The following is a 60,948-nucleotide window of genomic DNA, read 5'->3' as shown; positions in this document are numbered from 1 at the left end:
GTTCTATCAGAACCAGCATTAACTTCTTGAGCAATTTGAGCTTCGGTATAGCTCGTTTGTTGGATCGGACCACATGGGCCAGCCTTTGCTCCCCACGTGCATCAATGAGCCTTGGCCGCCCATTACCCTGTCGCCAGTTCACACTGTTCTAACACATTAACTTTGAGGACAAAATGTGCACTTGCTGCCTAATATATCCCACCCACTAACAGGTGCCGTGATGAAGAGATAATCAGTGTTTTTCACTTCAACTGTCAGTGGTGATAATGTTATGCCTGATCGGTGTATGATTGGTGTATGCTTGATCATTGGTTGATCTAATGCTTTATTAGTCAAATTCAAGATTCACCTGTGCAATTCATGATAAATTATGACAGCTAGTTCAACCATTTTGCATCTAATGTCTAATATGCAATGAACTAATGCAATAATGTTTTGGGGGTAAGACTATTCAGAGAACCAGTATAATATAATTTATATCAACATGACAAACAATTGATAATGTAGGAAACAGCAGACAGTTGAACAATCTATTGATTTTTGTTTGTTTATTATTTCCAAGAATTTCATAATTTTAATTCAGGTTTTCTTTATGATCTATGATCAGGTTTTCTAGATGACTGCACTAGCTAGATTTTTTTTGTACTTTATAGGCTAGTCCAACTAAAATAAAATTAAAAATAATAAAAACGTCACATCTCCTATATCTCCTCTAAATCTCTAAAATAAGGACACACGTTGAGCCTAAACCGATCACATACACCTTCTAGTGTTTTCTTCTGTTGACAACATATCTGCTCTGATCCTCACCATCAATCTAACCTGAATTCACTTTAATGGTTGATTACAAAAGGACCTTTGCTCTCAGAGTCATTGTGCACTCGTGGAGGGTCAGAGGTGTCTTTAACTCGGATTGTGTTTTATAATTTTTAACTTGCGGTTTATAATGTGCCCAAGTTAATTGCCAGGCTCTACCATGTTAAAGAAAAACAAAGCAGGAAACTAGGACAGTTTGCTTGAACAAAAACATACACGCACACACCCACACAATGTTAGTTTAAAAAAACAGCTTTATTAATACCTCTCGTTCAAAGAAATATAAAAGACTGAGAGTTACTTCTATATTTACAGAGCATAGTTTTTGCTTCAAACAAACAGAAACAAATCCTACTTGTACAAATTGAAAAAATATCACCTGCTGTGACTGTTCGATATTGTGTCAGCAGTAAAGAAAATAGTCCTTTTCATCGCTCAATAATAGTCTGTGCAAAGAAAGAATGCATATCAAACACACCGTGTTGCTGCTACATTAAGGCAAACCCCTAGGAACAATACACTTAGGAAACTCCTTGGTAAAGTGACAGTGTCAATTAGATAATTTCTCGTTTTTTTCTCTCCAAAAAACCTTTCCTATAGATAACTTTCCCACATCTTCCATAAAAGCAAAGCATAAACAGGTCAAAATCTCTTAAAATGGTTAGCAGATCATTCAGTACCCTTTAAATTCAAAGCTAATCACTGGTTGACCATAACTGAAATAAAAGCTTTAGACAGCATACACCTCTGAGGAGCTTTTACAGACCAGGTTTGGAGCGTTGGTTATGGAAGCTGTTAATCTACATATGAATGGAGGATCAGTAGTTTGACAACTTCCTCTCTACTCAAAGTGCTGCGAGGGTTTGTGCCCCTCGCCATAAATACCTCTTCATTGGCATGGAAACTATGAAGACAAACCTAAAACAAACTCAAATCCACTGCAAAAAAAAAACGTGCTTAAAGTGGACATTGCATGTTAAAAGCATAACAACATAAAATTTCATTAAATTAGGAAAACAAAAGCTACTCCCTAAACAATACAATTCCTCATGGCATACAGATTTGTGCAGGTTAGGAGGCAAAAATATCAGCTTGAACGTTCTGCATGCTGTTGCGTATGGAAAAGAAACAAAAAAAAAAAAAAACACTTTCAAAGTACATTTATCAGATCAACTGATACAATTAATTTAAGAGACAAACATTCACAAACATCAAAAGATCACAGTCTCCTCAATGGTTTCAAAAACAACATTTCTATGAGGAGCAACGCAACCGCCGCGGCGCTCGGACTCTTAGTCGGCCACCGCGTCAACTGAAATAAAAGTCCTGTAGGCAAGCTTAGTTTTGGTAGATCTTCTCACTGGTGGAGTAGTCATTGGTAGTGCAGGTGTGGGCGGCCACCCCTCGGTGGATGGGTTCGGGGCTGTTGCCGGCGCTGCCGATGGTCAGGTTGAGCAGACTGGTGCACGTGGGCAAGTAGACGTGCTGGACATGTTCCACCTCTGACCGACACACAGGGCATGACTGTAAAGATAAAACAACAGACTTCAGTCAGCATTTACCACAATAACATTCAAGGAATATTGTTATAGTACAGTGGTTCCCAAAGTCGGGGTCGCGAGACAGTGAGGAAGGGGTCGCGAGATGATTTCCTGAAATCAAAAAAAATAAAAATAATAATAATAATAATAATAAAATAAAAAATAATTAAACGATTAGAAATAGTATATTCTATCAATAATTGTCACAAAATACTAAAAATAGTAGTTAAATTAAAAACAAAAACCATGCAAATAAAAAAAAGCCATCAACTTTTCGATTTTCCTTTCGCTTGGCCGTGACTCCTGAGGTGATTACGACAGATTAATGACATAGTAGCAACAGCATCAGCTGCAGCAGGTCAGTTTACTGCAACATGCTAAACATTAAGACATGTGCACGTAATTCTTTAGGCTTTAAGCTTTGGATATTATTTTGTCAAAATGAAACGTTGGTTAATATCGATCAAAAAAGAAAACGCAGGGAGGCAGCGGAGGAGAGCGGAGAAGCACGCGCTTCACATGCCGCGTTTGCAGTGCGCAACTGATCCATGGCTGTGTATCACAAACACAACATTTACTTATTTCATAGATGTCACGTTTAAACGCACTATATTTAAACGTTTTATTCATTTCATTACTTTATATTTATCTGAAGTAATACTTTAGATTTATATATTGCTCACGCAAGTGGCAAAACATTTAAACGTAAGCTTTATGTTAAAAATCAAAAACGTTTTTTTAAAAAAAAAACAAAAAACAAAACTTAAAATAGACAAAAACAGGCGACTCTCGTCTTTTCTTTCCTTTTAAATCTTTTTACAATAAATCCCTCAGGTCATAAAGAACTGTTTTTCCACCTTCAGAGGCGAGTGCTATTGTTTATGTCTCCTTGTTCACCTAAATGCCTGGTAAGGTGTTATTTTCCTTGCTTTACCCGAGGCAGCCGTGTTTAAACTGTGTAACAGAGACTTTGAACTATATGAATCTATGATGAAATTACTAGTTTTTTCGCGTCAGTGCGCTGTCGTTTTAATTCAGCGCTGTGCAGCACAGCAAAAATAGACTCGGCGCGTAAATGATCGCTGCACTGCTGCAGACGCACCGCTCCTGGAACGCACTGCCGGACCGCATCCGCGTGCAGTGTGAAATCCGTTAATATGGGCACAGAAAAAAATGTGTGAAACATGCGTTAGTGCGTGTTCGCCTTTGTGCACAACTCGTTAACCACCTCCGAGGATAGTGGGGGTCGCGAGTCACTGGCATCGTTATTTTGGGGGTCGTGGGCTGAAAAGTTTGGGAACCCCTGTTATAGTATATCTTAAAATAAAAAAAGGTATACAAGTCATGTGGTAGATAGTCATAATTAAGGCTGGGCAGCATATGCCATGCTACAGAAGTAGTGTCAACAGTAGAGATTTTTCTTACCCCTAATATCACGTTAGATGTATTTGCACAGCAACTAAGTAACTTTACTTTGTTTAAATGTGATAAAGAAGAGGGCAAGTCTATAAGGTCTATAACACGAAGCAGAGTTTACTAGTTTTTTTTGCAGTGACCTTTATCCGTTTATAATTTTGCTGCTTTTTTATAAGGTTGCTCTGAATCTTTGGTTACGTAATGTGAAGTCATTTTGTACTGATGTCATTTATTATGAATAAACCTTTTGTTCTATGACCATGTCCAATTGAAAATAACTAAATGACATGCTTCGCAACTGAAAAATGTACTATTTAATTCACTGTATTAAAAAAAATTAGGTATCACCACATTGTTATTATATCTAGAGTATATGTTTAATTACATTTCCAGCAAAACAAATATACCACTATATATATATATATATATATATATATATATATATATATATATATATATATATATATATATATATATATATATATATATATATATATATATATATATATATATATTATATGGGTGTGAAAAAAAAGAAAAGAATGATGCCTTGACAACTATGTTGAAGTATACAATTACTAAAATTAGTTAAAAAGAAATTAAAGCTAAATAGAAATATTGAAAGAAAACTAATAACACTAAAATATAAAAATAAAAGCTAATTCAAAATATTAATAAATACTATAATAGTATATAAATAACACTAAAATAACACTGCATGTGACATTTTAATCGTTTATTATTAACTAAATGAATGTGGGTAAATTACATAAATTAAATTTAGGTAATACATATTTTTTTATTAAAATATCATTAATACATATCATTAAGTATTTGACCACATGACATTTAACAACCTGAACTAGCCTTGCCTTGTCATCTGAACTATCTTATATTTAGTTTTGATTGCATCACATGATTTTGATTTGATAAAAGTTTTCCAAATGTTAAGCTGTTTTGTTATATATTTTATATAAAAAAAAAAAAAAAAAAAAAAAAAAAAAAAAAAAAAAAAAAAACACACACACACACACACACATTATTTTAAGATATATTTAGGAAATAATACTAAAAGATTATGCCAAGCTACTTTTTTCTTCATTGTGATATCAAGTTATATTATTAAAATTTTTAAGGCAATGTTGGATAAAATGTAACCAAATGCAAATGTTGTCTGACCTGCAGCTGTGCAGCACAGTTCTGGCAGCACACCATGTGACCACAGGGGCAGAATGCAGCGTCGATCTCTTCTTCACAGCACAGCATGCATAACAGCGCCTCCCGCAATTTCTGCAGCTTCTCTTGTAGTAAGCGGCTCTGCTGGCAGCCCCCGCAGTCCAGCGCCCCCTCCTGGTCACGGGACGGCGAGCGGGACGACGGAGTTCGCTCCCCCGGCCTCGACATCATGTCCACGATACCGGCGTTGTACAGTGCACGTCTGGCATAGTCGTACACTTCCTTGGAGGTTCGACGGATGTCGAATACATACTTCTTGCCCAGGTTGATGTTCTCATTGAGGAAAAGTGAAGCCAGGTGACCCTTGAAATCCCGGCTGTACTGCATCATGACAGCATTTGTCACGGTGTCACACCTGCAGACAAAACCAAGAGTGATTGGTTAGCAAGATGGCGTATTACACATTAGCACATTATCTGCTCAGCGTCTGCCACACAGCAGCTCAAATGAGCCATTATCCATCAGAAATAATGGGCTTTTGAAAAGCTGCTGTAGTTGTGAAAATGAAGGATGGTGCTGCTTATTAGAGTTCAAGAGCAGAGAGCAGTGGCTTTTCTTGGTTCTCCAATGTCTTGGCAATAAAAGCTCTTATCGAGGGCTGAAGAAACGGTACCTCACACACTAACACACATTTAAACAGGTGAAAGCCGTTTTATTGCCAGACGTATACAATACTGTCTAGGTTAGATAATGGGAATGCATGTTGCTGCAGAGCAACGTCTTAATCTCAGTTTTTTTATTTTGTGCTGCTCCTATAAGATTGAACTAAACTCAAAATCAACAAAATAAAGTCAGTTTATCAGCAAGATCTGTGTCAGTGTTGGGAAAGTTACTTTAAAAAATAATGCATTACAATATTGCATTAAAAAAAGTAACTAATTGTGAAAAGTAATGCGTTACACTTTTTCTCACCATGGCTGGGCTTGCTTGTTTGTTTTTCAATAACAACAACAAAAAGTTCTATTTTTGGCAAATGTTAAGACCCTTTCGCACCAAAAGTGAAATGAATACGCCTCAGGCTGAAGGAAATGCATATTTACATCTGTACAGTAGAGGGCGCAGCTCAAACAAACCTTTCGGCTGTGCTGTCATTCTGGATTAAAGAAGAATAGGATACAGGAGAAGAATTTCTAAATCTAATCTAAAGTAATTTTTGCTTATTAGTATGGTTGAATTAGATCATTGAAGGTCAGCAGCAAGACACTAGTTAATAAAGTGAGATTAAATCCATTAAGTATATTTGTGTAATTTAATATAGTTAATCATTACAGGTTTGCGTAAAATTCTGAGATTGCATTTCACTGTTTTTATTCATTTTGAGGAATACTGAATGTTTTCATGCAAGCGAGATGAGTAAATGTATGCTCACATTTACTCTAGAACTACAAGCCTCTCACAACATGGGGACAGGAGAGCTATCAGTCAATAAATGTGAAAAAGTAACTTGGATATTTTGTTGTAAATTGAAAAAGTAATGCGTTACTTTACTAGTTACTTGAAAAAGTAATCTGACTACGTAACTCAAGTTACTTGTAATCCATTACCCCCAACACTGGTCTGGGTCATACATTTCACCCCAAAATAAGACCCCCCAAAAAAATTATTTTGCATAAAAGAGAAGCCTTTTATGATGTTCTTTTGCATTGTGAAATTATAACAACTAAGCATCCCCCTCAATTAAACATTACTGTATTATAATGTTTTCGTAAGGCTGACCCACTTGTACTGCTATATTATGTTTACTTTGTAACATGTTTGACAATGCAAGACGTTCTCACAGCTAGCCGTTTAAAAAGAAAGGCCGAAGTTCAAAAGTCCAAAACAAAAGCAGCCAATCCTGTAAAGCACAAAACGCCTCAAACAGAGCAAACTGCTGACACAGAGGCTTTCTACGAAGGAAATTCTATAGAACTTTAACAATAACCAGGCCAAAGAGAGATTATTACCTCTCTATGATAACAATGCCTAAAAAACAACATATTTTAAGTGGTCCAGACAGGTAAGCTAAAGCATGCAAGACACACAGGGCCAGGAAGCACAGATGGGAGTGGAAAGTTCTACACTTGATTTACTGACAACACACAAATTAAAGAACACAGACGGAGTCCACAACGCAAACGCAATCTACCAAGAGCAATGTACACTGGCATCTGGTTTAAGACATGCTTTTTTGGAGGTAAATAATGGTGCAAATTCAAGTAAATTGACTAGCCCAAACCTTAGTAAATCACCTTGCATGATTCATTTAAATACTCTCCTCTCATAAATTGTGTGTAAATGAGGGAAACTCCTACAAATGCATATCTGTCCACGCCTTTTCAGCGCTAATTTTTTCATTTTGTGTCTTTAGTAAATCCTAAGAGTAGTTTTTTTTTTTTTAAATGCCAAAAGAGGTTTGCGCTGGCGCAAACTGTTAGTAAATCTGGCCCTAAATGTCTTAGGAAAAGTCATGTGCACAAGGTGTATAGTGTCAAGACCAACAAAGCTGCCTTACTGCACATTAACATGAAAAAAGAATTAACGTTTAAGAATGTAATGAAGCATCGTGCTCACTGAAGGATTATATGGTGCTTTTACCTCTAAATGTGCCTGTATAAACGAGTCTCACCTGTAAAAGGCATGCGTCTCTGTGATCGCCCGGTACAGCCCACTAGCTGCTCGATTACTGATTAACTTGAACAGCAGGACCACACTGTCACTGGTTTCCTTGGTGACAGTCAAGTACACACTCTTCCCTGATTGCGTGGCAATTTGTATTATGGGATAGGATATCCTGCATTGAAGGGAAAATATGACACATTGCATTCAAAGGCACTAATAGCACTAATATCGACTTAATGTTACATGACTGATCCAGAGATGTGCTCTGGGCGTCATTTTATGAAAAATTAGGCCATCAGGAGCACTATAGGCTTTGTCGCCACATCACATTCTTACCTGTTAACCAGGGTGAAGTCCTCTCGGCAGATAGCTATGCCCTCTGGTCCTACTCCGATAGCCAACCTCTGTCCTTCAGCGTCCCGCACCCAGTGCCACTCCACCCCATAATGCTCCAGCAACGACACCAGCTGCAGGGCTTGGTACTCCACAGAGGCCTGGCTCATACCCTCCAGAGCCTTGTGCTTGGCTATGATACTGCCAAAAATCAAAAGGGACAATGAGTCCTGAGTCCGAGAGGAAAATGACAACATCTGATCACATGAAAAGTGGGAGAAAAGTAAAAATCTTTGGGAATATTTGTTTCGAATTTCAGGTTTTGCTATTGCTATATAGTAATACAACATACACACACAAATATATATATATATATATATATATATATATATATATATATATATATATATATATATATATATATATATATATATATATATATATATATATATATATATATATATATATATATATATATATATATATATATATATATACACACACATACATACACACACATACACACACACACATACACACACACACATACACACACACACTATAATATAATATACTGTAATATAATATTATATAATATAATATAGCTGACAATTACTTTTATTATGGCCAATAACTGACATTTAATGTTTAAACTGGAAACAATACTTATGACCTGATTTTGACTTCTTCCACTATCAGCCAAAAACAAACAGACTTGTACAGACAATTTTAAAAGAAAATATTTCTCTAAAAGATACCAATAAAGTCAACAATATTTTGTGCATGTTTAGCAAAAACAAGTAATCTAACATCATATCAATCACTGACCAAGTCCATGGCTTTGTGTTAGTCTGTATGAAGCTCTTTGATTTTCCTCTTGTAAGCATTAGTCTTAATTTGATTTGATGACAATGATGATTAATCACTAGAGACAGATTTCATTAATCCACTTTGATTGTATTTGATTAGGTTGTCTGTTATCCAAGCAAAACAAGTTAAAGAGTCTGAACAGAACTCTACAAAAGGAACACTGTAATTAGTCAAACACCATTAGAAGAGCTTTGTTTACATCCACACAGCCCTGGATCAGATGTAAACATGAGCGCACAGATTAGAGCTCAGCTCCGTTGGCTTGTAAGTAACCACCTCAACGCCTAACAACCAGTATAATATAATAACGTACGTGTGTGTGTGTGTGTGTAAAATTATTCAGATATTTTGGCCTGACCATGTTGTTTTGCTTAAGTGTTATCTGACATAATTAAGATTTTTTTTTCTGACACAGTTTAACTCGATCTTGTCATAATTGTATTACCATTTTTTTTTTAAACCATAGTGAATACAGTGAAAACTGTAATAATGAAAGAAATGTTCAAGGTGTCTGAATAAATTTTGCTTTGACTATATTATATTATATATATATAAAAAAATTGATATACCGTATATAGTAATATTTTGAGAAAGTACATTATCAGCTTCGCCTTGATGGTGGATTATGGGATCTGCAATTCTATTTTAACAAGCTGTGGGTTTCAGTATCATTTTTATTTTTTTAATGTATTAAAACATGTTTGTATTTTTGTTCATAACAGATGTTTACATCTGTTATGAATGGTTTTCATATTAAAATGCCAGGCTAAATACATTTCAATTCGTACTTTATATTTTGTTTGATAAAATACACTACCGTTCAGAAGTTTGGGGTCAGTACGATTGTATTCATTTACTTATTTTTAAAGAAATTAACACTTAATGAAACAAAATGATACAAAATTATACAAACTGACAAATCTTTTGTAACTTTACCATTTTAAATAAACGCTGTTCTTTTAAACATTTTACTCAATGAATCCTAAAAATAATTTTTTTTGTAGGATTCAAATAAATAAATACATTTTTATTATTTTTATAAATATCCTTGAATATTTTTTTATTTTTATTTAAAGTATTACAGCATCCACAAAAATATTTAGCAATATTTTGCTAACACAAAGAGTGTTTGTTTTTAATTATTATTTATTTATTTAATTATATCAATACAGCTTAACTTCTATTGAACCCATAACAAAAACAATAAATTTAACATCATCATAAAAGCACGATAAAATGCAATGGAAGTTGAAGGTTGTAAGGATAATCGTAATTGGCAGGTTGGTTTACCTGTTGATGGTGGCTTGGCTGGGTTCTGTGGCACAGAGTTCAGTGTACCAGTACTTGGCTGTGTTCTGGTTATAGTCACCGAACTCGGCCTGGGCTAGGAGGGCGCTGAGCTCTTCGGCCTGTTCAGAACACATCCGCAGATGTCCGCGGTGCAGATCCTCTTTCACATGCATAAAAAACAGGTGCCTGTAGGGCAGAAGAGACAAACAAAGAAAGTGAGATGGGAAAGTGAGATTTGTTATGGATGGAAGCAGGTGTTACGGTGAAGAGTGAGGGAACCATATATGGATGTCGACAGGTGGTACAACAGGAAAGCGAGAGCGATATACAGAGTCTGAAGCAGGTGATGGGGAACTTGAATTACAAAAACACATCTTGCACACGCTCTCACATGCTGCTTAATAAGATCCATGAATAGATATCATTTAGGTGAATGGTCTCTTTAAAAGGGAACAGTGAAAACCAGAAGTGACCAAAAATCAATTGAAAATAGCAAAAGGTCAAAGAAAAAGCAGAAATGATGGTTTCCATTCCAAATGATGGACACTTTCACTTTGAAAACAAAACAGGAGAACTTTGCATTTGTGTGTGAAGTGGTTTGACTTTTGCTCCCGTCTCGTTCTTATCTCTCTTATCTGAAGCAAAACAACTCCTGAGGTTACATGGCCCGTAATGCACAACCCCGTCGGCATGTTACAAAACGATAATGCCGTCTCATACAGTGCATGAAAAGCACACTCATTACTCACTGCTGACATAAATCCCTTCAGGAGTACTAATCGTGTGTTTTACTGAGGATGGATCTCCTTTCAGCTGTCTGTGGGACTGTCAGTATTTGTTCTCTGATCGATCAATAGCAGAAGTCTCAAGGATAAAACTTGACATTAAAGTCATAAACCAGACTTGCAGTCATGAGAACACTGGCTTGTTATTGACTTATCTTTTTATTGATCGACTCACTCTGAGGGAATGTTTTTCACCTTGACTAAGCATTAGACTGCTTCCTGCTCAGCTGTCAAAAGTACAGATTAACCACATTAACTTAACCACATTGTAATAGTGAAAAATAAGATATTTGCATAGTTATTTCCGGGATCAAAAGTCACTAAATGATGATTAGATGAGCAGTACGTGAAAATTAAGAGAGAACATTACTAGGAATCAAAAAAGTAAAAATAAAAAACAAAAACACAAACGTTTGTCATTGTGTATGATTTAAAATATAAAGAAAAAAGTAAAAAATAAAATAAAATAAAATTTAAAAATTTAAACTATGAAACAAATGTTTGGTTGCTTTTCTGCATCATACTAGAGTTAAAAAAAAAAAAAAAAAAAAGATGATGATGATGATGATGATGATGATGATGATGATGATGATGATGATAATAATAATAATGATGATAATAATAATAATAATAATAATAATAATAATAATAAATAATAATTTAATTAAAATTATTAGTAATTAATATTACCTGTAAGTGTTAGTGGTGTTTATTATTGTTATTTTTTTATTTAGATTATTAGTCTAAAAATAATGTTATTATTGTTAATAATGTTATTATTATTTGATGTCATTAATAAAATGTACATTAAATAATATTAAGAATTTGTAAATGAATTATTAAAATTCTAAAGTTGTTTCCATTTATTAATAAATCATGTTATTAACGATATAATACAATTTATCATTATTGTTATTAATAAATGTCCTTATTATTTGATGTTATTAATAAAAATAATTTCTCATTAAAGTCCCTGTAAAGTCAATTCTGAGAATTCTTTCTAAACACTTTATAAATGTTACAAATGTATTGCTGAAACATTACAAAGTCTGTGAATTGTGTAATGCTTAATTGTGAAGTTAGAGCGTTAAACAGTTTTTCACCAAGTCTCTGCTCAGGATTTTTTGGGCGGAGCTAAAACGGGGGTCTGATGACGCACTTGGACCCCCGATCATAGCCCCGCCCCTAACACTATATAACTGTCGATGACGCACCGAGCGTGGCGCCGCCTCTAACTCTACAGCGGTTCACTCGCTCAATCTCGAGCCCTTTGTACATTTAGCTAGTAAGGCCTTCGTCACGCAAATGCATATTACATGATTGTTATAATATACAATATGCTCGGTCTCCTTATTTAAATTGTCTAAAACGATGATATGAAGGATTCTAAAGTGATCGTTCTACACCGGATCATTTTACAAACTTTCATCAGACAGCTGGGATTCACAGATAATCCGCTGTTTTTGGTGAATGTGACTAACAGACCTCGGCCCCCCTCCCGCCTCGGCCTTCCTACCGTCCCACCGATCACCGATGATATATGGGGCCGGACAGAGTCTCTCCCGTCCCGGCCTTCATCCTCCCATCTTGCGGCACCGTCATTTGTCGACTCGATAACAGTCCGGCAGTACGTGCCCAATGAGTGTAAGTTGCCGAGTTTGCTTATGTTATAATTAGTAGGCAGTCCACAGTAACTACTAAAATGTGCATCCCTCTAACGTGATTCTTTTGTTTATATGCATCGCATCAGTATGTTTGACTCATTAGACAAGTAAGTTGAGACGGCAGCTCTCGCGAGTGGGCGTGGTTTCAGCGCTGACAGCGGACACGCCTCCAGCGTTTGAGAGCAGAGCGCGCTGCCTATTTTTTCGAGATTTTGATAACTTATTTCATTTACTTGCAGATTTTTTTAATCATTCAAATTTGGCTGGGTGGTTAATAACAGATTTTTCTGTGGTGTGACAAACTCAGAACACATACTTTAAAATGACTTTACAGGGACTTTAATATTAATAATAAAATCATTAAATTTTAAATTAGTTGTTTCCATTTATTAAATAATTATTATATTACTGTTAACATCATAATACATTTTATTATTAATTAATTATTATTATTATAATTATTATAATTTTTTTATTTTTTTTTTATTTATTTATTTTTTTTTACTACTGCATTAATACCATTACAAACATGTTTGCGCATGGTTGTATGTCTTCATCATACGTATGTCCAGGGCAAAACAAGTTGAAGTTGCCTGTGCTGTATCAGCCGTTCATCAGCTCCTGTGGTTCTTCACAAACCTGTTTAACAGCATCATGGGTAACTACTCCCCAAACCTCCATTCTTCCTGTACTAACCAGCTCTGGCTCCTTTAGGTTTATGTATATCTGACCCAAAGTCCTATGTCCCCATAACCTTATGTCCACTACAATTTTGCAAGTCCCCTGAGATGAGGTTTGAAGACCAAACAGGACTGATGTTTACCCCAGCATGCCTCTGTTCCCCCAGCCAACAGAAGAGCTTGGGAACACCAAAACAGGCTGAGAGACATTCCTGCTCTGCTCACACAGGCGATGGTTCTTTAGGAAAACAAACAACGGCATATCAGTTTGCGCAGTGCTGCCGACAAAAGCCCTGGACTGATAAACATTGACTTTGGATGAAAAAAGGACAATATAAGAAAAGGCGGAGAATGAAAGATTTGAGGTGAATTCATAGGCCAGACAAATAAACAAGACCTGCAGTTTGACAAAGGGAGTCTCGCCCGGCCTGACGAGGCACTTCCCTGTGGTGACATCAGACTCATGTGATGAATTACCTGGCAGGCAAAACAAAGGCGGCTGATGGGGGCAGGGAGGGAGGCAGGGAGAGGTTATTAGCGGTCAAACTCCAGCTACTCCAGCATGGAACGTGCGGTGCCAGTTCAGTCAGGCTCGTTACGCGACTAATCTTAGAAACGCGCAGCTGTGCTGATGCAGCCACTCGTCATCAACAAACACTGTCACACAATATGCTCCTTCACTGTATATGGGTCTAAAGGGTTGGTATGAACATAGAAACTGAAAAGATGCACAATGTTTAGTAAAGTATTAAAGCAATATGCCACTATAGATCACGTTACAGTGATTTTACCAAGGGGCATGATTCCCAAAAACTAAATGACCAGTGGAAATATCAAATGAATTCACAGAAATGTCCCATTTCGGCCGTGCTTGTGAAAAAGAAGTGCTTAATTGACATGAACGATGTACACTTGTAGTGTACTTCAAATCTTAAAAGTATTTTAAAAAGTTATTTCAAATGATATACAGGTGCTGGTCATATAATTAGAATATCATCAAAAAGTTGATTTCACTAATTCCATTCAGAAAGTGAAACTTGTATATTATATTAATTCATTACACACAGACTGATACATTTCAAATGTTTATTTCTTTTAATTTTGATGATTTTAACAACAACAACTAAGGAAAATCCCAAATTCAGTATCTCAGAAAATTTGAATATTGTGAAAAGGTTCAATATTGAAGATACTTGGTGCCACACTCTAATCAGCTAATTAACTCAAAACACCTGCAAAGGCCTTTAAATGGTCTCTCAGTCTAGTTCTGTAGGCTACACAATCATGGGGAAGACTGCTGACTTGACAGTTGTCCAAAAGACGACCATTGACACCTTGCACAAGGAGGGCAAGACACAAAAGGTCATTGCAAAAGAGGCTGGCTGTTCACAGAGCTCTGTGTCCAAGCACATTAATAGAGCGGCGAAGGGAAGGAAAAGATGTGGTAGAAAAAAAAAAGAAGGAAAAAAAAAAAAAAGTGTACAAGCAATAGGGATAACCGCACCCTGGAGAGGATTGTGAAACAAAACCCATTCAAAAATGTGGGGGAGATTCACAAAGAGTGGACTGCAGCTGGAGTCAGTGCTTCAAGAACCACTACGCACAGACGTATGCAAGACATGGGTTTCAGCTGTCGCATTCCTTGTGTCAAGCCACTCTTGAACAACAGACAGCGTCAGAAGCGTCTAAAGACAAAAAGGACTGGACTGCTGCTGAGTGGTCCAAAGTAATGTTCTCTGATTAAAGTAAATTTTGCATTTCCTTTGGAAATCAGGGTCCCAGAGTCTGGAGGAAGAGAGGAGAGGCACACAATCCACATCCTTTAATGTACATTTTAAAGTACATTTTGTAAGCCAACACTTCTTTTATTGTTCTGCTGACTAACATGCTGATGCACAATTTAAAGCACTTGATTATAATTTTAACTATAGGGTGTTATTCAATATCACATTTAAAGTTAATATATTGTGCTAAATTGCAACTTCAACATTACAAATGTGTAATAATAAATATTTAAATACATGAAAAGCTTCAATAGAAATAACATTAAAGTATGTTTTAGTTTACCATAAATGCTTGTCAGTACATTTGGCAGTACAATTTAATCAATGAAGTTACATAGAAATATATACTTAATGATAATAATTTCAGCTTATTGCATGTAATATAAATTTAAACTATAATATAAGTGTCCAAAAACATTACATTCAGTTTGCACAAATATATTATTTCAAATGTATATGATTCCCATAACAAGTCCCATAAAAGTATGCCGAAGTGTACTTTTTCAAAAGGGAAAGAGTATTGTAAGCCACGAGCAGCTGAGAGCAGCAGGTTGTGCTGGAGTCTAGTGTCTTAATTCTATCAGATTAGTGGGGTTTGAGGGGGGGTCTGGGTGCCACAGGTGTGATCCGCTCTCTCTCACCAACTGATTGAGTCACTTCATGGCCCTTTCAAGTGACTGTGAATACTGAGTGTACGTGTGCACAAGGTCCAGCATTCATGTTATAAAGATACGATTCTGTGTGTTGGTACGTAAACTGGTACGTAAAACTTAAAGTATCCACACCCCAATTATATTGCGTTTACTGCATGAAATCATGATGTCCTAAACCTAGTATTACCAAACCTCAACAACAAAAGTGAAACTTCCCCCATGATATTACCAAACTAAAAAAAATAAAATCTAACATGAACTCCTTTGAGGTTCCTAAATCAACTGAGGAGTATGCTACTTTTAAACTACAGAGCTCCTCACACAAAAACATAGAAATAATCACTTTGTAGCAGGAGCACTTGATCGTGTAGCTGGAAGAATTGAATTAAAAATGTCTGTACCCTTCTGCTGACAGGAAATGGGTCATAGCATGATATCTGAGAGAGCTTGAGCTTTGCGAAGGAGGGCTTTTGTGGGTTTGAGGTTTTGGCTTCAAAAACAGTGCACTTTTAACAGAATTTCCTCAGATGTTTGGCTGGAAAGTGAATCTCATGACAGGCAGAAGAAAATAATCAGAACTATTTAGAGTTCATAAAGTTTATGGCACTTTCAAATTAGCTGATAGTTGGTTTGTGAGACATTACAGGGTTTAAATAGATAGGCTGAAGGTTGGAAAGATTGTAAATATGTTTTATTTGAACTTGCTTGAAAATGTGAAATATATATTTTTAAACAATTTCAGAGACAAACCTACGGAGCCCCTAAAGGGACATGATGGTGAAAAAAAAAAAAAAAAAAGGGAAGAGAAAAAAAAAAAAAAAAAAATGCCATGCTTTTGCTTTCCCTCGCAAAAATGTTGCGTTCCCTGGAGAAACTTTGTGTTCACTCGCAAATAACTCAAAAGTTTTGCGAGAAAACGCAAAGTTTCTTGGTGGAAACGCAAAACATTTGCGAGAGAATGCAAAAGCATTGACTTATTATTTTTCCTCCCATCTCATATTTTTTCCATCACCATGTCCCTTCAGAGGCTCCATACAAACCTGTTTAAAGCTAAAAGATACACTATAATATATAGGATTCTGGTCACTATTTTTTGCTCAATTCTTTCCTTACCAATTGTTTTATCTTCTCGGGTTCAGGCAAAGTCGTTGTGGGGGGCCAGATGTTTGGGGGTCTGACGCAAAGAACAAAACATTCCTCTGAAATGAAACCAGAAGCTTCTGCCCGGAGACAGCAACAAAGAGGGCAATCCGCACAGGAGTTTCATTCTTTTCAGGCGCCCTTTGAAACAATGTGGTTTTAGAGTTAGTCAAATAACATTGCTCTGAGCCGTGTGGCGGGGGTTACTCGCAGTCAACGAACTCTAGTAAACCCTGCCATGCATCACAGGTAAACACCTCCTCGCTAACCCACAAAGTGTTAATCATCATTCGCTCAAACACGCAAGAAAATTCAGATGAAAACTGAATCTACAACGGGTATTCAAACAAAGGGAAGCTTTGTGCTCAAACGCCTCTGGTAAGTGATGTGTTCTGTACTGGTTTGGCAAACGGAAATAATGCTGTGGGCAAAAAAAAAAAAAAAAAAAAAAAAAACCAACAAAATTAAATTGGTGGTGGAGAAAACCTTAACATCATTCCTAAGTAATACACACTCAGCTCAAAGAGGTGTAGGTTACTACAGTTCATCCACAAATGTGGTTAAACCTGTTCTGCTGTCAGAGTAAACACAGCAAGACAACAGAGCTCTAGTGTTTTAATTCACGGAATTATCTTTAAAACAAAGAGGAAGAGTGCAAGATGCAAGCTTTAAAATTAAAATCTTTGTGTATTTCCAGAAATAAGTTTGCTTTTAAATTTCTATCCAGTTAAATAGTACACAAATGATTGTGATATTAAATTTAACAAAACCTCACTGCCTCAGAAAATGCTCCATTTACTAATTTAGCTTTGAATCAGAAATATGACTTTACTGGGGAATGAGGCACAGTCACCTCTGCAGGGTGTAGTGTGAAGACAAGAATTAATGCTCGTTTGTTTAGAATTTAGTGACATGCAACTACCATAGCTGTATTGATGGAGAGAAAGAAGTGGGGAAAAAAGTAATTTACTAAACTAATATATATAAAAAAAAACAACAAATAAAAAAAAAAAACTAACTGGCATCACTTCATTCTTTTCATAAGAATCCTAGAGAAGTTATCACAGTTCATCAAAAGATATTGGACTCTGGCATAAGGGGCATGAAGGAGGTTCTTCAACTATTAACAAAAGCTTGTGAGATACTCTGGAGTGTGGGTGTAGATAATATGGTCCAAGGGATGTTTTGTACCACAAGATTGATTTAGCGTGCCATTTTTTGAGGATATAAGCATTTATAATGGGTTTGAGGCCTGAAGGTGGAATAGGGCAGGAATTAATGTCAACAAAAACGAAAAAAGGCAAAAAAAAAAAAAAAAAAAAAATGGTTGCAAGCCAGATTTGAACTCATATTTCTCATGTTAGCACCACAGCTCAACATTTCAATATATGACTCTGACAGAAACGGCTGATCCATATACAAAGCTTCGGGAGGATCTTGCACGTCACAGTCTTTCTGCGGTAAGGAGGTAATCGGGAGCTTACTGGGATTGCTGGTGACCTTGTTGTCAGGATTGGATGTGGGGTGAGAGGTTCGTCTCAACAGTTGTCTTTTTGAGATCATGTTGACCCTGAATAGCACCCGCACTCCAGTTCCTGATGACAACACCCAGGGCCCTGACTGTGAAGATAACAAGACCTGAGATCACAGCGGCATGTTTTGCATATTTGCAGGCGTAAAGACAACCAGTGGTGTTGCAAGTAAGAGAGCTCAGTGGATGTTTTCGTGTTTCTGAACAAGAACCAAATAGCCAGAGTTAGAGAATGTGAATGGCTTAATCTTTTAAACATTATTTGCTGCTCTTCCCAAGGGCTGAAGCTAAACCAGTGCACCGATTAATATTTAAAAGAGCCCTTCTCTTATTTAAAGTATGCTGTGCCTCTGCTAATGGTGCTGGCCTCTGTGGATCAACAGGATCATTCAGTCCTGATGAGAATGCTAAACACTCAAGCCCTCTAAAACAATACAGGCATCTTTAAACAAGCCTGGCACGCATAGCATGCCATAAAGACTAGCTAGAGCATAATCATATGCATGCAACCGCTGTTGAGTGCTGACTACTCAACATTAATCTTATTTCTCCACCATTACACCACAAATGTTAGCTGTGCATAGTCAAACCAATCATTTTTCAGCCAAAAGTTGCCTCGAGGATGGGTTAATGAGGTTTAGCAAGCGCCTACACGCTACATGCTTGCGCCATGTCAGTGAACGTTGAAAAATCCATTGTTTTTAATGGTGTGTTGCAGGGATACAGATGAAAAATGCAAGGTTTTTCGTGACAGCGGTGCTCATGACACATCAATACAATTTTTTGAAATAAATACCATTTTCAAAAATACAATAAGTTGTAAATAAAACAAAGATTACAGGAGGAGAAAACACCATGTTATTTGTACTTCAAAATTTCACTTTTAATTGAAATTTACTAGCAGTTTGTTTCTAAATAAAAAAATTTCAGTGTACTGCGTCAGAGCTTTTGCTAGTGTGTGTGGGCTGGGTTACTCCGTCACATGAAGCTACATTTGTTTCTGAATCGGAGATAGCATGTAGTATTGCCAGGAAGAGTCTTAAAAAGATGTCGACTAACACTTGGCTTGACAGGAGTGTGAACATGTCTGATTACGCATACTGAAAATAGAGCAGGACAGATTAAGAGATGCCGTTTTTTGGGGGGTGGGGATTTCTTTAACACGTGGGAGTAATTGTGGTCGGCTCTGATACTCAAAGGATCCAGTAATGATGTAAGCAGGATTAGACCCTCAAGGCTGGTGGTTATCTTTAAACTGTGCCTCATTTGAGGATTTTACCTAGCAAAAAAAAAAAAAAAAAAAAAAAGATGTCCAAGCACTGGAAACACTGTAATTTGTGCTGAATCCTTTTGCCGTACTAGTAAACATTTCTTCTATCTGGCAATCATCCATTACAACTCTCTAAAGAGGAAGTATAAAGATCTATTTTTGGAAGATGCACTTATTCTAATGAACATGAGGAACTGTCATAATAATGGACTAGAGAAGCTAGCCTTTCCATTCGGCCCGCTCTGGGTCTTACGTAAGCGGCTCTTCTGCATTCAGAGGCCTGTGCACTGTTTAGTGCATCTTACATAACAGAACCAACAGAGATAGAAAGGAAGTAGAGAAAGTGTGAAAGTCTAAGCAGATTTCCAGTCCTGGACAGGAGCTGAGGTGCAGAAGGGGTCGGTGCATGACCCTTTCTCATTTTGACATTTTCAACTCGGGATTCTCAAGGCACACTGAATTTCTTTCGCTTTTTTATGGGCTCATATTCATGAAAGATGTTCAAATCCATGGCACATGAAAACGGTAATCAAATAGTGGGTATTACCATTTTGGTAATAGTCGCTGAATCATGGTACTGTCCTAGTACTTTTTTGTAACTTCCAGCACAGGTCGAACCAGTCCCTCTCATGCTGGTTTCTAATGTATTTCTATCTTTTAGTCATAAATCATCACTAGGTCGCTCTGGAGTGGATTTACAGGGAAGAGAGAATGACAGATTTCATGCGCATGCACGATTTCACTTAAGAATTCTCTGTCTGTGGTAAATACATGCCACAGCTCACTGCCGGTCGATGCGATGGGCAGTGGAACGCAGTGTCGAAGTAGGGCAGAGGTCACTGCACAAACAAGGTTAGAGAACATGACCCTTGTAGCCGGAGGCAGGGCCACATCATGCATGCATATGCGCTCACACACACAAATCTACAACAGTGCCAAAGAGAATACAAAGGACTGTTTTCATGTGACCGCAGCCTGCGTTACACTCAGAAATGCCAGGCAGTCATCCATATTCTGCTATGGGCGTCACTTTCTCCATTTAGTCCAATACAGTTTACTCTGACATAAAGAGAAAGAGACTATATGAATGGGTTTTATATTACAGTGTTATTTAGAGGAATGCACAAATATTACAATTCTGTCCGATGCGTTAAGCTGATAATTATTTTCAAATGGAAGATATTACAATTCTATACTATTTTGACTAAATATATTTAAAATAAAACACTAAAAACAAAAAAAAAAAATGGATATCCTTTTTGAAATTTGCTAAAGACTACATTGAACAGTGTTATTAAATTATCAGCGTTTTAATTTGCCTTTGATTCACTTTACCTTGGCTTTCACTAACGGTTCACTATCAACTGTTAATAACCGTAAAAATAGGGGAAATGAATGTGCACAATTAAATATACACAGATATCTATCCATCCATCCATCTATGACAATAACAAATGTCTATAAATAAATGCTGTTCATTTTTAACTTTCTATTCATCAAAAATCCTACACAAAAACATTAAACACCACAACAATTTTCAACATAATAATATTATATAAATGATAAGGAGAAGAAATGTTTCTGAGGCAGCAAATCAGCATATTAGAATAGTTTCTGTGATACTTATGCTGAAAATTCAGCTTAGCTTTCATTGGAATAAATTACATTTTAAAATAATTTTAATAAATTAATATTTCACAATATTTCAGATAATACTGCAGCCTCAGTGAGTAAAAACTATTTCAGAAATGATAACTATACTTGCGGAGAAAAATAGTGCACATGATGTCTTGTGACAACATAGCACACCACAGTTTGAAATGTTTCTGGTTGTATAACTAAATCTTATACAAGTAGGCAGTATTCAGTGTACACTGTGCAGTAAGCAATATGTTAATATTCCATTCTGAACACTTCCAGCTCCTTCCACATAAGGGCACAATGCCTGTGTTCATTGTTATTCAATGCGCTTCAAATTCCTCTACCAAATATTCAATCTCAGCCTGATCAAAGCTTTGCTCTCGTCCTCGTTGTCAACCGAGAAACAAAGTCTCAACCCCCGCCATCTCAAATTTTCCTAACACGTCAGCCTTCACACTTTCACACACTGTAAGCTGTTTTCATGCCCATTTGGAAGGCCGTCCAGGGTGCCTTAACAGCTTGAACGATATTACATGTGGAAGCTCTAGGGGTGTGACGTCCCCCCCACCTCGCATCAAGAAGTCTTGCGGAAAGAAGCACAACACGTGCAACTTTTAATTAACAGTTAATTAACATTAAAAGTTTCTCCTTCACTCCGAAATCCTTCAATCCTCCCATCCGCCATCTGTCAGTGACCCCCGCTAATCTCCCTCAGGTCACCAGAAGGCCATCTAAACCAAAAAAAAAAAAAGTGGCTTTTAAATCACAAAGCCTTAGAAAAGGACACTGTCCAGTCACCAGGAAACGGAAGCAAGTGCACATGCACACACTGCCCTGCCAGAGATGTTCTGCCCAGAGAGCGCATGGCTGTGGGAATGACTGCGGGAACTGGCACGCAAGTCCACTTCATTTTATTGAAAAAGACCCAGCAGTGCTTGGAGCGCACAAAACGCAGGGCTCCAAAACGGGGCAGCTATTAAATAACAGCACACAGCAGATACCGGAGAGGGTTCACTGTGGGGTTGAAAGTAGTACGCTGCAGGTACATTCTCACTGCAAAGACACGCACAACCTGAAGCTAATGCAGTACGAGTGAGCAGGTCACAGGAGACCCTATTTATAACATCAAACAAGAAGAGAGAGTGGAAAAACACAAGTCAGAGGGAAAAAAAAGTGTTAACACCTGTCTGTGCCGCTCTTTGTCAGAGACAAACATTTGTGGGACCAGCGTCCTGACAAAGAGTTCATTTACATGACAAGCATTGTAACTACCCAGTCAAATTATCCTCATACTCTCTGAGGAGGAAGTTGACTGCTAGAGTGCTTAAAAACTGACAGCTTCATTTCATTGTTGAAGAAATTAAAGCTTTGGATAGGGGCTCTGAACTAACAATTAAAAAAAAAAAAAAAAAAAAAAGTTCAGAAAATAAAGGGAAAAAACAGGCCATTTTATTTATTTTCAGGGAAATACAGGAATGGTAATTTGTACAAATTTATGGCATAATGTCCCTGACCACAGAAAATAATTAACTCTGTTACAGTAAACATAGTGGTCACAGTCTGGCACTTATAATGGAGTACACAGGCCAACACAATAAACATTAGAATACACTTTATTTCCAAAGACACATTACATGTTAAAACAGGACTAGTCTGACCTTGTTAGTAGGGAAAGTTAAAAGCATTTGTATGAATTCTTACCAGTGTTATTTTATTATTATTATTATTATTATTTTGTAGTATTCATTAATATTTTAATTCTCTTAATTTTATATTATCAGTTTGTCATTTTAATTTTAGTTTAAAGCTGTTGTCCGTATCATTTTTTGGGTTACAAAATTATCCAAAATCAATTTGAGCATGTACATAACCAGCCAGTGTTCAAAACTATCTCCTTACCTTAGCCCGATTCACAACGGTAAGCTTGTAATATTGTTTTATAATTCGGGACAAATTCGAGCATGTCGCCTTTTGTCTTTGCATCATTACGTCACGTCTGTATACATAAAGAACGATTCTCAGCTAGTAGGCTATATCGCATGTAAGGCGGATCATTTATAGCCTTTTCTCACAGCAGCTGCAATAATTAAACTTATAATTTTGTTTCCGAAGTACAGCATCCACACCGATGTGGTGATTGACAGCAAACATTAGATTAATCCGTGCTGAGGAGCCGTGCCAAGGCACAATGCATGTAAAGATAATAATTCCGCAAATAACTGCAATTGCAGGTTTCAAACAGAGATGGCGACAAAGAGGCAAAATTACAGACTGCAGCTTTAAGTTTTGGTAATTTTGTTAAGTGCTTTTTTAGTTAGTTTTCTTTTTGGCTTTACTTCTTTTCAATTAGATCTTCAACTTAAACATAAATCACAATGTTGCCTTTGCAACTAACTGAAATACGTTTAAGTTTTTCCATCTATTTATTTATTTCAGGTTTAAATAAATTAACAAAAATGATTTTTAATAGTTTTAATTAATAACGACATTGATGATTTCTTTTAAAATAAGTTTTATTTGAGCTGTAAAAGTTGTCAATTTTTTTTTTTTTACAGATCACCCACATAATTCCTGTGGTTGAATACATCTCATTCTCAAAAGTACTGTATCTTTTATCCTAAGCTACAGAATTCACTGTCTTTACATGGTCATGGCAGGAGTAGAAAATATATATGGTATAATTAAATACACAAGGATATCACACTTGTCTCATCTTCACACATATAATGCTTAAAGGGTTAGTTCTCCCAAAAATAAAAATTCTGTCATCATTTACTCATCGTTCCAAAACTGTATGTCTAGACTACCTTCTGCCGAACACAAAATAAGATATTCATGGAAATGTCTCAGTGTTTTATTTTTGTCCATACAATGGAAGTCAATGATCACCAAAACTCTTTAGTTACAAGCATTCTTCAAAATATCTTAATTTGTGTTCCACAGAAGACAATCAGTCATACAGGCCTTGCAATATCATGAGGTTAAGTAAATAATTTTTCAGATTTTGCATGAACTATTTCTTCAAGTCTTGCATCTATACTTTCAAAACTGTGTGCATTTTATTGTGTTGCCCATGTACTTTTTTGAATAAAATTATTTGGTCAAGAATATTATGCCACAAATGTTGCCACTAGAGTTTAACTTGTATACTTGTATCCTTTAAGCTGTGCTCCACATTTGTCTCAGACAAAGAAAAGTAACAAAACGCTACATTCAGAGTGAATAAAAGAGCATGAGGTGGTGGTGACTCTGCCAGCTCAGTCTCTGTGGGTAGGAGTCTTTGAGCAGGGGATCACATTTCCTGCTGCCGCTCATAGTACAACGACCTACAGTAACCCACAGGGAGCAGGGTTACTACAGGGCAAACCACTGTACTGGGGGGGACTTTTACAGGCTACTGTACAAAGTATGCTTTCTCTTTCTCTACACAAGACACAAAACTACAGCTGATGTGAAGCTGAAAAAACACTCATTGTTATATGAATATTTAATTTGTAGCTTGCCCTAGATTTTTGCCGTTATATCTTAACACAGGCATGCTCCAAAAACAAGATATACTGTAGCTCAAAACGGGTATGGAATTCACATTAGACATAGTATGGAAGAAAAATGGCTTTTCTTCCAGTAATCTCACACAAAATATTCATACACCCACATCCTCGGTTGCCTTTCTTCCTGTCGTTTTTCTTACATCTTGCTCTGTATTGGAGCGGAAGTCTACAAACCGCTCTACTCACAGACGATGATGAAATGTTCTCAGTCACAGCTTCCTCAAACAATATCCATTTTGTTTTTTGTAATGCACATGTTGCTCGTACGTGCGTTTTTGTGTACATACCTTGTCTGCTCCTGCAGAATAAGGTGAGGCTCCACAAAGAACTTCACTCTGAGCCGTAGTCTGCAAGGCGTGAGATTGTCCATCTGCTGGGAGATTCTGTTCCTCAGGTTCAGCCACAGGTTTTCTCCCTTACTGCCAGAAAACTGCAGCCCAAAGTAATCCACCTCAATAATTCCCAACTTCCGACATACCTGTCACCAACAAGAAAAGAGACACATTTCATATTGTTAAACATCTTAATTTGTTTTCTTGTCCCCATCAACTTTCACTGCATGGAAAAGAGCAGCTTGGACATTCTTCCCAACATCTTGTGTGTGCATCCGAAGTGTTATTTTTCAATTTTGCAACATGAGAATTCGGTCATCATTACTACTCCATTTTTATGGGTGAATAATTGCTTTAAAGACTTCATGAAATAAAAGTTGCGATAGCCTGTTCTTCCATATTGTGATATATATCCGAGTAAAAAAAAAAAAACAAAAAAAAAAGAATTGTAAAATTTCAGTGTTAGGGGTAATGCATTACAAGTAACTTGAGTTATGTAATCAGATTACTTTGTCCAAGTAACTAGTAAAGTAACGCATTACTTTTTTAAAATTTACAACAAAATATCGGAGTTACTTTTTCAAATAAGTAACGCAAGTTACTTTGTTTCCCCATGTATTGACTGTCAGCTCTCCTGTCCCTGTGTTGAGAGAAATCAACAGTAAGTGCAGAGGCGTTGTGTGTAAACATGATGATTTTTGTAGTTCTAGACCAACTATAAGTCAGTATTCCTCAAAATGAATAAAAAAAAGTGCAATCTCAGAATATTGGAAAAACCTGCAATAATTAAATATATTAAATTAAACAAATATGCTTTATTTATTTAATCTCACTTTATTAACCAATATCTTTGCTGCGGACCTTTGATGAGCCAATTCATTCCATACTAATAAGCAAAAATGACTTTAGATAAACATTACATTTGTGATCAACCTGAAGCTTATTCATTTCTCTTTTGGTGGGCCTTTACATTTGCCAAAAATATAACTTTTGTTGGTATTAAAAACAAACAAACAAACAAACAAAGTAAGCCCTGCCCAGGTGAGAAAAAAAAAAGTAATGCAAAAGTAATCTAATACATTACTTCTCATAGAAAGTAACTAAGTATCGCATTTAGTTACTTTTTTAGGGAGTAATACAATATTGTAATGCATTACTTTTAAAAGTAACTTTCCCCAACACTAGTCAGTTTTGATTTTGTGGTCACTTTATATTAATAAATGTATCGATTTTACAATTTTAAGCATAATACTAAGATATATTTAAAAGAATATTTAAAAAATTGCAGTTTAATGTAACAAATCAAGATCCAAAACAATAACAACAAATGGTCAGTTTCTTATTCTCGAGTCTGAGGCGATTATTTCCCAACAGTCTCAGTTACTAATAATAGAGACAAGAAAAATCCCCTTTAAAGGGCAATTCTGAAGTGGCAAAATGACGCCTTTAACACACTATTCTATAGGCAGAAATAAACTTTATAAAGTTCATGAAAATATCTTGAGACGACATGCTGACAGAAGAGAAAGTCATTCATTAATCTGAGCATAGTTATGAAACCTCTTCAGCTAATTTGATTTCGTTGTTTTCTAAATTGCAGCAAGAATTAAAACGTTTGAGTTTAACTTCTGAGATGCCCCCAAAACATTTATATAAAGTATAACGTGTTGGAAAACCCTTCACTTTCTCATTTACGTTGGAGGAGGTGTAGCGCCTCCATGCACGAATCAAACATCTGCTGCTGCAGCGAATGAACTTTAGTAACCTCGAGCATGCCATCACACATGCACACAATTGTTTAGAGTACCCCAAACATCACTTTCTCGAAAAATAATAAGGTAAACGTTTCATCTACTACATACTGTGTCAGTTAATTATCATGCAAAATCATTGTGTTTGTTTAGAAACGATTAACATGATTATTTGCCTGAATCATTTACCGAGAGAAACTGAGTGTTGTGACTCAAACACTCACAAAAAAATTAAAGAACATTCTAAATATAATTTGTACATTAATAAACGCATGCAAGCAGATATATAACGTTAAATGGGTTGGTGTTGATATTAAGTTTCCGTGTGCCTCATACACTCATTCATTCCGCGCTCAGGCTACAACTTTTGATTTTCAACATTTGTTTTTATTTTCTATGGAGTAATGCACGAGCGCTTATCGGATAAAATGCACACTTCAGAAACGTTTAATGATAAACATCACATCTATTTCACATGCAGACTTTCATTCATGATGTTACCTTATTCAGACAGTCCTCTCCGTTCGCCTTCGCGTCCACTTCAATCTCCATCACCACCGCATCCGGTCGAGTTACATGGCAGAGCATTTTGGAGAGGTATTTTGTCTTTGGTCTACCCGTCCTGTATGAAAAACACTACAAACAGCTCTCACTGTTGTCCTCTCTAAGCACCCTACATCAGCCCTCGCTCACTTTCCTCAAGCCTTCTGTTTCTCTGTGTGGCCCAGCGCTTCCTGCTCTATATAAACGAAGCACTATTCAAGCCCCGCCCACTTCCCACCACAGCCAATCACATGAGTCGCATCAAAGCGTTTAGCGAACGCTCTGACAGCAACAGAAAGCCCTGCCATGGTCATTTAGTAGTGATTACTGTAGGCGCCACTAGCGCCCCCTACAGGTGCTATATATTTAGCATGAAGATGCTTATAAAAATAATAATAATAAAAGTAATGTATAACAAAAATAAAAGAATGTACATAACAAATATATAGGCTACTATTTACACATGAACAGTACGTACACTAAAGTAGGCTATAGGCTATATTATACAAATTGAGTAACATCACAGATCACGTAGCTAAGCTCCAAATTACCCAGGAATCCACGTAATATTCATCTGATTTATTGATTTATTTAAATCTTCCATCTGTTACCTATAAATGCAATTAAATATGAGATATGTCCATTGTCAGATCTATATTTAGTAAGAAAGTACATAACAAACCATCATTAATAGTTTTGAAAAAAAGTGATTTGTAGTAGTCTTTATTTTTTATAGTGACAAAGTTCAAATAAAGATTAAAATCATTAACATTTTTTTTTTTAATTCACAAAACATGTAGTTTTATATACATAATTGGGGCAATAAGTTGTGTACACGCAGGCTAAATAAATAATATTTTAATATTTTATGATATTTTAAATATAAATTATAACATAAAAAATAAATAATATTTTAAATACAAATTATAATATAAAAATAAATGTAAAATATTTTTTAAAAATACATAATATAAAATAAATATATATCACAATATGTTGTGAGACAAAATTAAGGGTTAGTTTACCAAAAAATTAAATTTCTGTCATTAATTACTCACCCTCATGTCGTTCCAAACCCGTAAGACCTTCATTCATCTTCAGAACACAATTAAGATATTTTTGATGAAATCCAAGATTTTTTTTTTTATATCTCCAATAGAAAGCAACAAAATTAGCACATTCAAGGTCCAGAGAAGTAGTAAAGACATCGTTAAAATAGTCAACGTGACTACAGTGGTTTAACCTTAATGTTATGAAGGGACAAGAATACTTTTTGTGCGCAAAAACAAAACAAAAATAACAGGCCAATACTGAGCTGGCATTCAGATGTAAACACGGAAGCACTTCACTGTGTTCAACTGCATAGGAGACTGACAGGGTAAAGAAGAAATTGTTGAATAAAGTCGTTATTTTTGTATTGTTTTTGCACACAAAAAGTATTCTCGTCGCTTTATAACATTAAGGAAGAACCACTGTAGTCACGTTGACTACTTTAACAATGTCTTTACAACTTCTCTGGATCTTGAATGTGGTAATTTCATTGCTTTCTATGGGAGATAAAAAACCTCTCAGATTTCATCAAAAATATCTTAATTTGTGTTCCTGAAGATGAACGAAGGTCTTACAGGTTTGGAACGACATGAGGGTGAGTAATTAATGACAGAAATTTCATTTTTGGGTGAACTAAACCTTTAAGCCTTGCAAAAACTTATTTGCTTGATGCTTGTCCCTCTGAGACACCATTTTATGATCACATTTACACTTGAGTGAGTCCTAGCAAATATCTCTTGAGTGAGAACACGGCCCTGTGCCAGAGCCTGCGGTCTTGTCCAGTGCCAGAGGACAGTTAGAGTGAGTGCCAGCGTGTTACTGACTGGAGATTTCACTTCACATGTATTATGCATGTTTGCCTACAACCCTCCCTTGAGGAGCACATTGACACTAAGTGAGACATCAGCCAAAAAGCTTTTGATAATGAATATTTAAGTTGCTGGAAAAAAATAGCTATTGAGAAAAATTACATCAATGCATCTTCTGGTCATGCCAGACCAGAAACGGTCCACAGGGATGTGACTAGATTTTGCAGTCGTCAGAATGACCTTGCAGTGGATTTGTGCGAGAACAGCCCCGGGACAGGCGCCCAGCGTTCCAACACCTGTCCTCAAACTCCACACAGTGTTCCCTGAATACATCACATCAAGAAAGCAGTGTGCTTGAGGCTGGTTGGAGAAAACAACAAGCCTGAAATGTCAAGACGGATCTTTTCTGCTCATTGTAGCCTACCCACACATTGCCAGTTCAAAACTCTTTCTCCCCAAGCATTCACAGCCAGACATGACAACAGTTTCACTAAAGTTAGCTGCACAGACAGCAGAGAGAGTCCATGTGCTTATATGGTTGTTAGTGCAAATTTTCCAAAATTGGAAAATGTGGCATTAAAGGGTTAGTTCACCCAAAAATGAAAATTATCCCATAATTTACTCACCCTCAAGCCATCCTGGTGTATATGACTTTCTTCTTTCAGCCAATCACAATCAGAGTTATATTAAAAAATATTCTGGCTCTTCAAAGTTTTATAATGGGAGCGAATGGTGCCCTAGATTTTGAAGCTCAAAAAGCACATCCATCCATCATAAAAGTATCCATATGGCTCCAGGGGGTTAATAAAGACCTTCTGAAGTGAAGTGATACATTTTTGTAAGAAAAATATCCATATTTAAAAAATATCCAGTGACCTCTGACCCAACGCATGATGTATTGATGAATGCAGAGGACAGAGTAAAATGAATTAGAAGTCTAAAATGAGAGTTTTTAAAGAGAAATGTTGGAGGACTTCGATATAAGAGAAGAGAAGCTCTATTTGTTTGAACCGCAAGAGGTGTCTACTCTCACCTTAGCTCAAGCTTCTTCACCAAAACTCGACTTGCATACGGCCATTACCGGAAGCCAGTTATTATAGTTTAGAAAGTTATAAATATGGATATTTTTCCTACAAAAACGCATCGCTTCAGAAGGTCTTTATTAACCCCCTGGAGCTGTCTGGAATTACTTTTATGATGGATGGATGTGCTTTTTTGGGCTTCAAAATCTAGGGCCACCATTTACTTCCATTATAAAGCTTGGAAGCTTATTTTTTAATATAACTCTGATTGTGTTTGGCTGAAAGAAGAAAGATGGCTTGAGGGTGAGGAAATTATAGGATAATTTTCATTTTTGGGTGAACAAACCCTTTAATGGTCCTGGCTCTTTATATAAACTTGATGACCAATTTAAATAAATTGTAGCCCTGTATAGGCCGACTTGACGTGGAAAAAAAACAGATATAGCCAGCCACAAATTTAGAATTTATTCCCATGATTTACTAATTTGTTCCATCGTTTTAAGTAAATTGTGGCCATGTACTAATTTTAAAAACGAATTACTAATTCATTCCCTCATTTAATTTCAGTGGCCATGTTTAATTCAATCCCATGTTTTAGTTAAACCGTGGCCATTTTTACTAATTCAAGCCTTGTTTTAGTCAAATCATGGCCACCTTTTACTAATTCATTCCCTCAGTTTAGTTCAATATTGGGCACTTTTTACTATTTAATTCCCTTGCTTTAGTTCAGTAATGCCTATGCAATCCCCTGTTACATTTCTGACACATGCTTTAAAGGTGATAGAGAGGATTTTTTCATCGACTGAGAATCCAAAGACTGTTACTGAGTTTTTGAAATGAGCGCATGCGTAAGAACAACCCCCTCCTTCACAGCTCATTTCAAGAGAACGCCTCCCAAAACTCGTGCACGAGTATTGTTTACCACCGGCATTCGCTGTGTTGTGTTAGTGGATTCATTATGTCGGACTCACCGCAGGTAACTCATAATCTGCAGTTGTTACTCCTGTCTCCGGACAAAAACATCGCATGCGGCGCCTGTGGAGTGTGGAAAGTTACTGGAGCGCGCAGCCGCGCTCGTCTCTCACAAGGAACGTCACAGGCAGTGATTGACAAGCCAGAGGGCCAATCCGCGCACATCTCTCACAAGGAACGTCACGGCAGTGATTGACAAGCCAGAGGGCCAATCGTTTACGCGATGATCGCGTAAACGATTGGCTGATGTTTTTAAGTCCCTACCTCGTGCACAGATGATGTATATTAATATTATTACTTTCAGTGCACCTAATAAATAGTCTTTTATCAGTTAGTGAAAGACAGTTTCAAGTAATATTGCAAAAATGTATAAAACAAAACATCCTCTTTAGCACCTTTAAGTGGTAGACCAATCACAACAGCCTGGGGCCAGCTGACCAATCAAAGCAGACTGAGCTTTTCAGGAGGCAGGTTTTACAGAGATCAAAACTAAAACAGAGGGTGAAAACAGGTGCTGTAACAATGTAAATTAAGAAGTTTAAACTGTAAGTTTTATTTCATCTGATCATTTAGAAAAGTAATAGCACACCTCTTCTCAGCTTGTCTTGGCAAGCATGAATAAACACATAAATAAGAGATTTTGATTTTGATTAGCTGTATAGATGCTAATATTCATTCATTCATCTGTGCCTTTCATAGATGCAGAGCTGAACTTCCATTAGCTCTCTCTTTGGGACTAAAAGTACACAAAGGGCATTTCAATGATCACATAGAGAGGCATGATAATTCTAGTCCAGAATCAAAACATGCACACAACAAAAAAGACAGTATTGAACAGAAATAATTATTTTCTTACATTAATCAGATCAGCAGCCTGCCACAGTACTGTCAGATTGAATGAACAGTTTTTACTGCATTAAAGATCTGTTGTAGCACATGATTGAAAAGATGACACTCACATAACAATAAATTAGTAGCTACATCAGGCTACATCAAATGCTTACCTTATACCGTGGTCCAGAATCTTTAAGCTGATGTTGGACCATGAGTGATTTGGCAGTATTTTCTCTTTTACAGCAAGTTATACAACAAACTGCTCTAATTGGCTGAAGATCAAATGTGCTCTGAAAGTCATAGAATGTCCAGTCCTCAATTATGCTTTCATAATGTGATTAACAGTAGCACACGTTCCTGGATCAACATCCTGTGTTCAATCAGTCATTTCTCTTTGATTTCAGGGGTAGGTTATAGGGTCAGGGCTGGAATTGTTAGCTATACACACTACCTTTAAAAAAAGGTTAATGTAAAAAGGGGTCTGTAAATTTATGTTTTTTTGTTTGTTTGTTTTTTTGTTTTTAAAAAAAAATATTTTTATGTTTCGAACAAGAAGTCTCTTATTTTCACCAATGTTGCATTAATATGATCAAAAATACAGTAAAATGGAAAATATTACAATTTAAAATAACTTTTTTTTATATATATATATATTTTTGAAAATATATTTGAAAATAATTTTCCATCATTTTATGTGATGGCAAAGATGAATTTTCTTCAGTGTCACATGATCCTACAGAAATCATTATAATTGTCAGGCTGTGTTCACGAAGGATGACGAAGGAGAAGAGTTCAATGCAAAAATACAAGTTTAATCCAAAAGGCAGGCAAACAGGAAACACTACAACATTACAAGACGGTGATCGGACAAGGAACTGAAGACAAACAGGAACTTATATCAGCTGTGAAGATAATTAGTGTCCATAAACAAATGAATGTGCCCAGCAGGAGGAATGCTGGGAAATGGAGTGCCAGTGCTGGTGACCGTGACAATAATATGCTGATTTGCTGCTCAAGAAATTTTTATTATTATTATCCATGTTGAAAACAGTTGTGCTGCTTAACATTTTTTTGTGGAAACTGAAGGGGATGGGTTTACAATCCCCCTTCTTGTATTACATAATGAATTGGAAAATATAGTTTTCTTAAAACCAGTGTATCTATTCTGGTATTTCTGCTACAGGCTATGTCTGTATTTGGTATCTGAGAGGTGTCTCAGGGTCTAACACATGTAAGGAATGCAATAACAGTGTTTACTCATTTAGCCCGGCTTCCAGTGAATAAATATGAACTTGTTTAGTACTTAACTAATTTGCTTATACAACCAAATTAACCAAGAGCCATATTTTGTAGAAAGAGAATTGTCAGTTTATAGGTGACCTATAATGCTATAATGCCAAGATGTAATATAAGTCTCTGGTGTCTCCAGAATGTGTCTGTGAAGTTTCAGCTCAAAATACCCCAGAGATCATTTATTATAGCTTATCAAATTTGCCCCTATATGGGTGTGAGCAAAAAACATGCCGTTTTTGTGTGTCACTATATGTTGAACTATGACAGTGAATCATGTGTAGAAGTTTTTATCAGTGCTTGGATGGAGTTTTCATGTTCCAGTGAAGTCCTGACAAAACTCAGCCTTGAAGAGAAAAGATATTGCCTATGTTTAATATAATTGTGCTTGCAGGGGTTGTTTATTATTTTTAGAGTTCAACAGTGACCCAGATGAATTTAGGAATTTATGACTCACCTGTGGCCATTACCAAAGTTTCTTACTTATAAAGTGCATCAAAGATAATGTCTTCAAGTAACCTCATTTGCGTAATGAACAGAATACCATGTTCAGATGCTTCTAGAATTATCTAGAAGCATGCTGTTAACCTATCAGAACCTGTAGAAATGACGCCAGCTGATTATCCATATGACTAAGTACTAGTGTTTCTGTATCTAAGTTAGTTTATGTGGTTTAACTGTTTCTCTACAAAACCAAGTTACATTTTTCTTTGATAATAGGTTGTTTGCAGTCACGTGGTTTTGGTGACGCGCGAAATACCGGTGGAGGGCAAGCATTGAAAAATAGAATGGAAGAGATGGAGAAAAGTCCTTTCTGTGCTGGTTTAGAAAGGTATAAACAGAAAATCACTATGTTGGACGTGATCTTTATGTTATGAAGATGAGCGACTTTTTCACTGAATTAAAAGAATTCCTGCCATCGAGGAGATAGATATAGACAATGTGAAGCTGCCGTCACGCCGCGTTCAGATCTAACGTTAGTCTGGATTTGTTTACATCGCGCTGCCTTTCTGCTAGTGAAGTTATAGGGCAGTATTTTTATTTTCTGTAAAAAAATATCGCGATAGTAAAAAAATTGCAACAGGAGCTCACATCATCGTTCAGGGAAAAAACTGGACGGTGTAATACAATGTTGCCTTTTATACGTGTAAAAACACAGTAAGGGAAGCAGGTGAGGAGGTGACGGGAAGACGCCGTATCAAATCATTCACTGATTTAACCCACTCCCTGTCACTCAATTAAATTATCACATATAGCTGAGTGTTTTTGAAAGTGTTGTCTTTGTTGTTGAATCGACTTCTGTCAGCTTGTTAAACATTTATTTATTTGGACATTTTCTACATATGATGGCTAACAGCAGCGCGTGACACTGTTCTCATGGTAACAGATCAACATTGTGAACGGAATACTACAAAACTGAAGTGAAAACACCAAATTATCATTCAATGGGATAAAATAGCTTCTCTTCCCTAAAAACAATACCATGATGAGAATGTGGATATTTAACCAAGTCAAAAACAAAAAGGGTAAGCAGGTATTAATTTCAGTATCAGCAGACGCAAAACGCTATTAAAGGTGACAACATTTAAAGTTAAAAAACGATGTAAGTTATAAAAAACGGTATAAGTTATGTAAACGATATAAACACCTTCTGGGTTCTCGATTTTATCGATCTGAGCAACCATAAACGACGCAAAACATACGAATTTTGAGTTTTTGATAGGATTCCCATATAGAAAAATCACTCCCTGCCCTCCAGACTCATTCGCGCTGCTGCTGTGACGTCATGTGCAAACAACCTATAGACCACTTTGGAGAAGACGTCACAATTACGTCACTTGCAGCTGCGCGCGCATACTGGTTGCAGAAAAATAGCGGTAGCAATTGAAGGAAAATGTGCAAAATCCACAGAATAAGAGAAAAATGTTTTGTTGTGCCTCTGGATGTTGGAATCGGAATGCAAAAAAAAAATATAGTCTTCATTTTTAAAGAAAACCATCGTTGAAAACGTCCTTTGAAGATAAACAGAGACTTTACACAGACTGGACTGATGACACCTGCAAGGATTAGTCTACTATTAAAGCAGGAATTTGATGTAAACAGTAAGTCTACATAATATTCACATATGCAGTTCAGAGGACATACATTCATAGCAGTTACAGCATGAAATAATTATAATTAAAATGATTTAAACCTATAATATTTTACATAGATAACTTTTAAACATAATAATTTTTATTTCACAATTCTGACTTTTTTTTCTTGCATTTGCATGTTTATTACTCCCAGTTCGGACTTTATAATGTGAATTTATTTCACAATTCTGAGTGGGAAAAAGTCAGAATTGCAGGATAAATTGCAATTCAGAAAAGACAGAATAACGAGTATATCTCACAATTCTGTTTTTCTTTGTAAGAAATGTGAGATGTAAACTCAGATTTGCAAGAAATAAAAGTCAGAATTGTGAGATATAAACTCGAAATTAACTTTTTTTATTCTTTTATTTCGTGGCTTCCATAGACTTCTACTGCTCAACTGTCATTTTCTGCAACCAGCTAGGCTCCGCCCACAAAAAAACGTCATCGCTGTTTGCAAACACCAAATTGGTCTATTCTTTGATGAATAGAAAGTTACAGCATATATTTGAAATAGTATTTTTTGTAACATTATAAAAGTCTTTACTGTCACGTTTGATTTGAGTCCTTGCGCTGAATAAAAGCATTCATTTCTTTAAAAAATAAATACAAACGACTGACCCCCGACTTTTTAACTGTAGTTTATATCGTGATGATGATGAAGAGTTGAGACACAACCAAATCAACAAATCAACATTAAAAACGTTACAAAAACTCTCTATCTTGTAATGAGAACCCTGAAGGTAATAATTACTGAAGATTAACCAAATATCTGAACAGAAACATATCTGAGGAAAGACTTCTCTTCACACGCAATTTGTGTCTGATGCATCATCTTTGAGGGGGGGGTGTGACAGTAAGTGATTTCTGTAAAAGCCTCTGGGACCGTGTGAGATATTGCAACCCTATGTGTACAGACAGAGGTTCAATCTTACTCTAATCATTCAGAGTTATTTTGACAGGAATAAGGCTCATTCTGACACAGCATCATATTTATCTGAAAGAAACACCCTTCCTGTATGTAGAATGGCTTCACATTTACAAATTAGGCCACCGTTACACCCCACATCAGCGTGAAGCTCTGAGGAATTCAGATGCTTACTCATTCCCTCTCTGGCTCCACACTTCCAGCTTATGGAAAAAGAAGGTCCTCTGTGTGAATGTAATTTTAGTGGCAAACAATAGAGAGGAATGAGACTGAGGAAAAACTAAAACTCCTATATGTCAGGATGTCAGTTCATCAATTAAAATAATTATACATAAAATACAAAACAAAACATAATAATAAACAAATTCCTATAATAAATTTACGAATAAATAAATAAATACATTTCCTAATTTTTTTTCTACGTACGCAAATCGATTCCGGCGGAAGAATGAACTTTGACCTGATGCATGAAGTATTGACCAACATGGAAGTGCAGAGGATAGAGCAAAACAAAACACCGGTCACGAAATTAGAAGTCTAATACGAGAATTTTTAAAGAGAAATGTCGCTTGAGCTTGAGTTTGTTGCGCAGTTTGAACTGCGAGAGGCATCTACTCTGACCTAAGCTTACTCCACTCCTACATCTTACGTCAAAAGCCGGAACTCAAACTCCCCCATGAACGCACGGACGGACATTACCGGAAGCTAGTAATTATAGTCTAAAGTTATAAATATGGATATTTTTCTTACAAAAACGCATCGCTTCGCTTCAAAAGGCCTTTATTAACCCCCTGGAGCAGGGATTACTTTTATGATTGATGGATGTGCTTTTTTGGGCTTCGAAATCTTGGTTACTATTCACTTCCCATTATAAAGCTGGGAAGAGCCAAGAATATTTAGTTTCTTTATGTTTTATTTTATATTAATATTTTATTTCTTTATCATGATATTATGATGATAGTAAGTTGAAATCTGACCACCCTGTCTTTCCAGTGACCTCAGACTGCCTTAGACAATGATAATGCAAGAAGGTGTGAGGCATCTGGCATCAAATTTCCAGAAGAGATGTGTCATAGTTATGCCATAAGAACGCAGTCATCCCTACAGGACACAACACCACCCTTCTTTAGAGATCACATTTTGCTGTCTCACCCCCTTCACTGAGCATTGTTCTCAAATCTCTACAGTCCTTAAAATATGGACCTGACTGCAAGAAGACAAACATCCAGGCAGGACAGGAATGATGAGAAGACGGCAAAAAGGTCAGATGAATCTAAATTGGAGCTAGTAAACAACACACAGCCTGAGAAGTTTGTCTTGCACACTTTGAGGAAGGACACAAACAGCCAAACTTCAATATCCGATCAATATCAGAATCAGCACTTACCACGAAATCTGGCATCCTGTTTGCCTCTGTGCCACTGTCTTGTGTGTCTGTTTACCTGAATGCAATGAGGACACATCAGTCTCAGTGAACTCCTGCTCAGCCACCAACTTTTGCCTCTGCTGTTGGCAGCCCCGTGAACTCTGAATCCCCCAGTGATATATCAACTTCCATAGATACAGGATTGATGGATGGTTCCCATGTTGAGCTGCACACCCAGGGACAGGAAATGGCTCTCATGTCCCCTCTCTTCTGCAGTAATGTGGCCAGTGGAGGAAAGCAAACTAAGATGGATTTGGCCCTGTGGGAGATCAACATTGTGCTAAGAGTGGAACTCTGGGATACAGAAAATCAGTGCGGGGCCAGACGCTACAAGGCAAAGTGGCAGCTGTCAGATGGAAATACCCTGCTAGCAGAGGACTTCTGGATGCCTGGAGTGAATAATTGAGAGGATAAACAAACACTGCAAGAGTCATACAACATTTGTTCATGTTTTTGGAATTATACATTTGTATTGTGTTCTTTGGTCGTATAATGCCATCTCTATTGTTATAGCTCATACTTAAGGGTTACTGATTTGAAAACACTTTTAACCCTAAATATTGAAGCATATTAGCTCAAAAGGGAAATATGAATAATTAATCATAACTCATTATAATTAATTATAAATATTTGAATCAGTTAATCTAAATTAACTTGATGTAGCAGAAATAATATTACGATCAATTAATCTGTTCAGCCAGCTCAGTATTGATCATCTATCAACTCTTCAGAAAGGATATTTTTTGTGGCCACAGGAAAAATAACTCTTTCTGTAGCTGTGATCTTAATCGTTATAAGTGACATTGGTTAATAAGCAGATCAGAATCAAGAAAGAACATGCACACAAGTTTTAACCAAATAACGAACACATAGCTAGACTAAACACACACAAACATACAATTCATGCATACATAGGAAATGAGAGAGTGGAAATGAATTTGAACCGTAGCATAACAGGGGAATGGAAATATGAAAAGAGTCATTTAACGAGCTGAAAGAACCATCAGTTTCTCACCATAAAGCACCTATTGTTAAACAAAGGGATTCAAACATTTAGTGTTCTCCGTTTAGTGTTCAAATGTACAATACTTGCAAATGCCTGAGCTGTTGAGAAGCATCTGGATCTGAAGGCTCAGGAGAAATTCTTCATGGTTCGCTCCGATGGTGTTGAAGTTGTAATCAATATCTTCTGCGTTGAATGAAGAAAAGACAACGAACTTGCACTGTTAATTTGACCCTGTTGTCGAGGAAGATGCGCATGGCTTGAAGTGAATGAGGCCTGCCCACCTGGCTGCCGCTGGCCCCATTGTCCAAGGTCTTACATGAACAGGCAAGCAGGCAGAATCAGTAAGAACAAAGAAGAACCCGAAGAGAGGGTGCGATCTGCGTGGGGGCTTTTTAACCTCTACAGAAGTCACACCTTTGAGTTTTTGACTTGACCAGTGAGAAAGGTGCAATTTCCAAGCGGGAAAGTTCCTTTGTTTGAAAGTGGACTCATTTGTATGAGGGTAGTCAGCTTGTAGATTGTGTCCAATACTGTGATAAACATAACTAACATACAATGCTTTCTATGAGATGGTGAATTCCACCAAAGTGTGAGCAATTTAGAGTAACAAGGAGTAATTTGATATGAAACACCACCTGATGGCTACATTATCTAGAAGCTCTGTCCTCAGGCATGCATAACACTATACAATATACAAAAGAACAATATACAAACAGTAATAATTCACAAAATGTACTGGGGAAATGCATGTTCCTTCATTTAAGCAAATTTTAATTAATGGAAAGGATGCCATTTCTATGGGCTGCATGTCTGGTTCTTGTATTGAGAACAATCAATGTGCCAAGTGTCTTTGAAGTGTGAAATCAAAAAAATAAATAAATAAATCAATCAATCATTCAGAACATGTTAGTAACCACATTTCACACCCTAGCAACTGCACAGCCAGACAAAAACAAAATATGTTAGCGATTAAAGAGCAATGTCCTAGCAATGCAAAACAAGCACCAAGAACTCACTAGCAACTACATAGTAAAGGACAAAAAATAAATAAAAAATAAATAATTTGGAAGATGTAAAAAAAAACCACATAGTAACACCTTAGCAACAGACAGAAAAAAGACATGTTAGCCTGCACATTGCAACAACATAGCAACCACCCAGAACACACTAATAACTAAATAGAAGTGACAAAAAAAAAATAAAAAAATAAAAATCACCCAGAACACACTAGCAACTGCATAGCAAAGGAGAAAAATAGAATATAGAATAACTCAGAACATGCCTAAAACCACATAGTAATGAACATGGCATAGCAACCACCCCAACACACTAGCAACTGAACAGACACAAACAAACAAACAAATCACTCAGAACATGTTAGGAACCACATAGCAACACCATAGCAACCGCCCATAACGCACTAGCAACTGCATGGCAATGAAAAAAAAAAAACTCAAAACATGTTAGCAACCACATAGCAACACCATAACAACCACCAAGAACTCACTGGCAACTGCATAGCACAGGACAAAAATAAAAACAGAATAACTCGGAACATGTTTAAAACAACATAGTAACACCTTAGCAACAGACAAATGATTCTGAACATGTTAGCCAACACATTTCAAAGGCATAGCAACCTCCCAAAACACACTAGCAACTGAACAGAAACAAATAAGTAAAAAAAAAAATCACTCAGAACATGTTAGTGTTATGAAGGGAGACTCAGGCTGGAGATCCAAGTGCAGCGTTTTATTTACAGTGAGAATGGTCGTACAGGCAGAGTCAATCAGGAACAAACAGGAGCAGCAAAGGACAGGCAGGGTCGTAGTCAGGGTACAGGCGGTAGGTCAAAAGGCAGGCAGATATCACTCACAGAACAGTATACGAGGCAAGGATCAGGACAGGCAGCAACGGGTCAATAAACAGGAACAGACAAGGTCGAGAACAGACAGGCAAACAGGGAATAAACGCTCAGAAATTGCAACAGTGTTAACAATACTTCGCGGTGAGGTGGTGTGAGTGGAAGTCCTTTATAGTCCTGATAATGAGCTGCAGCTGGGTGTGGTGATTAGTGATAGTGTGCTAGGCTGTATGTGGAAACAGGTGATTGGTGTGGAGTGAACATGTGACTGGCAGAGAGGATTGTGGGAAGTGTAGTCCGGGAACTGACAGGAACATGACAGGAACAGATGGTGATCGTGACAGTTAGCAACCACATAGCAATGCACTAGCAACCACGCAGAACACACTAGCAACTGCATAGCAACAGACAAAAAAAAATCAACCAAACCATGTTAGCAACACCATAGCAATGGACAAAAAAAATCACTCAGTAACACCCTAGAAACCCCTCAGAACATATTAGCAGCTGCATAATGGAATTAATTCACTCAGATCATGTTAGAAACTACATAGCAGCTCCATAGCAACCACTCAGAAAACACTAACATTGCGTTTTGCACATACAAGCACTCACATTTTCACTCGCAAATCATAGTCAGCTTTCTTTAGTATTTTTTGTTTGCCAATATAATCTTTAAGCTATGATGTTTAAACATTTTTGGCTTGCTGTCCGCCGTGTAGGGGCTTGAGAAGCTTCAACTCAAGCTTAGATATACCCAACATTGGGACTATTAATGCTTGTAGGATGAGTCTGGTAGCAAGATGCCTAAATTATGAAGTTGGGGAGGTGGAGGGATGCCAAAACAGCTGATGCTGGAGCAAGGCGAGTGGCTGCTTATTTGCTCCAGCAGTTAATTGAAAGATTAGATGGGTTCACTCCTCCCAAAATTATGCTTAGGAACTTCACTTAAATTCACAACTAATATACATGGAGCAGTTTGAGTAGGTAGGCAATGTTTAATAGTTCAGCATGTGCTCCTTTCCCAGTTTCAACATTCTCAACACCTCACTGCAGAGAGGACAAAGCCGAACTAAAGGGCACACACATAAAAGCTTAAATTCATACAGTACAGCTTAATATTTTTGGCAGACCAAACAGGTTTAATTCCTCTGGAGAGGATTATCAACCGCAAGCGTGGCTATTAGGAAAATTCTGCTCCAGTGTATTTTATATGCTACTCTTGGTGTGTAACAGAGAGCTTATGAATCACCAGCCCTGAAACTGCCAGAAGGATCAAATCTGTTACAGAATGTGGATCAAAGGAGGAAAGCTAGAAAGAGAAGGCAAGGGAAAGGAGAAAATTGTCTGCTGACAATGCAACCTCACAGTATGAAATAATTTCTGATAAACTCAGTCAAAAGAAAATGATGTAGCATAGCTCGAATAATTTGGTTTGGGGAGAATTTGATAAGAAATGTTCATATTGAAATATCTGACTTTTGATTGTAGACTTATCGTGGTTGATCTGAGCACAGTTTATGACATATCTTCTGAAACTCTAGAAGAGGAATATGTGAGATTACTTTTTCTCAGGGGAAAAGTCTGTAAAGTTTGAGACCTGGGAAATTTGCTGTGCATTTAATCTCATTGCTGTCTAGGAGACCATAACCAAATATTCAGGATTAGGGGGACTAAATGTAATAGTTTAAGAATGATTAATTGAAAAACCCATATTGGATGACCACTATTCTAAATAATGTGGGGACATGACTAGGATAAACAATTGAGATATGTAAAAGATCTTTTCTTTCCTACAGGGTTATATAATTTAATTTAATATAATATTATATAATATTATATAAACTATTATATTATTTGAAATCATATTTATTTAAAGGGAAAGTTCACCCAAAAATGAAAATTCTGTCATTATTTACTTACTCTCAAGCACTTTTTATTTACTTATTATTTACTTACTCTCATGTCATTCCAAACTTGTAAGACCTTTTGCTCATCTTCAAAAGACAAATGAAGATATTTTTAATGAAATCTGAGAGATTTATGTACATCCACTGAAAGTCCATTCCACCAAAATGTTCAAGCTTCAAAATGTTCACATCGTAAAAGTAATCCATACGAATTGACACATACATAGAGCACATCAAATATGGTAAACGATTAGTTCACTTTAAAATGAAAAATACCCCATAATTTAATCACCCTCAAGCCAGGTGTATATGACTTTCTTCTTTCAGATGAATACAATCAGAGTTATATTAATAAACACCCTGATACTCCAAAGCTTTATAATGACATTGTGCGGAAACCACCTGTTTGAAGCTCAAAAAAAAAGTGCATCCATCGATCATAAACGTACTCTACACATCTTCGGGGGTTAATATAATATAATAATAACCTTCTGAAGTGAAGCGATGCATTTGAGTAAGAAAAATATCCATATTTAACAAGTTATAACATAAAATATCTAGCTTCTGCTAGACCGCCTTCCGTATTCAATTTACGGAAAAAGTAATTTGAATACGGAAGGCGTATGACCGTTTTGAACTGCGAGAGGCGTTACACTTTCTTTGTAAGTTGAATATGGAAGACGGTCTGGTGGAAGCTAGATATTTTACTTTATAATGCATTAAATATGGATATTTTTCTTACACAAATGCATCGCTTCACTTCATAAGGCATTTATTAACCCCCCGGCGCTGTGTGGAGTACGTTTATGATGGATGGATGCACTTTTTTTCAAGTTTCAAACAGGTAGTTTCCGTGCATTGCCATTATAAAGCTTTTGAGCATAAGGGTGTTCAGAAAGAAGAAAGTCATATACACCTAGGATGTCTTGAGGGTGAGTAAAGCTTGGGGTAATTTTAATTTTAAAGTGAACTAATCCTTTAAATGTGCTTGCTTGACTTATGTGAATCAATGAGGTTTGCTCCTGCGTGTCAATCTAGGTTGAGTTTTGAAACAACATGAGGGTGAGTTGAGATGACAGAATTTTTTTGTGTGACCCATTCCTTAAAATATATTCTACCATACCATAATCTACCTTTGAGTATTTTGAGTAGTACAGTTGGTTCATTTAATCATTTGCTAGTGTAAGAAGGGCTAATGCTTCTAATGTATCTAGATGGTACTTCTCTGTTGTAGTGCACAGCTGCTGTGGTTTAGAGCCGGCAACACTCTGAGATGCTTTAATATAGCTTAATCACCCCCTGAAGTTACATGATACTACAGAATGTAATAGTCAGAGCACAATTTTCATTCCACTTGTCCAAGCAATAACTATCCTGCTTTAATCCCGCTGAGGTGTTAAGAAGGCTGTTTTGTTGCGTGCTGGGAAATTAAATCACATGCATGAGCTGTACAATTTTGCATGCAAGTCATGCCTTTTGTTTGGCGGTAAGCCTTCATGCACTCTCAGATAAATGCTTCAATAATGACCCTGACTTTAACAATCATCTAGCTGAGATATGACCCTTAACCTTGTACCGATTAACCTGTGTTTTGCTTATCTTGGCAGTCTACTAGATGATTCAAACAGCTTCCAGTGATTACTCAATTAGCAGTCCATATAGATTAGAGATAAGCACTTTCTCACTTTGAGGGAATCTCTGATGATATTACTCCACACTTCAGTAGAGTCGGCTTTTTACATGGTACATAAACATCACAGTAGGTATATCCAAAGTTGCAAAAAAGTTGCAAGAAAATTGGAATATTGCATAAAATGTGTACAAAAGAACAAAATCGTCAATTCTTGTAAATTTCTGGTAGAAACGCAATCGTGTGAGACAGTTCTGGGAAGTAACACTATGTCTAGACCAGACTCGACAGTTGTCTTGTCATGTTGCGTCGTACCGCGCCACAACAGCTTGAGGCTGTCTACACTGGATGCGACCAAGCGACCATTGCAAATCCATTTGTTCTTCATGTATGAAATTAGATGAGTACTTGGAGTATGTCAGAAACAGAATGGGGTATTGACCCTTCGCAGGGAGTTTGACTGACAGACGATCTAACCAATCATAACACCGAATCCACCATTTTGTCCGACAAAGCAGTTAGGGGAATTAGTAGATTACGTCTATGGACTTGAACCTGAAAAATGGTGTGTACTGATGTCTTTCTCAGTTGAAACAACATTCTTTCTGATGTTCTTTCATGTTTATTTGATGCTATAAATTAACTAGTAGGAAGAGATGATCTGTTCACGAGACACTTGAAATGAAGAGCTACAGCGATATGTCATGACACATTAAAGAGCCACAAAACGGTATTTGTTTAAAGGTGCCCTAGAATCAAAAATTGAATTTACCTTGGCATAGTTGAATAACAAGAGTTCAGTACATGGAAATGACATACAGTGGGTCTCAAACACCATTGTTTCCTCCTTCTTGAGTAAATCTCATTTGTTTAAAAGACCTCCGAAGAACAGGTGAATCTCAACATAACACCGACTGTTACGTAACAGTTGGGATCATTAATATGTATGACCCCAATATTTGCATATGCCATCCCATGTTCAAGAAATTAGACAAGGGCAGGCAGTATTAATGTCTGGATCTGTGCACAGCTGAATCATCAGACTAGGTAAGCAAGCAAGAACAATAGAGAAAAGGTTACAGTTACCATTGTTTCTGACTGTATTCACGGAGACAAGAGAGCCGTCGCTATTTTCATTTTTAAACACTTGCAGTCTGTATAATGCATAAACACAACTTCATTCTTTATAAATCTCTCCAACAGTGTGTAATGTTAGCTTTAGCCACGAAGCATAGCCTCAAACTCATTCAGAATCAAATATAAACATCCAAATAAATACTATACTCACATGATCCAATCCATGCATGCAGTATGCATGACGAACATCTTGTAAAGATCCATTTGAGGTTTATATTAGCTGTGTGAACTTTGTAAATGCACTGTAATATAGTCGAGAGCTCGGGGGGCAGGGAGCGCACGATTTAAAGGGGCCGCAGCCTGAATCGGTGTATAGTTAATGATGCCCCAAAATAGGCAGTAAAAAAAAAAAAAATCTATGGGGTATTTTGAGCTGAAACTTCACAGACACATTCAGGGGACACCTTAGACTTATATTACATCTTGTAAAAAAATTTCTTTAAAAATTACAATATTTGAAATTTGAGAGTTTGTTTCATATCGAAAGTAACCTTCTCTGTCTTGTCTGTTGACGCGTTGTCAGTGTCCTCTTTGCTCTGCATGTACCGTTTTCACTGTGTGAGAACATGGTGTGTAGCAAGAGAACGGCATGGCTTGTCGGACATAGCAACAGTAACTAAAGGGGGCAGGTTTTTGCGAACATTTCCTTATTTACAGCTTTTTACACTTCTCAATACTTAGGTTACTTTTTTAACTCTACACACAGTTCTCTTAAATCAACTTAGCACAGCAATAAATTTCAAAATAAAAATGCACTAAAACTATACCTGTCACAGACATGTCAGGTTCCACCATCCACCAATCACAGCGCACTCAATCACCCGAGTACTGATCACCGTCACCTGCACCTCATCATCACTGCAATCATCAGCACTATAAAGAACCCACACTCACACACAGTCTTTGTCCGGTCTCGTTTGCACTACAAACCTCTGTATGCTTACCTTAAGGACTCCAAACGCCATACTTACCTGCTCCAGTTGTCTCCTCCATCTCCTGTTCTCCTCGTGTGCCTACCTACCTGCCTGTGTGTGTGAGTGTCTCCGCCATCATCCTCCAACGCCAATCTCCATCCGCATCTGAAAAACACCATAAGGACAGTATCACATTCTCTTCATCATTCAAGAACTGCTTTATCATCTCTCCATAACCATTTGCTCTGCTGTTTCTACAATAAACCTACCTGTGTTGCTTTTACGTCCACCTCCGTGTCTCTATTGTAATAATACCAAAACACTTCATACATGTTTCAAATCAGGTCGTTCTTCCATAACAAGCAAAGGTTGTCAACCAACAGACACAATTATAGTTACTCATAAAACAATGACCTACAAAACACTAACAACAGGTAGCTGTAATGGAATGACTCAGACAGAGGATGATGTTGAATAACAGTGAGTGTTTATTTTAGCAGGTTTTTGCGAACGGACAATTGGTTTACTGTTGGGAATTTGTCGCATTGCACCATTTCCAGCTGTATCCAGTGTAGACAGCATCACTGATTATAGTGGGTTCTGTTTGCTTTTGTCTCATTGTGTCATACCTCTTGCATGTGGTAAAGACACGGTGTAATTGTACCAAATTTAAATAAATGAGAGGGGAAAAAAAGACAAAGCAGTATGGCTTTTTTTTCTTCATTTTTTGGATTTTGACTTTTTTTTGTTTTTCTGCACCGAGCACCTGCCCAAGTTTCGATGTGAGCACACTACTTCAAATTGATATGTGTTTTGGTAGCAATTATACCAAATAATTTTCATGACAGACTTTTGCACGATGGTGGGATTGTGTGCAATGCGATTGGTCCACTGTTTAGTACAGTTATCTATTTACAGGATCTGTTGAGGCAAAGTCACATGAGTTTTTTGTTGTGAATCAAGGAATTGTTTTCGTAAATGCGTTTCCATTGTAGTTTTTTCGGCTAAAAAACACTCTCAACTGAGCATTTTTTTTGTGCGCGTTGTAACATTTTATGCACATCTTTGCATTTCAATACAGTATTTGTTTTTTTTTTTTGTGATATCATAACATTTGGATGAAAATACATGGATGTAAACATACTGTCACAGGTGAAGTAAGGTGCATCATCTCTCTCTCAAAATCTCTCTGATTCTCCTCCCATTCGAACAACATGCTTGTTATATCCCATGTGAGCACAGCCTGAGTGGTAATGGCTTAGAAACACAAGGAGAAGATTTCAGGGTCATGTCTAAAAGCTAAGGCAGCTACATTTATAAAATGATTTACCGCTTTCAACCACTCTGTCAGATGCTATTTTCATTCTTTCAACCATATGATGGTTGAAAGAATAAAACGGAATGATAGCCTTTTTGAAATCTTATAGGCAGTGAACGTTAAGCTGCCTTCAAAAACTGACCATCTACAAAAAAAAAAAAAAAAAAAAATCAAAAGACAATCTCAGTACACTGAGGATTAGTTGACCAACCACTTTCAACAAATGTCACAATGCATGTTCAAAAATCATACATATTTAGGATCAGCGATGACATTAATAATTTTCATATAAAGTCCAAAATGCATGTGGCCAAATACAGCCTGTATTTTGAATTTAAAAAAAAATTATGTAAGCCGTTTGGATAAACACCAGTAAATCAATGCGTCATGTTTCTTTCTGTGAACGTAGGCTCTGATAAATTACCAAAAACCACACAAACATATATACAAAGAAGCAGGATAACAAGATAAGCCATTCTCAAAAGAATCCACGCGTATTAAGATGCATGCAAGCCTAGCCAATGCAACATTTATTCACGGGTGAATCAACGTCATGAATAAACGGTTTAATTTTGGTTAGATTTTGACAATCAAATCAAAGTTTATAATGCAATGTTGTTTCAATGACCTTTTGTACAGATTGTGTTAAAACTTCAATGTTGATTTATAAGTAACCTTTTTACAGCCATTTAGAAGTAAAACATGATTCAAAGTTGAAACCACTGACATTAATTTTAACCATCTTGCAACACTGAAGTCATGTGCCAGCTGGAAGGAATTTGGAATGTGACCCTATCTGGCCTCTTTTCATGATTTATATTCGGCAAATGTACATCACAATACAGAAAAAAATAAATAATAAAAAAACCCTATTACTACTTGTTACATTGCAAGTTTAAATACTTGAGAACAGTTGAACATGTCCTTATTTACAGCTTTTTACACTTCAATACTTCGATTACTTTTTCAACTCTACACACAGTTCTCTTAAATCAACTTGGCACAGCTGTAAATTTCAAAATAAAAATGCACAAACTATACCAAAACACTTCATACATGTTTCAAATCAGGTTGTTCTTCCATAACAAGCAAAGGTTGTCAACCAACAGACACACTTATAGTTACTCATAAAACAATGACCTAAAAAACACTAACAACAGGTAGCTGTAATGGAATGACTCAGACAGAGGATGATGTTGAATAACAGTGAGTGTTTATTGTAGCAGATGTAAACAGGAACAAACAGGTAAGCGAGTCTTTGATAAAACAGTTCTGAATGATAGAATTAAATAGCCAGACCATCTGACAGCAGAAGGTCTGGACGCTATCTCAGCTTTCATTGGCCAAGGACCGCCCAAGAGGATGTTTGACTGGCATGTGACGCAACCAATCACAGTTTGTTTTGTTCCGCGTCATGTTTAGTGGCGTGAAAATCGACGTCCGTACAATAACAGACTGGCATGCATCTAATATAGTAGTCAACATTTGAAGTGGATCAAAACCTTCTTCTTAGGACAATTTAGTTCTTAGGACAACTTTGATGAACTTTTTTGATCCACTTCAAATGTTGACTACTGTATATTATTCATTCAAGAATGTCATGCAAGCGGAACAATGCAACAGTGGAGCCGCAAACTTCACATACTTTTGAAGATCCAGTGTTTAGTTGATCCTGGTAAGCGCTCATTGTCACAGTTGTAAACACGACAGTGTTCTTCTTCCACAAGGGAATATGGCATCACAGCATTTGTTTCCAGGCGGACCGTTAAAGAACGTGACACACGTCTCCTGAACATCCTCTAGAATTCAACCAACCAGACGACTTTGAAAATCCTAGTGTTTCCAGTTAAAAGATTAGTTCACTTCAAATAAAAATTTCCTAAACTTACTCACCCCCATGTCATTCAAGATGTTTAAGTCTTTCTATCTTCAGTCAAAAAGAAATTAAGGTTTTTGATTAAAACATTCCAGGATTTTTCTCCTTATAGTGGACTTCAATGGACTCCAAATGGTTGAAGTTCAAAATTACAGTTTCAGTGCAGCTTCAAAGAGCTCTACATGATCCCAGGCGAGGAATAAGGGTCTTATCTAGCAAAATGATCAGTCATTTTCTAAAAAAAATGTTAAATTATATACACATCTTAACCATAAACGCTTGTCTTGAACTAGCTCTCTTCTCTATTAGAATTTCAGCATTGTAGATGCTGCTAAGTGTATTACTGCCCTCCACAGGTCAAAGTTTGAACTAAATTCTCATATACAATATCGTTAGCCTCAAAGCATAATTGCCCAAGTCATTTTTTGGCCAAATTGTGATATCTGCCTTTGAAATATGATCTGGGCAATTATGCTATGAGGCTAACAATATGCTTGTACCAGTATATAACAATTAGTTCAAACTTCAACCATTTGGAGTCCATTGAAGTCCACTATATGGAGAAAAATCCTGGAATGTTTTCATCAAAAACCTTAATTTTTTTTCAACTGAAGAAAGAAAGACAAACATCTTGGATGACATGGGGGTGAGTAGATTATCAGGAAATTTTTATTTGAAAGTGAACTAATCCTGTAAGTATCAGACGTTCAGGCAACGGTCCATGGGCATGACATCTGAGGCTGAGACTAATAGAAAGGTAGCCGGGTTTGCTGTTTTGTAGGTGGAGTGGAGATTGTGAATGTGGAGACACAGGGATGAGCACACACCTTGTTGAGATCCAGGCAGGTATCCAGGTAAGAAGCATACAAATAAGGAATGCATATGAGGAGGAGAATGGAGACACATGGAGAACAGGAACTTGGCATAAGCCTAGGGGATTTGTCATTAGAATGTGGAGAACAGATAAACAGTTTTTCTCTAAACAAAACCAGACAATGACTGAGCTCAAGGTGTGTGCTTTTATGGTGTCAAGCTGATGAGGGTGATTGCTGGCAGATGCAGGTGATTGTGGAGTGTGTGCAGGTGGAAACCAGGGAGGATGATGGGAAATGTAGTGCAGAGGTGACAGGTGAATCGTGACAGTAGCATTTGGTTGTGCCTAACCCTGCGTTCCATTTGGAAGGGCTCATCCCAATGCTCTAATCCTTTCAAAGGGTTTACTCACTGGAGTGAGAGCTTCGAAGGGATGAAGGGTGTAGGGGTCTAAAAAAACTCTTTTTTGGAATGCACTTCTGTGTCATCTTAACGTGACAATGAACGAGATGCCTTTATCTTTTTTCCCTGGTGTATTCTTTGTATCAATACGCATTCAATTACTGTAGTAACATTACTCTGTAGTAACATTATAAGCTGGTCTTTTACGTTAAATATAAAGTATATTGTGTCTATGTATTTGAAACAGTTGAATGGACTGATAAAGGTAGCTGTAAAGTATTTTTGTTGAAGTACAATGTCATTTTGACAATAATAATGTACCAAATCTAACCTGATAAATATTACAGTAGTATAGAAAAATACTATACATACATTTATAGGTAAAATCAAACTCCGAGCCTCCTGTACCCATTCTATGACGTCAAACAACTTTCCTGTGCAAAGGATCATGGGAGCCCGAAGTGTCCATCAGTTGTACCCTTCGAAATCCTTCATTCCAAACCTTCACTATGGCGGCCAAGATTGTTTTCACTCCGAAGTGCCCTTCAGAGGGCAATATATCCTGTTTGGAACACACCGTAAATGGGATATGTATTCGTGTAAATTGAAAGATGTAGTCATTGAATTCATTTTGTGGTGATAATCAATGATAATCCAAGTTTAGCTCACTTAGACTGCTGTTGCGATCACTGTGTGAAGAGTTTTGAAAAAGTGACCTAAGAATTGAGAAATGTATCCTAGTGATTGTAAAAAAAAAACAATAACAACAACAACAACAACAAAAAACGCTGTAATCTCTCTTTTACATCATCAACTGTCAAAGTCAAAAACTTGGCAACATTTTTTTTCCCCAAAAAACAAACAAATAAAAACCTTACAATCCTATTGAAATTCTGTCAAACAACATAAAAGGCCTGCAGCCTAATACACAGTAAAACAGAATTCAAGGATGACTGCTACAATTTGAAGCACAATTGATTCCAGTTGGTGAGGCGACGGGAGTCCTCTTAATTAGCCTGTTAATCAACAGTTTTGCATGAGAGAAATTAAAGCTTTTCAACATAAAAGAGGATCCCAACAAGTATGGGGGAGAAAACATGACTGAAGGAGGCACGCAGCATGCACCCTTCTATCATTACTCACTGACAAAAAAAATGAATAAAAGAGAACTGTGTTCTGTGTGATTATAACACTAACATGAACAATTAACACATTTGCATAATAAATAAAGGAGTTTTTTTGTGGTAGCTAAGATCACAGATGGGTTCAACAAGCTCAAAAGGAAAGCTCCTCTGAACATTTCCGCCACCTACTGGATTGGAGTGTAAAGTGCTAGGTGGCACACAGGAGAGCAATGGATTTAATTATGGATTAACTATTCAGTCAAAGCATCAGAAAAGAAGGATTCTGGTAGGGTTAGAATAAATTGGCATGTATTTGCAAAGTTAACAGTCTACTAATACTCAAGTAAGTGATCAGACTTAGGGATTTTACCTGAAACAGGCAACTTGAGACTGATATAGTGAGCTGAATATCCTTTGTAGGGGGGCTTCTTTTTGACGTTTGCCAGTAAGCAAACTACCCAGAGCATTTTTGAATGGACAAGCACCACTAACATTTTCATCAGAAAATGTAGTTACTTTTGAGATTCTATTTGGTAACGCTAGTGGCACAGCAATTTACACTTCACCTTTAAGCAAGGAACAAGCATTATTCTTAAGATTAATAATGGAACTAAAATGGCTTGTTAAAAGGATTTGTGGTTAAGGGCTTCAAAAATCCCTTTGGCAGTGAGAAATATGATTAGCTTGTTGGTTGCGTTAAGATTTAATGGAACAATAATTGGATTTGATTGCTTGTCTCTGATGGCGTGTGCCCACTGAATCTAATGCAAATGGATTTCTGCTGTAAAGGTATGCTGGAACTCATCTTGGTCACATTAAGGAATTCAATTTGATGAAATATGTAAAACTTCCCTTTGTCCTTAGGACAGCTCCCTAAGGCATGACAAGAAACTCATCAAGTTAAATCTCCGGGAAAAGCATTACATAACCATATAGAGGCTGGATTATGGCTCTGAAGTCAATGCCAAACAGTTACAAAATAGTACTGTGGGTGGTATAACATTTGAATGATATTATCAAACAGCAATACCATGGTACTTTGATAAATATCTTAGTACTGAATATATATGTACCATATTCCCACATCATGCTATTTACAAGAAAAAAATAAGCTGATTTCAAGATTAAATAATAGATTTCTGGCAAAACAGCAATCTTAATTTCACAATATATTTACTTTTTACACTTAAAACTTAAACATGCTATGAGGACACTTCTGACCTTATAGCATCTAACACTCTAGGCAAAAACTGTTCCTGCTAGATATCATTTCACAAACACTATGTGTGAAGTGTGTTTGAGGGTCTGTGTATGAATGCATTAAGACTCATGTCCTTGGGGCTTGTGTTTGAAAAGCAAAATCATTTCAGTCTAAAAAAAATAAAAAATAAAATAAACAGTGTTGCCATAGGAAGTGGAAACTGGATTCTAGAGATTTTCAGGCACATGTACACAACTCTTTCCTGTGTCTAACAGACAATAACACACAAACACATAAAGTCAAGTGATCTAGACATCATTTGATCCCACTTAATTTACATATATGTGACATTACAATCAAATCTAATAAATACGCACAGGTCCTCTGCTCAATCACTGACTGACTCTCTCATCTAAAGGTCACAGATGACTTATGAGCAATTAATATCTGGAAGGATGGATGAGGTCACATTGATTAAAAGCTTACTAATATATGGGGAAAGCACACACAAGCCAGTGGTTCTCATTGATTACAGCTAATGTGATTACATTAAAATGTAAGTTTAGATCAGATTAGCATTAGATGCTAAAGCACTAAAGAGCCAAGCAAACGTTTGTTGTCATGACCTTCCTGCAGATCAAATCCATCCTGCAGTTCGATTTAATTTAGTTTAGTATAGCGTTTTTCACATTACATGTTGCCCCAAAAGCAGTTCTACTTAAAATGTGGTGGTAATAATATATAACAAATATATCTGATAGTATATCAATGTTATTAAAATAAGATGATTTATTATAGTATTCAAACACACTGGTTTGTAGTGCAGATAGTTTTAATATTTACTGCATTTTTGTCAGGCATTGCAATAGTAAATCCACAAAGGAGAAATGCAGAATGAACAATAAACACAGTATTCAATAATCCAAGAAGGGCGATACAAAAACACAATGAACATAACTTCATCATGAGACAAAGAACAGAGGGGAACTCAGGGCTTAAATATACAGGGAGTAAACTAGGGCTGCATCCGAAAACTGAAAAAATGCTGCCTCCGCAGACAGGATACGGAGGTAGGAAGGTAACAAGGCATGTCCGAATCAAATGATCGTCCCACATCCTGTCTCCTGAGATACCTTTATCTGATCAACTTTTGAATTGAATTCTTCGCTGCCTTTGATATCCCACAATCCTGTGTGTTCCATTCCATGACGTTTGAGCTAAAAAAATAAGATGGTGTCTGAAATTTGAGGTTGATGGTCAGTTTGTGTGTAAACGTATATTCTGACCAACTTTCTATATATACTTTCTTTCTATAAATGTATAATCTGACCAATGTTTCTAGCATTAGTATTGTAGTAATTAAATATTCACTTTGTTGCAAAACTGGAACGCAGCCCTAAACTGCCAGCACCGCCATGGCTTCCTGAACTGCCGGCTCCGCCCTGGTCCCCTGAACTGCTGGCTCCGCCCTGGTCCCCTAAACTGCTGGCTCCACCCTGGTCCCTGAACTGCTGGCTCCGCCCTGGTCCCCTGAACTGCTGGCTCCGCCCTGGTCCCCTGAACTGCTGGCTTCGCCCTGGTCCCTGAACTGCTGACTTCGCCCTGGTCCCTGAACTGCTGGCTCCACCCTGGTCCCTGAACTGCTGGCTCCGCCCTGGTCCCCTGAACTGCTGGCTCCGCCCTGGTCCCCTGAACTGCTGGCTTCGCCCTGGTCCCTGAACTGCTGACTTCGCCCTGGTCCCTGAACTGCTGGCTCTGCCCTGGTCCCTGAACTGCTGGCTCCGCTCTGGTGACTTCCTATTCTTTCAAAGCCACCTGTGATCAGCCTCCAGGGCGCCCACCCTCCCACCCCTTGGGGTTTGGTTTTCTCCATTCCACGGCCTCCTCCAGAGCCCCGCCCTCCCTACTGTCCTTATATGCCGTGAGGACGCGCCTTTTCACCATGTATATAAGCCCTCTGTTTCTGTCTGTTCCTTGTTCAGCTTTGTTTGTCAAGTGTTATGTGGTATGTTGCTCGTGGTTTATTCTCCTGTTTATTGTTTGAATTACTTTATTAAAAATTCTCCAGAAGATATCTCCTTCATCGTGTGCTTTATTACAGCCACCAACCCTGACAGTAATGACATTTCTGGTATTTATATTTTAATTTCAAAATTATTTCATCAGAATACACATGCTTTCTTCTCCCATAGTGGTGTAGTTTCATAATCTACAGCTGAATCTAACCAACCATACAAGTCTACAATAAGCTTAAAGTTTGTGCTGAATCAGTTTGCAAAAAGTTTGTATAGAGCATAGGTCTTCAACCCTGCTCCTGGGGACCCACTGTCCTGCAAATTTTATTTCCAACCTGCTTCAGAACACCTGGGCTGTGATCCTGAAGAGCTTGATGCTGGTTTGGGTGTGTTTGATTAGGGTTGGAGCTAAACTCTGCAGGAAAGTGAGTCCCCAGGAACAGGGTTGAAGACTTATGGTATAGGGCAAGGGTGGGCAAACTCAGTCCAGGAGGGCCGCTGTCCCTGCAGAGTTTTGCTCCAACCCTAATCAAACACACCTGAACCAGCTAATCAAGGTCTTCAGGATTACACACAGGTGAGTTTTATCAGGGTTGCAGCTAAACTCTGCAGGACAGTGGCCCTCCAGGACCAAGTTTGCCCATCCCTGGTATAGGATATTAACAAACTTTTTGCAAATCGATTCAGCGCAAACTTTTGGCTCACACAAAAAGGTTTACAACACCTCCTCAAACATAAATGAGTTTTAGATAGGATGAAGAAAGATCCTTGTACCCATCCTTCTCTGCAACTTTATAGGCCATAATATATCGTACTAACCACAATATCTGTGCAGTTGCACAGAAAATCTCTCCTCTCTCCTTCTGTTCTCACACAGATATAAATGAAGGTATTATGGTGGTTTCAAACTAGTGCACAGACATAATTCACAAAGTACAAGGACATGACGCTGTCGCTCGTTTTTTGCTCCCACTCTCTGCTGTTTTGTTGTTCTCTCTTTAAGGTCTCTGCTATATTTCACCACTAATACAATCACACTGTACAGTAAATAATACCACTGGCTGAAATAATGATACAGGACCACTGTACCACCATCACACTCAATACTAGTTTATACTCTCCAGAGCAAAGAACAACTCAATGTTCATTTCATAACTGATAATATTTTTCAGGGAGGGATGCATAAATATGTAATGCATTGTTCAAAAAAAGCATACCACCATACATAATTTCTATGCAGTATTTATACCATGAACTGCATGAATGTTTTCAGTAAGACATTTTCCACAAAGTTATATTTAAACAATGTTAAATTATTATTTTAACAAATTATCAATATAAACTGGTATGCTAATGTTTAAAGGTGCCCTAGAATTAAAAATTGAATTTATATTGGCATAGTTAAATAACAAGAGTTCAGTACACGGAAATGACATACAGTGAGTCTCAAACACCATTGTTTTTTCCTTCTTATATAAATCTCATTTGTTTAAAAGACCTCTGAAGAACAGGCAAATCTCAACATAACACCGACTGTTACGTAACAGTTGGGATCATTAATATGTATGACCCCAATATTTGCATATGCCAGCTCATGTTCAAGGCATTACACAAGGGCAGCCAGTATTAATGTCTGGAGCAGCACAGCTGAATCAACAGACTTTGTGCAGGTAAGCAAGCAAGGACAATAGCGAAAAATTGCAGATGGAGCAATAATAACTGACATGATCCATGATATCATGATATTTTTAGTGATATTTGTAAATTGCCTTTCTAAATGTTTCGTTAGCATGTTGCTAATGTACTGTTAAATGTGGTTAAAGTCACCATCGTTTATTACTATATTCACGGAGACAAGACTGTCGTTATTTTCATTTTTTAAACACTTGCAGTCTGTATAATTCATAAACACATCTTCATTCTTTATAAATCTCTCCAACAGTGTGTATTGTTAGCTTTAACCATGGAGCACTATCAAACTCATTCAGAATCAAATGTAAACATCCAAATAAATACAATACTTACGCGATTAGACATGCTGCATGACGAACACTTTGTAAAGATCCATTTTGAGGGTTATATTAGCTGTGGGAACTTTGTTTATGCTGGTTAAGGCAAGCGCGAGCTCCGGGGGAGGTGAGCACAAGATTTAAAGGGGCCGCGCAGCCTGAATCGGCGCATATTTAATGATGCCCCAAAATAGGCAATTAAAAAAATGAATAAAAAAAAATCTATGGCGTATTTTGAACTGAAACTTCACAGACACATTCAGGGGACACCTTAGATGTATATTACATCTTTTAAAAAGACGTTCTACGGCACCTTTAATTTTAATATATTGTGCAGTATTTTACACAATATTTAAAGAAAATAGTAGGTACACTTTTTAAAAGTGTACTTACAGTAACAGCAATGTCAAATGTACATTTGTAATCTTTTGTCATACCAAAGGAGTACACTTATTTTGATGTGTTGACTTAAATACTAAAGCACAAAGTACTTGATTATAATTTTAACTGTAGTCACTATACTGCAACTTTGCATGTTACATACATAAGTTTCAATTCTTTTAAAGTATATGAAAGTACAAAGAGTATTATTTTATGTTATTAGCCAGTTCACTAATAATAAGTTATATTTCTAGCACCTTTGTTAAATCTTGAAAGTTTGAGCCACAATGATGATAATATTTCTCAGTAACTTGATTCCAACTCATCCTGGAGCAAATTTAAATGCTTTTTTTGTGAAATTGAGGTACTTGCAAACTAAATCAAATGATATCTTGAGACAATTTAATATCTTACGCGTGGAATAAGTGATTCATGTGCCAAGAAGTGTGATTCATACTCTGTTTAAAATTGCTAAATTATTCCCTCAGATGTGTAAGAATACCTCTCTGCCTTTATGAGTCAAAAGAAAAATCATAATGGTGAAGATTAGCCTGCTCTCATTGAAATGTATATAAATGTATTGTGTTTCTGTGCCTGTGCTGTTCAGATCAGATCATGTTTTGGCTTGTATGAGTTTGCCTGAACTTGCCCCATGAGCTGAGCAACCTGACTTCATGTGTGTGTGTTTGTTTGCAGGTGTTGTGACTTGCCTGTGGCTGAACATTCATGTTCCCTCGGGCCATACACAGGTCTGCTCCTGTCTAACATTTGTATCGATCTGCTCTAACATGCTACTCTTTGTTCTTCGGTCTGTGTTCTGCTTATACCTGCCCAACACACAAACCTTACTCACACACATACATGCCTACAGGTTGCTGCATGTACATTGAAGCCTGCTGTTGTATTTAACCCTTGAGACCTTTGGTGCAATTTCATCACTTATAAACCATGAAGATCATGCAGTTAAATGGAGCTCTAAGAGCCTTTTTAAAATATCCAAATATCTATGGCAGTATTTTGTCAAATGCTGTCCACTGACAGGCTTTAAAATACAATCAGGGCTTTATATTAACATCATGAGAGATTAAAAGGGGCATGTAGCAAAAACATCTGCCCTCTTATGATTACGTAAGAGTGACCAATGAGATGACTTTCAATTTGACATGAGCCGTATGTCCAGAAGCCCGATTTATTTTTAAGCCCATTACATAATCATTTGTCCTAGGAATTAAACACTCAAGGTGAAGAAGGATGTGGCTTTCTACACAGCAAAATCCCCAGAGTTAACTCAACTCTGCTCATATTACATATGGTCCCTCACTATATAGTGTTAAAGTAACACTGAAGCAGAGTTAAAATTAAGTGATTAAGTTATGATTGAGCATTAGTGATGAACACCTGCTGTTAACAAGCAGAATCAATGAAGAGAAACACAATAACTACAAATGACTTCCAGCCACAGGCTTAGATGAAATCAACTGAAGATAAAAGACATTAAATCTCTCAAGATCTGAATAAACAACCCCACAAACAGCATATTATCTCATTAACTTTAACTCTGCTTCAGTGTTATTTTAACTCTATATAGAGAGGGACCATATGTTCTCTGAGCAGAGTTGATTTAACTCTGGGGATTAGTTAGAGCAGAAGTTTAAACAGTTTTAAACTGGCTTAGGGTTCACTGTGGGCTACAATTATCATTTATTAGATAATTGTAGATAGATAGATAGATAGATAGATCTACAATCTATATAGATAGATTTTATTTTGCATTTTTTTATTTACATTTTATACTGTGCATGGTAAAGTTTCTGAGATACATGAATCTCTCATCTTTGCCTTCATCTGCTTCTGCACTCAGCAAAAAACTTGCACATTCAGGGGTTTGAGACTTTCATGTGCAGGTGGGTATTTGTGCAAAGACACGGCTCAGCCAGATCTGGTTTAATAATGTGCTGACTCCTGACCACTAATAATAGCACAAAAATCATATAAAACTTACTTTGGGCTGAGTGAGACATTTCAACGAGAATATACTGAATGCATAGAAAGCATTTAATAAGCTGTACTGCAGAGAAAGACTATTATTATACGCTCACTGAAGCTGACTGTCTGTTGTCATTTCTAGAGGCTAATTATAATTGCAAAAAATACATTGACAGGAAGAAGCTCTCTCTCTCCCTCCTTCTCTCACTAGCAAAAATATCACATTAAAGTTTGCCAAAGCAAATGTCTGGTGCATAAGCAAGATAATTGCATTTCCAGAGGAGTTGTGTCTCTTGAGAATCATCATGCTTCATGCACTGTTTGCACATACACAATGTACTGGGAGGCTGTGTGCTAAATTGTTCAATTAGTTTTACAATTATTACACAGTTCTCAAACACATGCCCAAATGCCTCATCAGAGTTACAGCTCATTCAAACTGAGTTTGGAATCATTGGAAATTAGTGAATACAGTATGTGGTGGAGAATGTGGGCAATTGTAACATGAATAAGCAAGAGTGAAAAAAAAGGAATGTGATTGTTTCATTTTTTGAGTATTTTTCAGCAAAACAAAATGATTCTGAGAATTTTAAGTTCAAACTGCTATACATTTTATTTAGGCTACAGATTGGTATTAAAGTTAAAGGGTTAGTTCACCCAAAAATGAAATTTCTGTCATTAATTACTCACCCTTATGTAGTTCCACACCCGTAAGACCTTCAGTCATCTTCAGAACACATATGATTTTTTGATGAAATCTGAGAGGTACATGACTTGTCCATAGACAGCAATATAATCAACACTTTGAAGTTCCAGAAAGGTACTAAAGACATTGTTAAAACAGTCGACGTGACTGCAGTGGTTCAACCTTAATTTTATGAAGCGACAAGAATACTTTTTGTGGACGAGTCATATACCTCTCGGATTTCATCAAAAATATCTTCATTTGTGTTTCAAAGATGAACGAAGGTCTTACGGGTGTGGAACAACATGAGGGTGAATAATTAATGACAGAATCTTCATTTTTGGGTGAACTAACCCTTTAATATGAATTATAGACACTAACATTATTCTAACATGACATTTCATCATTTCTGGAGGCAATTATAACACTAGTTATGAAATTGATTGAGTTTAAACATTAAATCTTTAAAATGTGTAAAGAACATTAATTAACATTACAATAATCAAAGCATTTAGATGAGCACAGTTACAATGTAAGTACACAAGCAGAGGTTCTCACCTCTGGCCCTCAAGGTCCACTTTTCTGCAGAGTTTAGCTCCAACCCTAATCAAACACACCTGAACAAACTAATCAAGTTCTTCAGGATTACTAGAAAGTTACAGGCAGTTGAGTTTGATCAAGGTTGGAGCTAAACTCTTCAGGACATTGGACCTTGAGGGCCATAGTTGAGAACCCCTGCAATAAAGTATAAATCAGGGATGTCTAATCCTGCTCCTGGAGGGC

General features: G+C 36.9%; 1 protein-coding gene across 1 annotated transcript; it reads right to left on the bottom strand.

Annotated features, from left to right (window-relative positions):
- Positions 1 to 1,052: 1,052 nt before the first annotated feature.
- On the bottom strand, positions 1,053 to 27,614 carry mylipa (myosin regulatory light chain interacting protein a). Its single transcript, XM_048201145.1, has 7 exons — positions 27,387 to 27,614; positions 25,090 to 25,280; positions 10,104 to 10,289; positions 7,947 to 8,144; positions 7,618 to 7,782; positions 4,953 to 5,364; positions 1,053 to 2,340 (listed from the first exon to the last, which is right to left on the bottom strand). Exons 1-7 carry the CDS (start codon positions 27,471 to 27,473, stop codon positions 2,155 to 2,157), a joined length of 1,425 nt encoding a protein of 474 aa, XP_048057102.1. The 5' UTR covers positions 27,474 to 27,614; the 3' UTR covers positions 1,053 to 2,154.
- Positions 27,615 to 60,948: the final 33,334 nt, after the last annotated feature.

Source organism: Megalobrama amblycephala, linkage group LG9, assembly GCF_018812025.1.
Source record: "Megalobrama amblycephala isolate DHTTF-2021 linkage group LG9, ASM1881202v1, whole genome shotgun sequence".
Classification (NCBI taxonomy): domain Eukaryota; kingdom Metazoa; phylum Chordata; class Actinopteri; order Cypriniformes; family Xenocyprididae; genus Megalobrama; species Megalobrama amblycephala.
The sequence above is the reverse complement of the archived record's forward strand: the minus strand, read 5'-3'. Positions and strand labels throughout refer to the sequence as shown.

Bases quoted from the DNA above. Each gene is read 5' to 3' on its own strand.
- mylipa (XM_048201145.1), bottom strand. From the start codon at position 27,473: ATGCTCTGCCATGTAACTCGACCGGATGCGGTGGTGATGGAGATTGAA. The intron at 5,365-7,617 runs GTGAGACTCGTT...TTTTGTCTGCAG, and splicing joins GAGACGCATGCCTTTTACAG to GTGTGACACCGTGACAAATG. The intron at 2,341-4,952 runs GTCAGACAACAT...TTATCTTTACAG, and splicing joins ACTGTGCTGCACAGCTGCAG to TCATGCCCTGTGTGTCGGTC.